The following is a 72,089-nucleotide window of genomic DNA, read 5'->3' as shown; positions in this document are numbered from 1 at the left end:
TATAATGCTACAACACCCAGTTACTTAATGCAACACAATACAACAACAACTAGCAACATTCATACAACAGTCCAAACATCCAGCAGTAGGTACTTACCAGAAAGCAATGCTACAACAACCAGCAGCAGCTATGTAGCAGATCACCAAGTTACAACCAGAAACAATCATATGACAGCCTACGAAGCTACTCAAGCTAGCATCAATTTGACAACCCTACACAAACCAAACACGTCAAGCAACAATTACACAACACCCTCTAATCCTACAACAAGCAACAATTACACAACACCCTCTAATCCTACAACAAGCAACAATTACACAACAAATCGGAACATGGCAACCATCGGCAGCAATTTTACAAATATGTATGATACCACACCAAATCATGATTTCACAACTGCATCACCCAATAATAACACAACTAGCAAAGCTGTAGCAGTACACAACACAACTAAACGTGATGATTCCAGCTCTTTGTACACTACAACTAAGTCTCCCATCACTTACACAACAGCAACTGAACCTCCTCATAAGGCAACAACTTTATCCTACATGACTACTGCACCAGTTGTAGAACCACAACAGAGCACAACCTCTGCCAAAAGCACAGCAGTTGCAGCAGCTATGACAAAAGTTACCAGTACTACACATCCACACTTTACTGCAGAAAGTAGGACTTCAGTTCCTGACAACAGAAAACCAACAGACCAGACTGAAAACCAGACCACAGTCAGTGCGACTCCCTTGACAACTGTACACAAAAATGACAGCAGCTCCACTGCAGTTGTCACGACTATTGAAGAGAATGAACCATTGAGTTATAACTCAGCGACTCCTGTCATTGCTGCCACTGCAACTCCGTCTACAACCGCTCACAATCCAACAAATAAAATCATAACTACAACTGAAGTGTCTCAGAAAACAACTCTCCCAACCATTAAAACTACAACAAGCACAGTGGCCAGTGAGTAAAGATTATATCTTCTAATTTTTAGTCAGAGTTTCATAGAACAAAAAGAAAACCAACAAGGTTTCTAACTTATTGGGTTGATCTTTGTTTTGTTTTTTGAGGGACTGGAACTACTTTGACAACCACTGTGAAGTCCAGTACAAGTGCAAAAAGTAAGGAGGAACATGCAGATCAGCTGTTGGCTCAAACAGAAGATGTGTCCAAGCTAAACTCTTCTCAGGTGACGCAACTGCCGAACTGAAGTACTGTTACTTTTGTAAAATATGAGAGCATAACTTTATTTATACATATTTCAGGTGTCTAAATTGGTGGATGACCTGGAGGAAATTCTGTCGGGCCCAACTGTGTCTCAATCAGTGGGACAAAACGTCCTTAACGTCATAAACAACCTCATAAATGGTGATCCAGAGGTTCTGTCTGGATCAACAAATAGGTCTGACTGATACACGCCTCAAACACCAACTCACGACTACGGCCATTTCTAATTATAATGTGTTTTTTTTATTTGCTGATGACAGTCTGATTCGTATGGTGGATACTTTGGCTCTGAAGCTGGAATTTGCAGAAGATGTTGGCATCTTGTCCTCAGACTCTCTGGTTCTGGCAGTAAGGAAAGTGGACTGGACCGACTTTCTTGAAACCAGTGTTGAGATTTTCGACATCGATGATGTACAGGTAATCAAAAGACTTGATTATTTTAAACGTCTACATACTGCAAAAAGTATTTTCGCCTAGTTTCTAGTGCAGATATGTTAGTAAGCTTGAAATAAGACAAACTTACAAATAACTTCTTAGTAAGAAATAGAGGCTTTTTAAAAAGTAAATAGTTCCTTAATATTGATGGAAAAGTACTTGTTCCATTGGCAAATAAATTAAATATTGTCTTATTATAAGTGAAATAATCTGCCAGTGTTGCTAGAACTTTTTCATCAGTATTGAGGAACTATTTACGTAAAGCAAGTCTCTATATATTGCTAAAATGTTGTTTTTAAGTTAGTTTGTCTTATTGGAAGTGTACTAAAATATTTGCAATAGAAACTAGACCAAAAATACTCAGTAAGATTTTGTGTTTTTGGATATCACAGCTTACATATATTCCAGTAACCAGCAACGTTGTTACTACTATTGGTGATTTTACTATTGGTTATTAGCCATTTTTATTCGACTCTTTTGGATACAAAATGTGTCTGACACAAGATATTTCTAGCAACATTGAATACCTACTTGCACAGTAGAAGTTTTTAAGTATTGTTTATAGTCTTCTCGTGGTTTCATGTGTTTTATTAGCCTATTGGATAATATCTGTCATTTGGAGGTTGATGAAGGTCCTGATTTACTTTTAGGAGACTCTAGAAAACAGATTGACACTTTCACCAGCAGTACTTGACAAGCAGACCTGAGTTTGAGACTGAAGACCATTTTGTTAACAGGTACAAAACGGATCCATAAAGAGGTGAAACTGCAGAACTTATGTACAAAACCAGATACGAATAAGCCTGAAGTCCATAAAAACAGTATTTAAATCTAATAATGGTAGAGTTTAACTGTTTCTAGCTATTAATTTAAAAATGCTGGTCATTTATGCAAGTATGTGACCCATTTACCAGACGTCCACCAACACTGAGCAGCAAACAGATAAAGTTGGGCCCCATGCCTGAAGATTTACCATTAACCCCATTTACAACCAGAGAGCAGCAAAAGACGTCCTTTTCTTTTTACTGTTATTGTGAAGTTAGGAAACTTTGGTTATCCTGGTTTTAATCTTGACCTAACGCTGACCTCATGTCTGCGAGTTGAACCAGTCAGGAACAATGTATGATGCATCAGGTCAATTTTGTATTTTGCTTTTGCCTTTTTTCTCCAGCTTCAACATGTCAGAAGGGTCAAAAGGTCAGCTCCTGCTTTGGGCTCGTTGGGCTTGCCCTCCTCCGTTACTTCAGGCCTCAGTCCTGAAGAGAAGCAGCAGGCCAGCAGAGTCCAGTTCACTTTCTACAAAAATAATTTCCTATTTAAGGTACATTTCTGCTGATAGGCTCACTGGTTTCAAATTTGGTCACCATAAAACCAGATTTCAATGTATTTATTTGGAGGTTCTATAGAATAGACCAACACAAAGCAGTGCACAGTTGTTTATATGAAGGAATTAATTTGCATTCAGTGTCACTGAGTCAACAAGTCTTTTCATTTCAAAGCAGCAGCTTCGCACATTTCCAAAGTAAGTCAAGCATGTTTGAGATATTAAAGCAGGAACTTAAAAGTATTTTTAGAGAGGATCTCAAGTATTCTCAGATTTTAACTTCACACATGTTGCCTAAACTCTATGAATACAACATTGAAAGATGCAAAAACGGCTCCAGATTAATTCAATTTGTTTGCAAACACTTCAGTTAATCAGTCAACAAAATATTTTTTTACTCAGTTCAGGATGTGAAAACCTGCTCAGATGTTCAACTTTGAGACATGTTTGATGAAAAAACTGATTTCTTTTTGCAGGACTCCAGTTTAGACGACCAAACGGCTGTCAGTCCAGTTCTCGGGTCCAGTGTGGCCAATCTGTCCATCAGCAACCTGCAGGAGAACGTCACGTTTACCATCACTCACAGCAACTTAACTCAAGTGAGTATTAATGCAGAACATACTCAGATAAAGCCTTCAACACAGAATTTAAAGGAAAACCAGAAGTAACATCAACGTAAGCTCACAACACACTTCTTTTTCCTGTTTTAATATCTTTCTTTCTGTTGCAGAATAATGTCACATCATGCGTCTTCTGGAATTTCACAAAGAAAAGTGAGGACAAACATTCAGGTCTGTTAGCAGCTTTAGAAAACTGACATTGACTCAACATTTTTTGTTTTGTTTCAGACGGTTTGGGGGGCTGGGATGATACCGGCTGCTCCGTCGTCAGCGCCACTCCTGAATACACAACCTGCAGCTGCAACCATCTCACCTCCTTTGCCATCCTGCTGGTATTTCTAAACATTTCTCCTTTTACTAAGTAATACAAAGGTGTGGCCTATATACGTCTGATTATTTTGTGTCTGTTTGGGCTTTAAACAGGATTTATCCAGAGAGGGAATATCTGACCCTCAGCAGGCAAAGATTTTGACTTTCATCACCTACATTGGATGTGGAATATCTGCGGTTTTTCTAGCCGTCACCCTGATAACATACATGTTATTTGAGTAAGAACACTACACTGCAAAAACACAAAATCTTACCAAGGATTTTTGGTTAAAAAAATCATGTTCTATTTATTATCACAAAAATATTTTATTTTTTTATTTTTACATACTAAATAAACAAAATAAGCACACAGTACAGTGAAATACGCAAAGTAGTCGGATATCTGTAGCTCTTTCCACGTTTGCCAGATTAAAAACAAAACATACACTTACATTTTCCATTTTAAAATTTTAATTGTATCTTAATTGTATCACCAATGTTGATTTTAAATGTGGATCTGCGTCAACTGTCTGAACTGGCTAACTAATTTTAGGCTGTGAATGCTGTAGGTCTTTGCTAGCATTGTGAGCTACCATGCTAGCAAAAACCAACATAATTCTGATACCTTTTATGCTAAAATCATTTTAGCTAATTTGAGCTTTTACATTGTTTTTTTTTTGTACGGCATGTAGTGTCCTTTTTGTAGTCACTGTGTTAGTGCTAGCCTACATAGCTTACTTTTTTAGCTTAGCCTTGGCTTTTTAGCTAATTTTCACTTTTACATGTTTTTTTTTGACTCCGATTGTAGTATGTTACTGAAGGTTAGCATGCTAGTGCTATCCTTGGTGCTAGCGTTACTTTTTAATTTGGCTTTTTAGTTAATTTTAACATTTTGTGAGTTTTTTCACTCTGCATGGATTATGTTACTTTAGGCCAACATGCAAGTGTCAGCCTAGATGCAATCATTAGTATTTTAGCTAGTTTTAGCTTTTTAGCTTATTTTGCTTCTAATTTAGCTTTGTAAGCACTGTTCTGCACTAATTTCTAATACTGTTTCGGTGAGATGTTTGCATTTTCACCAAAAACATTCAGTAAATACCATCCGCACTGCATTTTCTGCAAAAATGCAAATTTTCTAGTTTTGAACTTAGACTCAAGGGCCGCCCAAAATAGTTCCAATGGCTGCAAATGGCCCCTGGGCCTCACTTTGGACACCCCTGTTCTAGTGCAAACACTTGAATAAGACAAACTAACTTACAAGTAAATGTTCAGGAAGATATATAAACTTCTTATGTCACTCAAGCTACAGACTTCTACATATCCATTGGTTATTTCTGTAAGCAGTAATGATGAATCTCTTTGCAGGAAACTCCTCCGCGATATTCCAGCCAAGATCCTGGTCCAGCTCTGCTTGTCCCTCCTGCTCCTCAACCTGGTCTTTCTGCTGGACGGCTGGCTGTCCAACTACGAAAACGTCAACCTGTGCATCAGCACTGCCTTTTTCCTGCACTACTTCCTGTTGTCCTCATTCACGTGGGCGGGGCTTGAAGCTCTGCACATGTACCTGAGCATCGTGCGCGTGTTCGCGCCCTACCTGAGTAAATACATGCTGAAGTTCTCCCTTATGGGTTGGGGTAAGAAATGCTTAAATTAGGCTCCAAAAGTTAAATATGTTTATTATTAATTGCACTGACAACTATTTTTGTCTAATTACTGTTGCTACCAGGTATTCCTCTCTTTGTGGTGGTTGTTATTGTAGCAGTGGACAAAAACAACTACGGTCTGGTTCCGAATGGAAAATACGAAGATGGGACGTCTGATAAGTTGTACGATTTTTATTATTTTTCTTCAGTTTCTCCAACATTCAATCATCTAACAAGCAAAACTATCCCTAAAAATGCAGATGCATTTTCTTGGGAAGATTTATGTTAAGATATTGGTACTGTAAGCAAATTCAAAATAAAGGATCCAGTCTTATGGTCCTACAGACATACAAGTTTTTGCTGCTAAGTTTAATCAGAGTGGCTGATATTCCTTATCCTAAACAACACAGATGAACAAAAAAAAAACTTTGAATCATTACTAGAACCACTACTCAAAACTAAACATAACTTCTTAATATGGAATGTTTTAAAGTGGAACTTTTCTAACCTATTGTAATAACTAGCTGTTATGCTAATGCTAGGCATTTGTAAACAAGAACAGGATTTGCTGTTAATTTTAATTCATTCATTAATTTAATTTAAAGTAGCTGTTATTTAATCAGTACATGGAACATAAACAAGCTCCCCAGTATGAAAGCAGTAACTTTTGGAAGTTACTTTTATTTTGCGTCATTAAGGTATGCTAAAAAGTATGAAGCAAAAGCTACAAGTTGAAATTTGATTTCAGTAAAAAAAATTAGCCGTTTTATAGCTTACTTTAGCAGCTAGTTGTGCTGTAGAGCTTTAGCTAGTTTGCACGATAATTAGAATTCAAATGGTTTCAACTATCTTCAACAATACTTCTTTGCTACTAGAAATGGCGAGATACTTCTTTTTGGGCTAATAGTTAGCTAGCACAAACTTTAACATTTGTATAAAGGTGTCTTTGCTCGTAATCTACATGCAAACACAAAGAATAATGTGTAAATCTTTTGCTTCATTATTTAGAAATTAAGTTTTTGTTGGAATGGTAGCATCACAGCCGACTTTATGTTGTTATGTTTGGCTAGCTTCTCTGCTAGCATACCGTCTTTAACCCACATTAAGCTTGTTTTCATGTGTCTCTCTGCAGCTGCTGGCTGCGTAATGACATCGCCTTTTATGTGGGCGTGGTGGCCTACTTCCTCCTCATTTTTGTCTTGTGTCTGGCGGTCTTCATCGTCGTTATGGTCCAGCTGGCCCGGATCAAGAAACAGAACCCTCACAACCAGTCTCCCAACCGGAGCACCATGACCGACATCAGAAGCATCATCGGCCTTGTCCTGCTGCTCGGCCTCACCTGGGGCTTCGCTCTGTTTGCCTGGGGAGAAGCCAGGCTCGCCTTTTTATACATGTTCACCATATGCAACTCTCTGCTAGGTGAGCGCTAATCAGAGCTAATCCACTCCTTAATGTTAAGCATAATATACATCTTTATCTTTATTTATTTTTTTAAACTGCATTCTAACCGATAAAAATGTCTTGTGTAGGTTTGTTTGTCTTCATTTTCCACTGTGTGGTAAAGGAAAATGTCCGCAGGATGTGGAGGACGTTTCTGTGTTGCGGAAATTGGCGTCTGTCTGAGAACTCAGGTGAGCTGCGTTGTAGTTGTCATCGTCGCCACTAGGTGGCGGTGCCGTTTTGTGAGTAATATTTTGTGCAGGCAGCAGTGCCGATCGGCAGAAGAAGTTGTTGTTCTTAGGTAGTTTTATGGTTTTTATGAGAGTGTAAGTTACAGTCTATTCATGCTTGAGTAGGATAATATGTGTATTTTATTACTTTGGATGGTTTCTGTTTGCTCAGTTTGCCCAGAACAAGCTATGGCTAAGCTAAGTTCTACTCTAAAATGGTGGATTCTATTATGCTTAGTTGCTCTTTTTCACTTTATTTAACTATATTAGTGACTGAAAGATAAGACTGGAGTAATAAGAATAATGTTTTATTTTATTTACCAAATATAGTTACTTTATAAGGACCTAAAAACACACAGAAAGCCTGATTTCGATATAATCATGTATTTTTCCATAGAATGCAGCCGGACTGCCACACACAACAAGTTGTCGGTGGTGGCTACAGCTACGACATCGGCCAACCAACACAGCAACCTTAGCTCCTCCTTCGGCAGCAACGTCACCAGCAGCAGCAGTACGTGTCGCATTGCATTTCCTCTTCCTGTCTGTGCAACAACAACATCCCAAATCAGTGTTTTTCCTCGTTTGCCTCCCATCAGGCTCTGTGTTTTGGGACAGCGGAATATCGGATCACTCCAGCAGCGACATTGTCCTCAATGAGGCTCGCAGGCAGAGCCAGTCTCTGCAAGGCGAACCCTGATGAGAAGAGATTAGTGAGGCTGGAAGCTAATTGTAGATGAAGTCTTTAAAAGGTTGAATGAAGGAGAAATATTTTTCACAGCAGAGGAAGACTGAAAAAAGCCAACTTCTAACGGAAAGCAAGACGTGTCATTATTTCCACAATGAAATTAGATAAAGACAGACAGATGGGTAAATGTTTACTTTTTTAATAATACAGGAAGAAGATTAGCAGAGGTATGGTTTGTTTATGCCTGAAAATTCAAAGTATTTCACTGTTAGAGCTGAGACTCAATTGTTTAAATGCAAGTAAGATGATGATAGATGAGAGTAATAGGAGCCTTTTCGCAGTTTGACTGTCATGATGCTGCTTTGCTGTCAACGAATTTACATAAACATAATAAAACTGTGCCAAACTCGACTACTAACTTTGTATCTGAAGAATTTTGTGTAATTTACGTCTAAATATGCTGTTTAATGGAGAATACTGATATAGATATCTGAGGTTTAGTATTGCATGATATTGATTTGATAAGTGCTGAATTGACTTAATACGTTTATTTTTTTAATTCTAAACGACCCAAAAAACACCCAAAACAAAACATTGGATTTGGGTCGTATGCAGAATGAATATAAATGATAATAAAGTGGGGATTAAATTCTGATACCAGGAGTCAAATAATCAGAAACTAAAACATCAACTCTGTTTGATCTTTTTTGCATCAGAGTTGCCTGGTGGTGTTTTTTTAGCTTCTTAAACAGGTTTTAACGGGCAGGTCGGCCGCTGTGCTCCCACCAGAACCTCCAGCCGAGCGCCTCACGCCGCCCAGCATCGCCTGGTCTGCAGCCCATCAGGGTTGGCAGCTGCTGCCGATTAAAAGTTTTACAGAGCAGCGTGACCTCTGAGGAAGAACCAACGCTGCGTGAATAATGGATAGGTGCAGACGCAGATGTTGCGGTGAAGAGGGGGAAAGTAGCGAAAGTGATTCCAAGGAAAGCAGAAGTTATATTTGGTTTTTTAAATCCTCCAAACCCCCTGCAGGTAATAACTTTCTCAAGCATTTTCCGTTATGAAGAACCTCTAATTCTCCTTGCTAATTGTTTAACACCTGTTTTGACTTGGTTATTACCCTCACCTGTGTGTATAAATACCACCTGTCCGCTCTTTTGTCCTGTAAATGTTCTTATCTTAAAAACAAAATTGCATTTATTAAAAAAAAGTTATTCTTTCCACCAGATGTCAGTGTAATTCCATGGCATTTTTACATCTTTTAGTGCATCTCCCTGACAATTTTTGCTGCTTGCAGACAAATACAAGATACACTTTTGAACATTGTGCATTTAAATTGCACTCTACGGATACAAAAATACTCTAAAATAAAAAAATAATCTTGCAGAAGGTCGTTTTCCTGCCAGATTCTGACAAGCTGTGTGCATAATAACGTTACTCACTTATCTAATTAACTTGCAGATAACTAATCACAAGGGAAGATATTTTTCCTTCCCTGTCAGGAGTTTTAAATATATGGAGGTTAACTTTTAGTGCAGCTGTGCAACCTGAATAATGAGAGTGACTTGGGAAAGGAAGAAGACTTACAAATGCAACTTTTTTATTAATAAAATAAGGTTATTATGAGTCATTTCTGCTTATGAGTCCAAGAATAAGCTTATAAAGAACGCCTTTGACTTTAAGTGGTGTGCTGTGACACATAAATCTTCCCTCTGATCTCTATTATTACAGGCCATCAATTTTTAATGAGGGTCAAATGAAAAGTCCATCACTCCCTGGGGGCTCTAGCTCAACACCAGAGCCAGTTCCCAGCATGCAGGTCATCATTTTGTTTTAAAAAAATAAATCCTAACTTCAACATCAAATTAAGCTGATTATTACTGAATACTCAGATGTGTTGAAAAAACGTTTAAAAGCTCTGAGAAACACCTTGTATTTACTGTGGAAGTGTGAATTGTTTGCAGCTGAGTTGTTGCTTCTGATTTCCCAGCTGATGCTAAAACTCACTAAAACTTCACCGACTTCCTCTTCTACCTTAATGGTGCACTTGCAAATGTATCTCACACAACATTGTGTTGAGATTTGACATACAGTGGTTTTCAAAAGTCTCTAAATCCCTGTTAAAATGGCCTCCTAGTGACGCCATTTTGCCATCCTTCTACTATTTCCTGTCGTCTCCTTCGTCTTTTCCGCCAGTGGTAACATCTGGTTATTTATCACATGACTCGTGATGCGGGAAAAAAAAAAGTGTTTCAATTGAAGTTCTGCGAAATATAACCTCCTGCTCATCTGTTTTAAATTTTGAGTAAATTTGTTAGTTCTTTAAATGTCAAGTAGAGGGCACTAGAGACCCATACGTCTGCAGTTTCGGTCAAAGAAGAAACGCAATGCAGACTGAAGAAAAAGAAATGGAAAACTACGTAGAAGGGGCGCATTTCAGCGGAGCTAGAAAAATTTTATTTATTGGAAATACTCGTCGTAAATACTGCTGTTATATGAAAAAATGCGTTTATGCCGAAGTGGGCGATGTGCGTTTTGTTCCGGGATTTCTCCGTTGGTGAGTCTGTTGTTTTGTTTCAGCTGCTTGCTGTTTGGCTAACGTTGCTCAGGTTTTGTTTGGACTGGAAAAAACAACTGGAGTAGCTCAGTCCAGTGGTTCTTAACCTGGGTTCGATCGAACCCCTGGGGTTCGATGAGTCGGTCTCAGGGGTCCGCTGGACCCCCTGCCGCGGAGGTAAAGACACACCTGTGTAAAGTCGTGATGACTCTCCCTGCTTTGCCATCACTTGCTGCAGAGGATCACGTTACATTGCTGAGCCAATCAGAGCTGCTGTAGAGGATCACGTTACATTGCTGAGCCAATCAGAGCTGCGGAGGAGCACTGATTGAAGGAGCTCCACTCTCAGCATGGATTTGAACTTGTGTCTTTAATTATTTCAGCAAAACTCACCGTTTTTACCAAATTCTGTAGCTTTCGGTGTACTTCTAAATCTGCTCTTTAGTCGCATCTTTTCGGGGTTGTTACTGCCTCTAGTGGCGTGGGGGTGGTAACGCAGCTAATATAATTACATTCCTAAATCAGAATACCACAAAGTATTTTGTGTGTCGGGGGATAAGAAGGTTTCAGTGAATGCGCATATGAAACTGTGGGGTTCGGTACCTCAAAAAAGGTTAAGAACCACTGGCTCAGTCAGTAACATAGCTTTGGGAAATTAAACTGTTTTATTGTGAAGTGATGTTTGTAACCATTTCTGCTAGAAATGGGTGTTCTTGGTTTATTTTAGGTTTTATTGCATTTTACACTTAAATCTAACTGAACTGTTACACTGAAAGTCTAAACTGGAGTCTATGTTTTTCTTGGGAATTTTTTTGAGTGAGTTTTAAAGCTAAGTGGTTAGAAGACTGCCCTGATTTTGAAAATTAATTTTTATTTTTTATGACGGTGGATATTCTAAGTTTATTTTCTCCATTTATTGTTTGATAATTGGTGTTAACTGGACTTTTTTCTTAAAAAATATACTTAGGTTGCTCAAACGTATTTGTTTATAATTGTCCTGTGTGACCCTAAAGTATAAATACCTTTAGTACTTCACTCATTTCTCATTTGGTTAAGTGGTGGTTGCAACTATTTCAATATGAAAATCCACCTCATCGTAGCGCAAAAACTTTTTATCAAAAAATGTGAGTTTATTTGAAATTGGTGTGTTTTCATGAACCAAATTTATTTTTTCATTTTCTATTAGCGCAATTGTAAAGGAAGCTAAAATATATTGGCACCAAATTCAGCTGAAAAATCAAATCTGCGTTTTTATTAAACTCGTCAGCAGAAAGTGTTTTTAAATTTGGACTTCAGCAGATGATATCTGTGGAAACTTTAAAGTATTTTATGTGAAATTATTTTTATTTAACTGACAATATTTTGTAGAAATCTATTCTCACTCTGACATTAAAGTAAATTTTTTTTTGTCTAAAAAAAAAAAAAGCTAAATTTTGTTGTTTGATTTGTAGACGAAATAAAAATGGTAAAAGTTGAATACTTTTGTGTCCTTCAAGTAAAATCCTAGAAATTTGAGCTCAGGAACCATCAACTCTTCTTGTTTCTGGAATCTATGAACCTATAAATGTTATTTGGCGTTGGCGCCATAAACGCGTCGCAGCCTATTGTTTGCTTTGATAGAGCACACACTGATCCTGCCGTCAGCAATGCCAGCTTCTAATGGAGTAAACAGCGTCAACTTTGACTCCATCTGCATGAACAGGGCTGTTTTATTCAAAAGCAAACAGAACGGCTGGCTAATGACCTGCGGCATCAGCGCATAGAAACCCCTCCCTGGGGAGCCATCAGATCAATGAGGCAAAACCACTCAATCAGTTGTTGATTGAGAAGAAATTGCTGAATCGGCTGGATATTTTTGCTGTTCTGCAATCTGGAGAAGTTTAACCACTGTGTTCAAGCCAACAGAATATTAAAACAGACAAAACTTTTAGCTACACACATAAAAATAAATCATCCACAATATGAGGAAGAGAATTGGTGCTGCTAAGTTCAGAAGTGGGTTTATATGACGCTGAGGTTATAAAATGATACCCGACTGAGGGCTAAAATTAAATGTGAAGCTTCGTTCCTGTTCACTCTTCAGAGTTTGAAGTTGGCACATCTGATGTTGCCAAAGGCAGGTTAGAGAGGAAATTACATGGTTGTGCAGCCTTTTATTAGGCGTATTACAGTAATTCATCTCTGTCAGCAACTACAGCCTGAAAGATGTCTTCATCAAGTTTTATGGAAACTTAATAATTTAGCTAGTTTTCTTAAGGGGAAACTCTAAAAGCCCACTTATCTTTAGATAGGAGAGTTTAACCTCATTTAAAGCAATAACAATGAGCCAAACATCTTCATTAAACTCCGTCTGTTTAATGTTTGCTTCGCCTCAATCTCTTCCTTAAATTTTATTTATTCCTGCCCGAATAAATAAAATTTAAAGATGTTTTTCTCATAAAACAAAAGACGTTAACAACAGAGGAAAAAGTTAGAGCCAGGTGGAACCACCTTCAGTTGTTTCTCCATAATTAACATATTTAGCAGTGAGTATATGAGGGTGATTGACAGCCATAAGGCCCGCCTCGTGTCTCTGATTGGTTGTTTTTGATGAATTTCTTCAGACATTAATAGTAGCCCAGGAAGTCGGTAGAGGAGATTATTCTTTTAACATTATCTCTCATGTTAAAGTGTAACAACAAGGTGGCAGTTTTAACAAATAAATAAAAATCATATATATATATTTTTTTATAAAAGCTACATAAAAGCTTTAAATTCAATTCAGAAAATTAATGGGGTTGTGAAAATGTCTATATATGGTACATGTTTTTATGTAAAAAGTATTATTAATCAGAACAAAAATGAATTAATATACAAATGCAGATATGAGGTACATGGAGCAAAACCACAATTGTGAGAAAATAATTTTATATTTGCTTTGATTTATTAATATTTTTGACTCTGAAAGCAGCTGGATGAGTAAAGTTTAACATCCTCGTGTTCTCGTTCTGTCACCAAACAGATGAAAAAAGTCCAAGTGTATTTATAAACTTTAGTTTCTTTTTAAAATTCATCCATCATTCCCCTTTGTGCAGTAATATTCCCCGGGTTCAGAGCTACACAAGTCATTAAATAATAAAGCAAAAATAACAATCTTTGTGAATGTAAGAAAGAAAATCATCTCCTGATGCGCTTTTCGGCACAATTTCCATTCCCACTTTGAAGAGCAGCGATCCTCGCTCCGTCCTTGCAGTGACATCTCAGCGGTGCTCTGAAGGCTCATGAATATTTGACCCGGCTCCTCTGGACTCCCTCTGAGCTCGCTTTTTTTTTTTTTTTTTTGGGAGAGCAGCGTTCCTGTCGGAGCCGCACACAGGAACATTGTGGAATATTGATTTTACTGTTCAAGTTTCACATTAAAACTTAACCAAAATGGCATCCCTGGTAACGCAACGAAGCCCTCGGAGAAGCAACCAAAATTTAATATTTTCAGATTTGTTTCACACAATGAAAAAGAAGAAAGACGGTGAAGTTCTTCATTGTTTTTTTTTTTTTTTATATTTGAAGATTATATCAAAGATTTGTTTTGGCAACTCTTGTTCTCTGGGGGAAAGTTTGAAATATAGTTCAACAATCTTCTGGTAAACTCCTGAAAAAACACTAATGGCGTCAGTTAAGACCCTAAAAATCTCAACAAACAAGAATAACATTAAATCTGTTAAGTCATAATTTCCAAGTTTCGTCTTGAAATTGAACATTTCCTGCTCTCTAGTCCTTCCTTTATCCACTCATGACAGAGAAACTACTGACTACCAATAACTACTTAACAGAACCTCAGTTATAAATATTCAAACTGTCCCTTTAAGCCATGTTTGAGGTCAACTTCAGCTCTGCCACAACAGCAAATCTGACACACACACACACACACACACACACATATATATATATATATTCAAATAAAAGATGCTGAAGTGTCTCTAATAGAAAATGGTTGAATTATGTGTGCCTTGAAAGCTTTGGCTCGAGGCGAGGCTTTTAAAAAATGGACGATGTCCCTTCGCTTTGCTTTTGAGATATAAATAGATCATCGATTTGACATGCTTACCATGTCAGTTGGCAGCGGGTGACTTATTTTCTAATGCGGAGAGGACGGGACAGACGAGGACAGCTTACGTCTGAAACGGTTTTCTTCATGTAAGCCGAACTTTATTATAATCCAACATCGTTTTGCTTTACTTTTGAACTTTTTACGCAGACTTGTAACTTTGAAACTCCTCATTCAGGAAGATGTAAGGAGCTGATATGAAAATCACTGCGACTCATTGATTCATCCAGTCCAATCATCCACTTCTGCGCTCAAAATAATGAGGAGCTATTCTTCACATTTCTAATTAAGGGGGGAATCGATATGTTAACAGAATCCTTCATAACTTTAACGAATGGCACCTTCCCTTCGCCATTTCCATCCCAGATAAATACCACAACCGGAACTTTTAATCAGGCTTGAATACGGTAATGAATATGAAATTAGCAGCCGCTCTATTGATCAAGAGCGTTTTCACCTTCAGCCTTGAGCTTATTGTGACTTCTTATTTCATTAGGACGAGGTAAAAAGTCCTGCAGTTTCCGAGGTGTTGACCCGAAGCAGTCGTCAGCCGGAATGAGCATCAATCGTAGATCCTCATCTTCTGCTTCCTGGAGCGGGTCTAGATAACACAGCTCTGCAGACATGTCTCGCCACTTCCTTTCACCTTCCCCTGTTTAACCATCAGGGTTATTTTATGAGTCGTCTTTGATGATCATGACAGTTTTTCATGCTGCGAATTTTCGCCTCGAGAGAAAAACGTGTTTTTGCCCTGAAATCCCTCAGTCGTCACATTAAACTTGCAGACATGAAGAAGGATTTTCCAAAAATGAGAATATTAACCTAAACTCTTTGAGGCTTCTGTGCTGATATTCAATGTATAATTTCATCTGCGTCATCAACCAACAGGTTAAGAGTTGCTGTGATATTAGAGCTGCACAATATGGTTTTACATCAGTAAATAACAAATATTTATTGATTAGTTTTTTGTTTTAAATGTCTGAATTACCACTAAGCTGGTGACCATTCCACTTTTCAGCATAGAGCTCTATTTAACTCCAACTTAAAAAAAAAGTAATTAATTTTAGATATAATTGAAAAACATTTGTCAAACTTACTTTATTTACATTAAACATGACAGCTTCATGAACTTATAACAAATTAACTCTTTTTAAAAAAAAGTTTGATTACCTGTTTAATTATTTCAGTGTACGCTATAGTTTATTTCTATAGTTATGAAAATGGTGAAGAGTGGCGAAACTTTAAACTGCTGCCAGTTACTCAACAGCTTGTTGCTAGGTAACCGGAGAATGAGTGGGTTGCTAGGTAACCTCGTAATACTACGTCTTTATTCCCTGTAGTGTTATGTCTTTAGTCTTGTAATACTATAACGTTATTGTCATTTTATCTTGACTTTTCATAATAGTACAACTTTATTCTTGTAATATGACTTTATTCTGGTATTATTAACACTATATGACATTTCCTAATACTATAACTTTATTCTCATGTTATCAGGAATTTATACTCTTATTATTTTGTCTTTATTTTCATATGGCTTTTCATAATTGTATGACTTTATTCTCGTAATATTATGTCTTTCTTATATGAGTATGACTTTATATTCTTTTTTTTACTTTATTCGAGTACAACCTTTTGTAATATCATGACTTTATTTTCGTACTTCTTTTATTGAAATTTTATTTAAATTTTTTCTTAGTATGGCACTAATAGTACATAACTTCACCATCTGAAAAATTACCTGGAACCCTGTATGACCATCAGCTGTAACAGACATTTTGTTCAGAAAGAGAAATAATTTAAGTTTGCTGATAAAATCCTCCAGTCTCTGATTTTCTGACTGAAATAAATCATTTTGAATATTTGTGTGCGGTTTTGGTCCAGAGATCCACTGTAACAGTAAAGACTAACCTACTACTAATTAGCTAGCAAGTGCACAAGTCCACATTTGTTACGAGTTAAAATTCACATGCTCTCCCTTTTGCATCAGACTGTGCAGCGTTTAAAGCACACTCTACATGTGGCGTAATCCTTAGCACTCCATTTACAGAGGGATTGTGAACAGTGAAGCAGAGCGGCGGCCCTGAGGCCCGTTAATCTGAACCCCTTGGGGGGCTAATTAAAGCTAAAACTGAAGCTTTTAGGGGACATCAGGATGGGTTTGTCTCCTTCAGGCCAAAGCCGGAGAAAACAGAGGAGCAGCGTTATGGTGCTGACAGGAATTTAGTCATTTTTATCCGTAATTCAGCTTTTCCTCAGAAATAAACCAGCTGCAACTGATTGCCATTGTTTTTATTCTTCTTTTCACTCTGGGAGCTTTTCACCGTTCCAGTGATGACTTCCCAGAACAACGTAAACAGCGGAGATATGCAGGGGTTTTCTGATAAAGGGGCTCATCAGTCAAACAACATGAAGCAAATCTGTTTTTATAGTAATAAACTGTAAAAAACAACCTTTCACTGTGGTGGATGTTGCTGTTTCCATGGCAGTAAACAGAACAGGGAGCTGTTTATCCACAGTAAATGATCGTCTCTGCCCTGCTGATTGTTGAACCTCGTGTTTGTTGTTTGGCAGAAAAAATACTTGGATACACAAGCTTCTCATTTTACTCAAACCTTCACTTTTAAAAACGGTTTAAAAAGTGACATCGAGATCAAGACTGTCAGAAAAAAATGAATAATAAAGTCTAACAAATTTTTCTAAATGTTTTCCAATATGCACCAGATTTTAGACGGACGGGTCAGTCAAATACATAACGAATAGTTTTCTATTTCTTCTAACAAGTAAAAAATGTTTAAAATAGTTGCATGCATTTCTATGTAACTTCTCTGATTTAATTATAAATCTCTACACCAAATCAGTTGCCCCATTAATGAATGAAAAATGAATATTTATTTCACAGTTTAAAGTTGCAAACATAATCTGATATGTAAATTCTTGTAATTTTAAGAGCAAACCTGCAATAAAAATAAACCCATGCTACTCTGGATGAGGTGAGACCATTTCAGCAAAACTGCACATTTCAAAATGAAGCCACACACGTTTTCTGACATAACTCCAGCTGATCCGTGACAGGTCCGTCTCTGCCTTACGCAGCGCTCCACAGTGGCCTGCGTCTGAATCTGAAAGGTCCAGCTGTCCAAAAACCTGCAACCTGGAGACATTTTGCTTCCAGGCACCTTTCCTATAAATGCTGTAAAAAATAGTTAGAACTTCAGGGTGTTATTGAGTTTATCATTTCAACTTGAGTGTTTAAGTTTTACTTTTCAGTTTACCAAACTTTGATTTCTATTTTTTTTACAAGTCAACCTAAAATTGTACTGTTATAAAATCTTCCAACCAGTTTACCCATAAGCAAAGCGACGTAGCAATCATCAATGTTAGCTTTTTAGTAAAATGTTTATATCATTCACAGAATAACTGGAACAATCATTCATTTAGCACCAGAACTTTGAGTAGCACATTCAATGTTAAACTAAAAAAAACAATTCCAAAAGTTTATGCATTTTACAACAAAAGCAGAAAAAAAAATCTATGGGGTCCAGGAAACCATCATAACTACACACAAATGATAATTCCTATTTTAATAGCTATTTTATTAAATTTCTGTTGCTTTTTATAGGTATTATTTCATAACCTAACCCAGTTTTAAACTTCTCTACAATATCCCTCATGTGTCTTTGCTGCTCCTTGGTGCATTTACAAATAAGACGCAATTAGTTCAGCTGGATTTTATTTATGGGCATCGGGGGAGGTCTCTATAAATCTGTTTTTAATCCCGTAAAACACTTAGTGTTGCATGCAAGGTGTTTATAAAAATCAACTTTGACTGATTATAAATGTGAAAAAGCTTGAAACACCAGGAAAACAGTTTAGTTTTGGTTGTGGAGGAAAGGTAGCCCTCTTTTCCATATTTCTGTATATCTATATACAGAAATATGGAATCTATAAATATAGATATTTATATCTACATAGATATAAATATCTGTTGTCTCTGTTGTAAGTTCAATAACAATAAAATCCATTAGAAGTGATTCCAAGGTCATCCGGATGGCTCTATGGGAAGTTCAGAGGCTGTTTCATGTTGCTTTGATTTGGTTTGGGGTTACAACTGGGGATCTATACGACCCAGATCAGCTCTCAGTGCTAATCTGATCAGTGCTATGTGAAATATTTAAAGCCACGTTCAAAGGGTCTGAACAGCTTTGTTCTCTGAAGGTGCCCTTTCACTGGCGGGGGAAAGGTGGCAGTGCATGTACGCAGGCCTTTCACTCAATAAAATGACACACAGTCATGGTAAAAACAAAGAAGACCCTCTGCTACTCCTCTGGTTTCAGGTAAAATGAAGTATATTGATTCAGTAGAGTACACTGCAAAAACATAAAAGTAGTTTTGGTCCAGTTTCTAGTGATAACATCTTAGTAAAGTAACTTTTTAGCAAGATATAGAAGTTTGTTTTAAGTAAACAATTACTTAATATTGATGGAAAAAGTTCCTGTTCCAATGGCAGATTGTTTAGTTTATAACAAGACATTTCCCCATGTTATAAGTCTCCATGGTTACGCTTTGTTTTATTGTGTAAATGCCCAAAAAGAAGGACGAGAGACTCACCTTTTGTATCAACATAATTCATTTTGGACTCTTATTTATTTGATCATGTATTTTTCTGCACTGAAAGATAAGATAACATATAAATATGTGCTCATAAGTTCACCCTGGCACAATTGCTGATATTTTTCTGGGCCAATTATCAGAGAATACAAATGAAAATACAAAAACAAAACATTTCTGACACTCATTGTTAGTGATTCAATTTAAACAAGCAAACCAAAATCTCAAGACCTGTGTGTCCTTGCACTATTGGCTTATTACATGAATAAATGTAAGTTTGTGTTTGGAACATCACAAAATGAGGAAAGGTTTCACATCTAGCTATTGGCTAGAAATTAAAACTAGTTTCCCCCATTAATACTGTAAAAGTTTGATATAGAAAGAAGGTTAAAAACTCAGCCTCAAAAGACAAAAATGGCGCTTTGTGTTTAAAAAGAGAAAACATCCCCAAAATTCCTGCCTGTACCACACACATCTTCTTGATTCATGTTTTCCCCACGCTTCGCTTGTTTCATTTTGTCGGCTCAGCAACCTCAAAATCCAATGAGTGACAAGTAGATTCCCTGGGCCGACTCCGTGCCGCCATCTTCCATCACCAGAGGGAAGCCAGAGTGTTGGCTGGCGCCCATGAATAAAGCAAGCCCTAATTCTGCAGGAAGAGCTGCACCCACTCATGTGAAACCGCGGCCGTTTCTCTCAGTTTTTAGTTGATGCCAGCTCTCAGTGGTTCCTCGTTTGGTTTTCTAATCTAGCAATGAAGAAACCACATTCATGTTCAAATAGGAAGACTGATTGTGATTCATGTCACTGCATCCCGCCATTCACAACATTTCACTGAAGACACAAAACTTAGGTTTTATTACATAGTGAAACGGTTTGCAGCTGAAAAAGTTTTAATAGTTGAGCATTTCAGGAGTTACTTCAATCCTGACAGCTTTAATGCATAATTCCCACAACTCTAAGCTGGAAGTGATCAGCGCCATCTTGGTAGGCAAGTGCAGCACAAAGCATAGATGAACCATGGAAGCATGGCTTCCAGACGAACAGAGAGAAAGTGTATTGACACACTTGACCAATGTGTAATAGAAATAGACAGCTCTGGAAAAAAATAAGAGACCACTTAAAATGATGAGTTTCTCTGATTTTACTACTTATGGCTATAAGTAGCTGTCCTTGAGTCCAGCTTGAGTAAAATGAACATTGTTCTATAAACTACTGACATGTCTCCGAAATTCCAAGCAAATATTTAGTATTTATTTGTAGAAAATGAGAAATAGTCAAAATAACAAAAAAAAATGCCGTGCTTTCAGACCTCAAATAAAACAAGCTCATATTAATTTAGAAGCAGCCATACTAATGTTTTAGCTGAGGAAGAGTTCAGAAATCAATACTTAGCAGAATAACCATGAGGTTTTCAGTGGGGTTCAGAGCAGTGGGCTCTTCCAGAGATGCATATCAACTAAATGTCTCCTTTTGGGATCGACCCGTATGAGGCAGATAATGAAAACACCTCTGATCTCCAACTATGATATAGTTTGCTACTTAGTGAACATGAAGAGTGCGTACATCATATTGGATTTGTAAAGGACATACAAACTCATCACATAAATAGCAAGGTTCTGGTGACTAGCAGAGTAAGTACATGTAGTAACACACACACACACACACACTACATGCCCATCTTAGCAAGCAGATAAAAACTGCCTTAGGTTATCAAATTTTTTAAATTTGGCATTAAGTACTACAGTAAATATCTGATATTTATCTTAGTACTGCACAGAGGTGGGTAGAGTACTCAAAATTTGTAATTGTGTAATAGTTGTAATGTACTTATATTGTTTATAAGGGTGCGTTCACACTGCAGCCTGAAGTGACCCAATTCCGATTTTTTTGACGTAATGCGACCTGTATCCGATCTTTTCATGGCAGTGTGAACAGTACAAGTCGGATTCTTTTTCGAATGTGATCCATATCCGATTCAAATGCGACCTAACGTCCAGCTCGCATTCATCCGAACTGAACGTCACTGTTTCTCAACAAATCTCACTATTCTGCGTCCTGATACGCGCAAGTGGGAAGAAAAACAACCATGACGGACTATATGAGGATTAAGTTGTTAACATGCTGCTCCGGTTGGACAACAACTTCAAATATATAAGCTACGCTCCACCGTTAGCCTCCATGTTTTCTTCCACAAACACTGAGCACTACTTCTTCTTTATGGCAGTTGGCAGAACACTGAGAACGCTGACGCTATTGCGCCCTCTACTGCGCATGCGGGACACTTTCAGGTCGTTTGCCCGTTCAGACTGCAGAACGCATACATTTACTGGCAGTGTGACCAGCCCCGGCAAAAAAAATCTGAATTGGGTCACTTCAAGCTGCAGTGTGAACGCACCCTTAAGGCGCTTTCGCACGGAACGGTACGGTACGTAACGGTTCCAGCCCTGTTGTGTTCGCATTACACTCTGGGGCGCCATCGAAGCGGTGCCGGACGTCATTATTTTTTAAAACTAATCTATGTGGTTTGAGTTGGTTGGTTGCTTGCTAACTGCCAATTTAATAAAGAACAATTACTACTACGACAACAACAACAATGGACGACATGGATTTAATTTTGCTGCTCATCAACCTCAAACAATTAATTAATTTCCGCCAACAAGCTACCCTCAGAAGACAAACTCCTGAACGACTTCTACGTATTGCCAGGAGAAATACGGAAGAAAAATACCGTAGACTGTTCCAGACCATCTGGCAGTACGAGGCTGAAGATGCCAGCCCAAGACGAAATAGGATGGTAAGTAAATGGATACTAATATTATTTTTTTCCTTCTTGATACTTTCATTGCTACAGTTACTTTTATCAGTTAGATGTCATAAAAAAGAAAAACTGGATTGAATTATTTTATTAATATTTATTTATGTATTAATGTTTATTATGTATACATTTTTAAATTTTTTTAGATCAGTTTTCGCCGCCTCCGGGGACCGACGGTTTGGGCCTTTAACCGAAGCTCACACTGGTGGGATGTTATAGTTCCAGGTTTCACCCATTCGCAGTGGCTCCAGAAGTTTCGGATGTCGGAGGACACAATAAATCATCTGTGTGCAAGATTACGCCACGTTTTAGAGCGAACAGATACCAACTTTCAAAAATGTGTGCCATTGAAAAAAAGAGTCGCAATTGCTTTATGGAAGCTAGCTACAGGCTCGGAATACCGGAGCATCGGACACCTTTTCGGAGTGAATCTTGCAACCGTGTGCGAGTGTGTCCAGGAGTTCTGTGCTGCAATACAAACTGTGTTAGTGCCTGAGCTGATTAAAATCCCCAGTGCAGAGAGATTTGAAGAGATAGCAGCATATTTTGAGAACCGCTGGGGTCTCCCACAATGTGTTGGTGCGATAGATGGTTCCCACATACCTATAATAGCTCCAACCACATACCACTGTGACTTTTTTAATCGAAAAGGGTGGCATTCTTTGATTCTGCAGGGTGTGGTGGATGGAAAGGGTTTGTTCTGGAATATTTGTGTAGGGATGCCAGGGACTCTACATGATGCAAGAGTATTGAGACTGTCATCACTCTGGGAACTGGCCACACATGGAAATCTTTTTCCACCACATACTAAAGAAATCGGAACTGTCAAAGTTGGATATTATGTCATTGGAGACTCGGCATATCCTTTGCAGGACTGGCTTATGAAGCCATTTCCGGACACTGTACGACTGACAACAGAACAACAGAAATTCAACAGTAAACTGAGTCGAGCTCGGTGGGGGTTGAGCATGCTTTTGGTAGATTAAAGGGAAGATGGCGCTGTTTATTGCAAAAAAAATGAATGTGACATGGAGCTCGCCAAAGTTATGGCGACAACTATGTGAAAACCACGGTGAGATCTATGATAACACATGGGATGTATCTGCAGCTGAGTATAACCCTGCAGAGACAGTGCCACGAATCCATTGTTAATTAAATCTAAAAATAAAAATATTGCACTACTATATCTTTACAAAATATAGTAATGAGAGCCAGACGTTAACGGAAAATCAACGTCTGACTCCATAACAACCAGCGGCCAATCAGCTGCTGGTTCTAAGCAGAACCGCTTGGCCGGCATGATTGGAACCACAGCTCTTGCGGTTCCATGGGGCCGGGTGGAACCGGTCGCAAGTTGTAATGCGAACACGCTCGGAACCGTTCCATACCGTACCGTGCAGTGCGAAAGTGTCTTTTGTTAGATAGGAACGGAGAGCTAGTTCTAAGTTTATATTCTGCTGTTGTCATAGCAACTCCGTAGCAACTGCCATGAAGTGACAGTTGCTTCCAGAAGTGTGACATCATATGAGTACAGAAGCTGGTCCACATCTTCACCATCTCTGATTGGCTGGTTTCATAATGCCAGCCAATCATGTGTCAAGCAGTATTACACCTCAGTATTTAAAGTATTTCAAAATAAATTTTCATGTGCTCTGGTGCAAAAATATGTGATAGGCAAATTTTCACAAATAATTTGAAATAGACGGAGTTGGGGTAAAATTAACCAAAAGTGTAATTTTATTCACTTTATGTTTTTCAATGCTACAATGCTCAGATGTTGATTTTTTTTGTCTCATTAGTTATTTTTGTTGTTTTGCAACAAAAAAAACCTTGACTGAACATCTACCAGGAGTTGTACTCAAACACGCCATTTATTAGATACCTAATAGGATGTAGATTTAATCTGTTTAATTATTCTTTGAGCCAACACAATTTTGTTGAAGTTTCTCCAAATCTTTCCGACTTTGGTCAAACCGTTCCATCAGAGATACCCACAGGATTGGAGTTTGCAGCTTCCCTGATATGCCAGCATCGACTTATTTCAGCTTTAATATAACAGTGATTGATAAGGTTAGGTTGACCTATTAGATCTATTAAATTAAAGCGAATTAAAACATTGGTGTCTACGGAGCTCTGACCCTTTGTAAATGTCAAAAGATTAGATTCTTGTCAGTCAAACAGAAGATCAATAGGTGATGAACCTCAAAGGGAATTCATTCATTTAGAAAACCTTCAGTTCAAATCTGCATTCGGAGACCAGTCATTACAGCTCTGGAAAAAAATAAGAGACCAATTAAAATGATCAGTTTCTCTGATTTTACTTTTTTTATGTGTATGTTTGAGTAAAATGAACATTGTTCTTTTATTTTATTCTATGAACCACTGACAGCATGTCTCTGAAATTTAAGGAAAAATTACATATTTCTTTGCAGAAAATGAGAAATGGTCAAAATAACAAAAAAAGGTGCTTTGCTTTCAGACCTCAAATAATGCAAAGAAAACAAGTTCATGTTCATTTAGAAACAACAATACTGATGTTTTAACTCAGGAAGAGTTCAGAAATCAGTATTTGGTGGAATAACTATCATGTTTTCAATGGGGTTTGGTGCAGCGGGCTCTTCGTTTTTTCCAGAGATGTACAAGGGTGTGAACATAAAGATAAAGACACATTTTGGAGAGTACATATTCAAATTAAATTTGTATTGTGTAGGAACGTTTTATGTTCTCATAACTGGAAGTATGAACCAGATTTCCCAACCACTTCATTCCTCAAACTGTAAACGGTCTTAATATGAATAGGTTACCATCTGTTCAGTTGGATCAGAAGAAAACAGTGGGATTATTGTTAATGATGTGATCCTACAAGTGGGAAGATTATGCCAGCTCTTTTCCAAAATGTCAGTGTAGATGTTTACTTCCTCTAACAGCTTCAGGAGCCAATGAAGTATGGCATTAAACACTGTATGAATGAATGTCAGCAGGCGGCTGCTAACCAATTTCATGATGTGTTCTTGTTTTGCACCCTGTCGTGCTAATTTTATTTCTTCAGCATAATCCGTTTCTGAAGTGGGCTAATTGAATTTTCATGAGATTAAAACTCGAATCTCAAGAGTGCTTAATTCCTTGATACGCCATTCTCTGCACACTGTTTGCAAATCTGCCCTGTGCCAACACTCGTTTCTTATTAATGCCTATTAAGATGGTAATCACAAGCCTCATTATCTGTAAGGGGGAAAAGGAAAAACTCAGCGAGGTTCAGGGAAGTCTAACAGTAAACAGACCCGAGCCTGAACCACTGTTTGATAGATCAAAGCTATTTCACTGAGCGACAAGTGGGACAAAAATGTTAGATATTCATTTGCATAATCATTTCCCTTAAAAAACTAAAATAAAGTTACAGTCTTTAATGGCACTCAGAGTCTAATGTGTAATTCATGAGGGAAGATTTTGGTTTTGTGTGGAAATTATGTTTTTAACTAGAGTTACAAAGTTGTATAAACTCAGTTGAATTCTGCGACATTTATAGAAATAATTAAATAAAATTAGAAAGTGAGTTGAAATGGCTTCACCAGCACAAACTGCTGCTTATTCAGACAAAAATTAATAAAATTAAAATTAAAAAGTAGTATGGGAGGAAACTGGAGTACCCAGAGAGCCGACGCATGCAAATTCTAATTAAACAAAAGAAGAAACCACCAGTAAGTAGCCTTAAAATTGTAAAATTTGAGATTAGAAAAATAAATGTGCTTAATGGAAACACTGCAATTGAGAAAAAAAAACTCTTGTTTTTCAATATAAAGCTTTGATAAGTTGGTTTTTCAGCCGTGTCAAATTGGACATATTTCACAAAACTGCAATTAAAACACATTTTTCATATTACACGAGTCACATGATCAACCTCCAAATGTTACTACTGGCAAAAACAACAAAGAAGACAACAGGAAGTTGGAGAATGTTGTTTTTTTTTGTTGAAAATGTGCAGCTGGTTCCACCACAGCTCTTACAGCATCGCACAGTTCAGAAAAAGTTGTCATTCAAACATGTTCAATCCGTAGTTTTAAAATCACTGACTACTATCTTTAAAAGTTTAACTTTGTGGTTCTGGCAATGGATTTCAATGATTAAACCTCAACATGTTTAAGAAAAAACATCTTTTTAAGACGATAAATTATTGTGCATTTTTTGCCATTGGAGACAAAATAAAACATATTTTTGCTCTGGCAGTTCCTTCAATATGCTGGATTTTGTTGTTTTGGATGTTCATTTACATGCAGAACTGGTGCTGGCAAAGCCTGTTCTGGTCTTAAAGGTCAGCGCAATCATTACTGATGATTTCCATGAGAACAATACTGACACAGACCAGTTCCTGCAACTATTGGGGGAGGATGCCTCCCCAATGTCAAAGTAGGTCACAATTCTGCATTTTATTTCATGTTTTTGCTCCAAGTTTAGAGAAAGGGACAAAAAGTCATAGAAAATGTGGTAAACACTGATGACATAAGCCAGAATATAAACCAGGACATCCCATGAATATAAAGTAGATTTACAAATGGTGCGTCTTACTGCAAGCTTCCAGAAAGGAAATGAAAAACAGCTTTTTCCCCATTGCGATTTTATGGCTTGATTTGCCATTAAATGATTAATTTATATATTGTTCAAAGTTATGTAAAAAAAAACTTCCACAGTTTTCAGCTTAACAACAGGGTTTCATTTGATATCAAACGTCTACAGCCCAGAATTTAACAAATTCCAGTAATGATGAACCAATTAGAGCAAAAAAGAGCCTCAACAATAATGTGACGAGAAACGATAGTGGCTTTTCTTGTCTGTCTTGTATTCCCCAGGCAAAAGCAAAAACTAAAAGCTTTTAATGCATTTATGTTCAGAAATGGCTTCATTTTTTATATACATGAAACCGAGGAATGTTTTGTCAAGAAATTTCTGTGAGACAAAGAAATGCAATGTCAGATTTTATTAGATTAACAGTAAATTATGTGGAAGGAAAGTAATCACTTTACAAGAACAAAATTATGAAAAAAGTGTTTCGATTAAGCATGTCTGATCAAAATTATATTTTCATCAAACCGTTTTGTACTCTGCGAATTGGTCAGCTTAAATGACTCGTCTTTGTTGAGATGTAATAAATATCACTTTCCCAATTGACATTTATACTGCAAAACACGCTCAGCAAGTTAAAAAGAAATCAATATAATCACCAGAGAGTGAAATATTTAGCATATTTATTTTAGGAACTGTTGGATCATTATCTTGAAGCAATCAGTTGCCTCTGTGTGCGCATTGGGCCGGAATGAGAGACAAAATTATAAAAACTAAAAGCCATTATATCAAAAAGTTAGAAATCATTTAAAATAATTGATCCAGCCTTTAAATATTTAGCCTCAAACATTTATTTTGGGTCAGCTTCTGTTTAATGAGTGGTTTGGGCTCAGTGGGAATCCTTCTAATGAATACCAAATGAGCCATGTCTCCACAGATTGGCTCCACAACAAGTTTTTCTGCAATAATAGGATATTTGGCTGAAAGGGTCACTTGAGAGTCCGAAAATATTAGACTGTTGATGGGAAGAGATCATTTAGTTTGCTAATTCAGCATGTTTTAAAGTCTCCCAAATGGGATGTTGGCGATAAAACCCACATTAAATCCTGTTTTATTCTAATTCACAGACTAACTGAACTTTTACTGATGGTCTCCACTGCTTTAAAACTTCAGTAACTAGTTAATTCAGTCAATACTTACCCAGAATTTAATTTGGACTTTCTATAAATCATTAGGAAGTTAACAGGTGTTCTTCTGGGAATACCGTGTAATTTCCTGGATCCTTTTCAGGTGATAAAGTTGCACTTTCACAACCAGAAACTCCCTGAAAAGTAATCAATAATTTCTAGAAAGCATCGTGAAAAATCTCGGAAAGTTTCATCAGAGTTTGAGGTCCAGTCCACATGTAGCGGATATCTGGAAAAACTATTTCTTTTTGTAAATTTGGCCTTCCACCCACAAGAAAACTCTGCCTAATATCACTAAGAACAATTATTTATAAAAAATTATGACCCATGTGGATGTGTACGAAGGAACTTAAAAGATTTGGTGTCCCACACATTCACACAGTCTACAACAAATAAAGCACTAAAACATCCAATTAAAGGTAGTACAGTCTATTCATCTGAATCTCCTGGCATCTTGTTTAATTCCAGACTGGAAGTCATAGTTGCTTTGGAGCAATCTGATTGGCTGACAGGATTTAGCTTTGCGCTACACTGCCCCCTATGGGTCTGGCTGTTTAAAGCAACGCTGAGAGGCGGATTTGTGCTGGTCTGTGGGAGGAAAACTTTTCTGAAACTGACCCGTGTGCATGATATTATTTTTTAAAACAGTATGGCAGAATTAATTAATTAATTTGTTTTTATAAATACCCGGTGATACAAGGCCGCAGAAAAGTGCCCTCTTGTAACAGAGCCAGGTTTTACCAAAATAAATTCTTGAGAAATATCCAGTAAGTACAATGAAATGAGAGTACCTTACCAAGTAAATAATTATGCATTAACAGGTAAACTACCCAGGAAGTCTCTCTGGTATTTCAGATGTCTTCCACTTCCAGTCATAGTACTTGAAAATGGTCTCAAAACAAAAATTTTATTGTTTATCTTAAGTCCTGGGACAATTTAGCGTCCAGCAAAATTTGCTATTCTGACGGGCCTAAATAGAAAAATTTTAAAGTCACTAGATGACCAAAATAAGAGTTGCTCATATCTGCTGAACTAAAACTAAACTACTGTGAAAAAAATCACAGTAGTTTAGCATGGATAAAAGTATGTTGCCATCTGCCTTCTCAGCTGCAGTCTGTTGACCTGTGGGATATTTACACTTCAAACGCATCTACCTTCCAACATCCGTTTCTGCTGGTGGGGGTGGTTCCTCCCAGCTCAGATTAGGCCTCTAAAGAGAATAAAGCAGAACATTTCGGATCATCCGCCCTCTCTGTGGCTGACACATCAGCCAAACGGGACACAGGGTTTGAAACGATAACTACAGCAGCTGACAGGCCTTTCACTGTAGTTAATTAAACTTAACACTTTCTGCTGGCCTCAGTGCAGGAAAAAATGTGGGATTATTACCGTTGCGTAACCTTTTGCCATTCGTTATTTCTGTAAGTATTCTGCACAGACAACCAACTTCTGTCCAGGGGCCATGAAATGTCACTCCTACTTCCATAAGTGACACCAAGATGAGAGATTTACCTTCCCCAGATGCCATAATGGCTCTCAAAGGGGCTATTATGGGATGGAGTGAGAAACAGCACAGCAAGGAGAGGCTGCCGTTACTCACCTTGAGGATCAGTTAGTGAGGACCATCGATTACAGCGACAGAGGTTCAGTCTTCTTAAGTGTGCTTCAAGAAGTCGCGTAGTCGGGTGAATTGTTAGCCTCTTATTTCAGGTTATTAACAGTAATGAGCTTCACCTTGGAAATGCTTGAATGTGTGGAAGTACACGACCCAGCTGGTCGTCAGATACTGAACTTTACAAAACATGGTGTTCAGTCAACAGCAATAGGAAGTCTCTAACTGAGAAGGACGCAACATTTAAAGGTGCAGAATGTTTTTTAACAAATATGTAAAAAACAAATTTTTTACAAAATGTAAGATGTAATAAAAGTATCCATACTCCTTGAACATTTTCACGAATGTTCAAATCACAACCATACACTTCAATGGGTTTTTCTGGGATTTTATGTGGGAAACCAACACAAAGTTGTACATAATTTTGAAGTGGAAGGAACATCATACTACCATTTTTGTCCATATGTATTCTAAACAAAATCCAGAGCAAACACGGCACCGTCCAAATGGAAACGTCGTTTTAGCCGTTTGAGCCTCTCTTCCATACAGAAACTGCATTTTAGGGAGCCCCGAGTGTTTTATTTTTCTTTTAAACATGAAAATGTCCCCTTATGTATTAATGTGAAAAGCAAAAACGCCTCTTTTCTGAAAACGCTGATGTATTAGTCCAACCTCTAACCCTAATTAGAACCTCAAAGTTGTCATAGTCATCATTTATAACAGATTAAATGTTCAATTTGTAGTTTTAGTTTTATAATCCAGTATTAAACACAGGAGAAGCTTGACTTTGTCGTCACTCCACTGTTGTTTTCCTACAGCTGTCAATTGATTTCACCAACTCGCTGTATAGCATTAAACCTTTTTGGTAAGGTTAATGATTCTGTATGGCTTTTAAGGTGATTCATGTAAAACTGAACCACTCTACATAAAAAGCGTCTCTGTGGGTTGAGATATTTTTGAAGAATCTCAGATTTCTGTTGCATTTCAGATTGACTTAAGCGATTTCTTTTGTCTTCAGTAGATGTAGCTGCTGAAGAAGTTGAGTTTAGATTTCTGTTTTGACCTGAGTGTCCTGGAGAAAGCACAGAAAGTCCCTCTGCCACAGCACAACTGCAAGAGCACCAGCAAGCAGGATTTTCTTTTAAATCCTGCAGGACAAAAGGTTGGCTCAGAAAGCTTTTTTATTTGGCTCGGTGCTTTAAGAATCTATGCAAAAGCTTTCATGAGGCACCCAAGAGCGCCTGAGACGCTCAGTGGGAAAAACATGAAGGCAGGCGAGTCTTAAAACTGTGCAGCGATGTGCAGTCATATAAATTCAGGTGGACAAGATTACTTTTAAAATCCAACTCTGTCGTATGTTTTTCCTTTTCTGCATTATTTGTAAAAGGAAAAGTTTAACACTGACTAAATAAGTAAAAAAAACACACAAAAAAAACACCAGTGGTTGTGTTGTAGCCAGACCAGAAGAGCTTTGACATTATGCTCACGTTCAAGTCATCATCAGAACGAAATGTCGAGCGGGTGAAAGCGGGGAGCCCCGTAAAACGTGTAACCTTTTTGCTCTGCATGCTCGGTTTTTCTACCGGACTCCCTGCTGAGCCTTTCTCTGCAGTCTTGGCGCCGGTTTTATCTGACATTTATGGAAGACGATTAGGTGGGATTTTCTGTAATCCGTGACAAACATACCTCTGTATCCCATTAGACTGGATAGGATAAACAATCTTCCAGGTTAAACCCGAGGATCTGCTCTGGGGAAGAACATTGATGCTTTTTGGTGTCCATTGCTTTACATTGGATGTGTTATTTGCTGAAACTTGTAAAGTTTCAGTATTTGTCCCAAATACGATCAAGTACTTTTGGTCTGGTTTCTAGCCCAAATATCATAGTACACTTGAGATAAAACAAAACTTTCAAGTAGCTTATTAGCAAGATATAGGAGCTTGATTTAAGTCAATAATTTTTTAATATTTATAAAGAAAGACCAGTACCACTGCCACTTTTTTTTTTTACTTTTAATGTAAAAATTCAACAATTGTAATGTTTAAATTGTTGAATTTTGATTTGATAACATTGACAATGAAACTAGGACTAGGACTATTTTTTATACCAATAGTAATACACATCACAGTGTTTCCCCTTGCTAAGCCCGATGCTTGGGGCGCCAGGGCAGCCATCCAGCTGGCCACCATGTTTAAAAATGTTTAAAACGTCAACTTTAACTGACAGTTTAAACAATTTAAACTGTCAAATTTGAAAATATCACTTGATAGTTATGCATTTTGGAAGACTGGAAGATTAGTACCTTAACACCAACTATAAAGTCTTAAAAAAGGCAACAATAAAAAACCCCAACCTAAAGTAAATAAACAATGCTAAGCCTGGTAGGGCTTAGCATACACAAGTAAAGCCTGGTGGCCCTCCAGGCTTATAATACACTTTAAAAAAACAACAAAAAAAACTTCTAGGAGTATTTTTTATTACCCTGAACTTTTTACTTTTACTTGAGTAATTTTATTATTCTTGAGTAAAATTTCTGGATTCTCTACCCACTGGATGAAGAACAAGCATATCTTAACAAAACTCCACCATACACAGACATACACCTTTAGCTTTTGTTAGTTTTATACAGTTTATATTAAAAGAAACTGATGGGGAAAATTTTCTTTTGCCTGATTATATTTTTTGTTACTTATTTGAATTATTGTAATTTTGGTCCTTAAAATATCAAAATTTCCACTTAACTTTATGTTTTGGTTAATCTGATTATGTAATTTTTAAATATTAAATGATTGATAATCTCATCGGTTACGTACCTGAGTAGACTTTTTATACTTTTTGAGTAATTTCTTGGACGGCTACTTTTTCTTTTACTTGAATAGAAATATGCTTAAGTAGTGCTACTTTTACTTGAGTACAATATTTGGGTCCTCTACTATTAAAATTAGTTCCAATCAGTTAGCTAATAACGTCCGCTTGGACCTTTTCTTTCTGTTGTAGTTTGGCCGCCACCCAGCAGAGGGCGCCGTTGGTCACACTTTAGCGGAGCAGGGAGCAAAAATGGCGGAGCTCTTTCTGAACTGGAAAGAGAAACGGTCCACGCAGAGTCCGATGTGGGATGTAAACTACACATTGTGCGGTTCTGGTTTGAAATATAAACACTCGACAAGCTCCTTAAGTTTGACCTTAATATCGCTCATTCAGACGAACAGCATGACGTGGAAAAAGAAAAACATGAAGCCGATAAACAAGGTTGTTTTTGAGGGCTGTCGTGAGTTAAAGCACTTCACGGAGAAAAGTTTTATTTCTTCAAGCGCAACTACAGACGGTTCTTCTGTATGAACATCTCTGTAAGTGTTTCACATATTTTATTCTTTTCATATTTTATTTTTCTGTTCAGCAACCTTAAAGGTTCCTGTTTTGTTATATTTTATAAATATGTATGAGTTTAATAATGTAAGAGAAGCACAGTTTTCTGTTTATTCAGTAAGTATTTAATACAACTGATGCAAGATAATGTTAAATATTAACTATATACTTTTTAAATTAAGCATATTATGATAAATTTAGTACTTTATGTTGTGGAAAGACAGTCGGATGTTAACCAAAAGATTAGATCAATCAACTTTAGATTAATGCATTGATCAATAACCTGCATCCTAGATTACAGCTAATTTGGCCTCATTTTGAAACTCAGCTCAGTACAAATCATGGCTAAAAACACAACTATATTAGTTGAAAACTAACTTGGACTAATTGTTAAATTCCCTTTAAATAAATTTGGCTTCTCAACATTCACAGTTCATACTGACTTGTGACATCACTGGGTAATTTTGTTTGTGCTATTTATAATTCTTATTGTTTTATTTTTAGCAGTTGTCAGTTTTTGTCATCGTTTCACCCTATGCTAGTGTTAATAGCTTTTGAGTTTGTTGATCAAAGTATTTTAAATGCCTTCAGCCATTATTAATAAGTATTCATCGCCACACCAGAACCTGTTGTTGCACAACGCTGTTTATTTTTACCCACCTCCGGGCCTGTGAGGATTTATTTATACGACAGAAATAATATGCCTCTGCCTCCATAGCGCTAAACTTTTTGAAAGTGCCTGCATGAAGTTGAATGGAGCCCAAACTAAGAGCTGTTGTGTGAAAATCTTTAGAAAAATGTCAACAGCTTTCTGCAAGTTTGCAGCCTCTAAGCTGCACTCTCAGCGTCAGAGAAAAGCCTTCAATCTTGAATGGAGCAACTGCCTCACAGGCCACCATATTTTGTTCTGCGCATCCAGAAATGTTGAAACGCTGTCTATCAGCTCCAGCCGCGGTACAACAAAAGCTTGTTTTTTTGGCTGCAGGAACAAACAAATCTTTATGCACTCCTCTGAGGCTGGAAGGAACTGGAGACACAGCAGATTGCTTTCTCTTTTTTTAGTTATTTCCCCCCAAAATAAAAATGATTCTTCCAGTTTTGTATGAAATTATTTAAACGTCTGCTTATTTTGAAGCAGAGACGTCTAAAAGCTGAGTTGACTTTAAATTGAAGCTTTTCTTCGTAAAATTATTTCAGAAAGAAAGTATATTGCAGTGTTTTGATTTATAAAGTTCAGGTTTTTACAAATAGAAATGACACAAATCAGTAAAATCAGCATGTTGTTGTGCTTTTGTAACATATAACTTGCCCCTGAGCGCGGTTTGTGTGGATCTCGCATATAAAACATGCTTTATGCTTTTTCCGTGAGCCCAACAGAGAGAGAAACCAAACCATGACGCCCCATGAATATATTCTATTTGATATTTTCTGAGCTGCTTGATCTTGATCCTCTGCTTGTTTTCCTGTGCTATGAATATATTACGAGAGCACAAAAGAAAATAATTTCATTTGAAAAGAGAAAAACACTGGGCGACATGGTAAGAGCAGGGCGGGAGGGTTAGTAAGAACGGCTGAGGAGGGCCATGGTTTTATCAAAAAATACTTTTCATAAGTAGTTTTTGGATAATAGCGAAACTAGGACACCAAATTTTATAACTTTATGCTGAAGCCGACAGTTTTGTCTGAGTTTTCTGGTCGTTATCACTGTGAACATTTTCACCGTTTGTTTGGGTGCTGCAGAAAGAAGGCGTCAGGTTTGGTCATGAATCATTTTGTACATGTTTCGAGGTGATTTTGTCTATTATTTTCCTTCAAGCTTCCAGAATCAAGTCATGCAAACAAAGACAATGTAACAAAAATGGAGTTTTCCAAATTCCTGCCCACAGCTGCACACTAATCCCATCAAAGGAGGACCAACGAAGGATGTTTTCATGGTGATTGAGGCCATAGGAATACAGACACTGGCTATAGCGCCTCAAAATGACTGTTTGACATTACTGAGCTCAAACTCACTAAGGAGAAAAAATGTCATAATTCTCCTGATTTTCTTGGATTTTTTTTTAAATATATAGTTTTTGAGCACTAATCCACCTCTGAAGAAATGGGAATAGATGATGGATGGATCAGCTCTTTAAAACCACATAATTACTTCTACTTTTTGAGCATAAAGTAAAATATTTTTTAACATACATAATTTTGAATTTAGATTCTTGAAATGATAACTTTGTTCAAGGAATAACAGTCTTTATCATCATCATTTCACATCAGTATTTATGGATTTTGTGTGGAAAGTCCAAATTTTTTGTCGGAAACCTGTCTACAATAAATCAGTAAGTATATATTGCGACAGACAAATGATCAATATCAACGGATATTGAAATATGTGGAATTTTCAATACTTTCACTGTAGGCAAAGGAAAGGTTTTAGCTGCTCAACGGTTCTCGGAGTCAGCTAAGCAAAGTTGGTGGTTTTAACTAACTCACTCACTCTTTGGTTACCTAGCAACTCACTCAATCTTTGGTTGCCTAGCAACGACCTGTTGAGTAACTGGCGGAGCAGCAATTTAAGGTTTTGCCACTGTGGCTCATAGCTGCATAAAAATACAAAAACAACATAATGTAGTGAACACTGGATAAAAAATAAAAGGTTTGGATGTATTTAAGATATATTAAACAAAAAACTAATCAATAACAATCAGTATTATCGACTGATCTGTAACCCTTATGCTGTAATTTGGTTTTCAGCCATTTTGTTTGGCTCTGTCTAGTTGCAGATTTTGCCACAAAGCACAAATTAAATATTTGAAGACGATATAGTTTGGGTAGCTAGTATATGTAGGTGCTATGTTCTTTGACACACTATTGGCTGGCATTTATAAGGCAATCAAACCAGGAGTGCCTTGTATTTTTGTTGGTCCCTATTAGTCCTCAACAGAAGACCAATATCACAGTTTGAAATATCACGTGATTGTAAGATATTCACTGATGTTACACTGGATTAAATCATTTAGGATAAAGTCTGTGGATTTTCCCTAGCGGTAAACTACTTTTCCGTTACAAATGTGCTCAAAACTTTGTTGATATTCCAAACACAATTTCGCACTTGCTGTGTTTCAATTGAAAAGAAATGCAATTAAAATGACATGTGAATAAGTTCATGTGATAAGTAATTTAAAAACATGCAGCCATCATCCTCATAACACTTCCTGTCTTCGTCTTTGTCATTTCTGCCAGTAGTAATATTCTGTTGTTGATTATGTGCCTCTGGTGATGGGAAAGAAGTGTTTCCAGTGCAGTTTGTGAAATAAAAACAACAAAAAACCTTCTTAATGAAATTCAGTTAAGTGAATTTATTTTAAAAATGTCAATTTTTAGGTTAATAGAAATGCAGACAGTGTCTTTACACTTTATATTCCTCCCAGATCAAGGATGTAGGTATATTTGACGATATGATTACATTAATTGCTGAGAAATGCAAAGACTAAAGAGCCAAATGAGGTGAAGTGCCTATTGGGCCATTAAAAGTCACCGTTGGGTGGAAGGGAGAGCTATAAAGCAATTTCCAGATTTCTTGGCTGAGAGAATAAACTCTGAGATTGATGGTGTCATTTGGCATAATTTCACTCCACTGCACAAGCAGACGCCAGCAGAAGAAAGGCATTTTCATCTGTTTGAAATCTGTTACACACCTTGACTGTGTTTTGTGTACGCAGTCTCTCAACAGGAAACAATCCTGGGAAACATCTTCTCAGCATTATAGAGACAAATGTTTCTAAATGCCACTTTCTGACACTTCATTTTCTGTTCCTCTGCACACCTTATGAATGTTTCTCTGGGCTATATCTCACAGTCTGTGTTCAACTCAGCATGTAAGCCCAAAGATGCATATTAAGGTTCATCACTATGATTTGCCAATAAAAGTGGTCGGAGTGGAGAGGACTCCAGCGTCAGCCGGTGGCTCTTCATCTCGCCGGAAACGGTGTTTAATTTAAGCCGGCTGCTTAGCGGAGAGCTCGCTCTGCATAATCCATCACTGCTACGGTACAGATGACACCATCATTTGATTTCTCATCAATATCGCACATGAGAACTGCTGAGCCCTTAAAATGCCACGCAAGGAGATCCCACAGCCGAAGGGTTGGGGGTTACAGAGGCGGCGGCGCTGTTTTTATCTTACAAAGAGCTCCGTTTCAGGCACTGATAAAAGCCTGTTTGGATTTCAGAAAAGCTCTTCTTGCTTAAAAAAATTTGCTTTAGTCTAATTTTAGTCTGTACAGTCAGAAAAGTGCTTCTTTTTATCTGAAGAAGGGCATTTTTAACTTACCTTTTGAAGGATATATATAAACCTATGTCCCATCATCTTAAGAAACAGGAAATAAGTGAGACTGTTTAATCTTTGCTGCTGCACTCGGCTCTTTTTATATCCGCCATCAAACAGTCCTGCAGCACAAACTGAAGGGAAAAGACTTTCACAACTATCACAGCAGTATGTCAGGCATATTTGCATTGAACTTCTTTTAACCTGGTAAATGGAGTCCAAACAGAGCATGCAGTTTAGTCTAATTATAAATCCAGCTGTTCTGTGAAGGTTTGTTAGGGAACAAATGGCATCATGAAGACTTGGGGACGCAGCAGAGGAAGCTGTGGAGACGTTTAAAGCAGATTTACATCAGAAAACAATATTTTAAGCTTTGGAAAACTCTGTTTAGTTCATCATCTGAACATTTAAAGAAGCAAGTTACGACCATGCGTCGTAACTTTGGCCAAAAACTCAATAAAAAAAGAAACAATGTTTTAAAGGGATCCATGATTAGTTGGAACAATCAACTTTATTTGAGAAATTTTGATTTCAGATGTTAAAACAATATAGTAATAATAGTGTAGGTTGTTAAGTTTTTATAAATTGTAATAAAATATTGTAGCATGAACGTTGCCATGTTGTTCATGTTGCAATGCATTCTGGGCAAATGTTTAATGCTAGCTCCGTTCGGCCAAAACAGTGATGAGTAACGTCTTTAAGCCTTTTTAATTTGACCCGCAGTGTGTTGAAATCGATGTGAATGTAGAAATCACAAGATGTAACGAAGGTAAGGAGGACCAAACGGAGGAAGAGAACAGAGTTGGCCGTAGCAGCTGGTGTTTGCTGCCATCTTCAGCTTCGTAAATGAAATAATGAATGATACTTACCTCTGGTCGGATTGTGTGATCCGATAAGTGCTTCTATAGCTCTGTGTCCGGTCCGGTAACAGCTGTTTAGGGTCCGGTCAGATCAGTGGTTTCATATTCAGTACCGGCAGCAATAGCAATTAGCTCTGTTAGCACTTAAAGAGCTTCCACCGCTGGCTGGCTGATGTTTCTTCCGGCGTTTTTCATTCCAGCGGCAGTTTAGGTGCTTTGTGGATAAAAACTGTCAGCACGGCTTTTATTTTTAGCTCGTTAAGGTAACAATCACCTGTTGGAGCCTTTGTCAGTTTTGCACGTAAAAATGACTCAAAGTCTTCTGGAGAGAAATGTTGAGGGCACAAATGTTGGTCCTTCAGAAGTCGCGTTCAGCTCTCCCACTGAGAGCTGAACATCGATTTCAACACACTCTGGTTCAAATTAAAAAGGCTTTTTTTCATGTGCGAAATTATGCAGATTCACTTCATTGTTCTATGTTTTTTTTTTTTAAATTACAGCCAACAGTGACACATTGTGGTATTATCTAAAATTACACCAGTCAAACGCAATGATTAATAACAACTCAGGTAAAGTTAGGCTTCCTGTGTTTACTCTGTAGGTCCCAGTACAGAATGGACCAAAACGCATCATCAGCCCATCGGGTGAAAACATGGCTACCTCCATCAGTGAAAATATAACAGAAGATCTAAATTTCTGACCTTTAACCTAAACTGACAGACTAAGGAAGGAAAGAAGAGGGGCGGAGGTAAACACAAAACAATCCTGGGTCATATTCGGTTACAGCAGAACAGAACGGGGTATGTAGAGGCATTTCAGCTGAGATCAGGTTGTGTTGTCAACAGGTGATTTATTCTCTTTTTCCCTCTTGAATTATTCCCTTTGATGCGGTTATTCCTCAGAAGAGAGGAAATCTGGAAACCAACACACTCTGTCTTTTTGATTCCCACCTACAGAAAGCCGAACACATACTGTTCCTCCACATCACAAAATTCCCACTCACAAAATCTGGTTAGAGCAAAGCGAGCACAAAGAGAACGACTTCCTACACCGAGGCACGGCTGTCAGCACCGGTGAATGACGAAATGTGGGCTCTTGAATATGGGATTTGTGTTCATCCTTACACATCTGCGCCAAACTTCACACAAAAGATGAGTTATTAGCTCATGGGAGCGGGTTTTACACCTGTTAGAAGCTGTTTTCTATACCTGCTTATCCTCACATGCTTGCAGGGAGCAGTAAGCTGGAATACCAAGAGAAAACGCAGAGAGATACGGAGAATTTATGCAACTGGGATTCAAACAGAGATTCAAACCCAAATACAAATGAATGCGTTTTACATTTATTATGTTTACTTCCACGTAGGCCTGTCGCAGTAAGCATTAAATCAATTAATCATGTGATAAATTAAAACAAACTTAATCATTTCCTTTGCTTTCTTCAGTCTGGTGCTTTAACATCACATAATAATGTTTTTTTTTTAAATTACAGTTTATTTACAGAGTTTATAATTCATTTTATTTGTTGTTTTTGGTTATTTATATTAAATATTTAAAATGCCGTCCAGTTCCGGTGTCAAATGTTCATTAGAATTTAAAGTTTATTGATCTTTGAGAATGTGTTCTTGCATTATTATGCCATTACCATTATTGTGCGTCAAACACTCAAAATCCTCGAAAAGCGATGCGCCTCCACATAGACTTTGAATGTAAACCAGACTGATGTTCAAATCGCTTTTGGTGTGAACTCAACATAAAGCTGGTGTTGAATCAAGGGCCGGCCAAATTCGTTTGAAGGGTTGCAAATGGCTGCCGGGCCGCCTTTTGGACACCGCCGATGCAGATGTTAAATAAGAGGGGCCCAAGATGGAACCTTGCGGTACCCCATGTGATTTTAGTCAGTTCCCGTGAAAAGTTACGCAATCAGAGGGAAGGAATAAGGACAGTGGGACAGAAACTGATTTACACAAACAGAATATTAATTTATTTACTAACAGTAGCTGTTTATATTGGACAAGACTGCATAAATTCAACCTGATTATTGGTATTTAGAGCTTACTCTATTAAACTGTTACTGTCAGGTTAGGCCTATATGGTAATCAATAAATAAATTATATGATGAATTAAAACAAACTCAGTAATTACCATTGACATAATTTATCATTTATCTCTTTTCTTGCTTTTTTTTTTTTTTACCCAGAACTGGATGATAAATGTCTTCAGTTTGGTGCTTTGTACTCAACAAGCTTATTTTTTGAAGGACAATTTTGTTTACAGAGATTTAATAATTCATTTTATTTGTTGTTTTGTTTATTTTGGATATTTAAAATGTCGTCCAGTTCTGGTGTTAAATGTTCATTAGAATTGAAAGTTTATTGATCTTTGAGAGTGTGTTCTTACATTGTTGCCATTATATTACTTAAAAATGGTCTCAAAACAACAATATTATCGTTTATCACGATAACTTCTGGTACAATCCATCATCCAAAAAAAATTGTTAATGTGACAGGCATGTGTCAAGCATGTATGTGATTGACACATACATGCTTGACACATGTATGTGTCAACCACATACATGGTAATTGCATAAAATTTCTCCCCTGCCATTATCCAGATGTAGAAAGAAACCCTTTTGATTGTCTTGCACGTGGGAAAGAAGTCAAGTTTAATCCTAGATTTAATCCAAGTACCAAAAGTCGTGCCGAGTTTCTTTGTTGAACTGTGTAAGAACCTCATTAGTTTCCAAATCCTCCTCCTTTTTGTGACGGTTTTCTGACTGGAAAAGCTGCAGATGAGGCAGAGGAACAGGAGGCTTGGCAGCTCAGCTGGTAGCAGAGTGTTAGTTAAAGTGCAACAGCAATCCAAACTCCCCAGCAGAACTGCCTCTGCATCAAGAAGACATCTTTTTTTTTTTTTGTTTTGACATTTTCTTTTAAGTAACTCAGAGACATGCTTGAGAAAAATCCCACTTTCACCACAGGTTTTCCTCCTGCGCAGCAGATAATATTAATTACAACATTTTCCTAAAGTCGTAAACTCATGCACTTTTCACTGAGATAAAGATATTTTTGTTTGGAATTAAATCTCCTGGAAATGGCGAAGCATCAAGCAGCTGTTGAAAAGTCGTTAAGCTTCAAGGACGAATACAGCCCAAGAGATAAAAATGATCACACTTTGCTTTAATAACGCCACATTTTATGTCGCTGACATCAAGCACACGCTGGTGTTAATGTCATTTATGAATCTTATTCACCAACTGAGGCTAATATTGAGGATTTACACTTTCATTAATGGACTGTTGCGTCTCTTGCTCACAGTTTGCGTCAGATCTGATGAAGTAATGTAGCTTTGGGCCAGGACATTCTGTTCTTTGAAGAAATTCTGCATCTAGATGCTGGCTTTTGTTTTGTTTTGAAGTTTCTTTGTGTTTTCATTTTTTGCTGTCACCACATAGACAGATAACGATTCTCCAGTCTTCTTTTTAGCTGATTTCTTGAATGACAGCCCTCTGATAATCATAAAACTAAAATATCCAAAGCATGGAATTAGCTAGCTAACACTGCAAACTAGCTTGTTGCTGTCAAAAACAACCAAACAACCATTTCTGTCACTCTATTCAATGCTATCCTCTCTCTCTTCCTACGTCTGTCATGGCGCCTTGCGTGAGTAAGAAACGTAGTTACAAAGGGCCAATAATGAGAAGATTAAATCTGAGTCATTATTTAATATCACAACTACGTGGATGATTCACAGCTCTACATCATGATGTCACCTGGTGACTCTGAACCCATCCAATCACTGAACAGATCCTAACAAATAAATGTGTGGATATGCCAAAACTTTCTCCAGCTGAACAGAAACAAAATTTAAATTATTATCTTTAGACCCAAAGACAAACAATCAAGAGTCAATGCACCAGCAATCAGGCCCGAAACCTGGGAGTAGTGATGAAATCTGACCTGAACATTCAGAGTCACATAAAGACAGTTACAAAGTCGGCCTTCTACCACCTGAAGAACATCTCCAGGATTAGAGGACTGATGTCTCAGCGCGATCTAGAGAAACTCATCCATGCATTTATCTTTAGTCGCACTGATTACTTCAAAAGCGTCTAACGAAAAAACTCAATCCTCCAACTGCAGCTGATCCTGATCGCTGCTCGCTGGCGTTCTGACTAAAACCAGGAAGATGGAGCACATCACCAGTTCTAAAGGCCTTGTACTAAGAGTATAGACTTTAAAATACTGCTAGCTTATAAATCAGTGGACGACTTAGCACAACAACATGTTAAAGATCTGCTGTTGTCATAGCAACCTTCCTCTCAGGTCTTCTGGTTCTGGTGCTGCTCTCATCCAGAACCAGAACCAAACAGAGAGAAGCAGCATTCAGCTTCTATGCACCACGAATCTGGAACAAACTTCCAGAAAACTACAAAACAGCTGAAAAACTGAGTTCCTTTAACTCAGTTTTTCAGAGTTAAACACGTCTCTTTATAGTTGCTTTTGAAACATCATAAATGAAACATTGATAAACATTCTGATGTGTTTTACTGCCACCAGACAAAACATTATATTTCATTTGTTGACTGTGTTTCTCTGACTGTATTTTTTGTGTTTTTATGATGTAAAGCACTTTGAACTGAACTGTGCCAACACATGTCAGATTTTTCATACGGTGTAGTATTATGTAGATATTAAATAAGATGTAACCTTATTCCTCACCAAAGATGTAACCTTTGGTGTGGAAAACCTGACTGATGTGATTTTTGTTTGGGGGGGTCGGGGGTGGGTAAAATTTAACAAATCTGTTCTCAGCCTGGAAGTAAAGTGATGATACTTCAGAACTTGCAATAAGAACATTTCTGTTTTAAAAGCCACTCATTTTGTACTTGAAGTCTCATTGAAAAGAAAAAAACGCCCTGAAGGCCATCCATCTTCATGCCACACCTCCGTGCCAGCCAGTGGTGTGTGAAGGTGGTTAACACCAATAATGTGCCTTTGTCTGTTGACAGTTCTCACGGAGCAGAAAAGGCTGACTGATCTGCAGTAATAACTATCCTTCTGCAGGAACGCTGCAGATTGATGGTGCTGATATCACTGTGTCATGGACTGGAAAGATAAATTATGACTCTCAGCATATTGGTGGGGAAATCGGTGATTCTGCTCCTGGGTGTGCAGAGAAGTATGATAATATCGGCGTCTGATGTGAAATAGAGTTGTTTGCGTCGCTGTTTACTGCGGTGCTTGTAAAACAGCAGAGGAGGACATGTTTGATGATCCTCTGCACAGCTAATGCTAAACCCGTCCCAGTATTATGTCTGTAATTTAATTCTTTGCCAAAAGATTCATAACTTTTGATTTTATCTCATCTTTTCGAGTTTGGAATAAAAATGACGTGCAGTTTTCAACATATTTTATGCAACTCCAGCTGCAAATTTTTGGCGGTTTTTAGAGGCTGACATTTTCCCCAATTCCTCTTTGCAAACTGAAGATCAGTCAGATTGAAGGAAGAAAATGTTAGCATATTTTTTTAAAGTGATGCCTCAGATTAAGATGCTTTCATTGAAATGAATGAGTTGCACAGCAAAAACAGAAAATCTCATCAAGTGATTTTAGTACAAACAAAACAAAACTAACTCACAAATAACCTTTTGTTGTTCTGTTTATTTATTTTGGATATTTGAAATGTCTTCCAGTTCCAGTGTTAAATGTTCATTAGAATTTAAAGTTTATTGATCTTTGAGAGTGTGTTCTCATGTTAGTACCGTTATATTATTTAAAAATTATCTCAAAACAACAATATTATCATTTATCACAACTTTTGGTACATTCTATTGTCCAGAAAAATGTTTGTCTGAGATTTATACTGAGGTTGTCTTGCAAATTAATAGTCTCTGGTTTCACTGGATTTTATTTAGGATTTTCAGAGTAAAATATGAAAATGTTAAAGGGGAAACGAGAATAAAACATGGTTTTCTGTTTACCTGAGCCATGAAAAGTGAGAAATGTTCACTTTTCAGGCAAAGAAAAACACAGTTTGATCACTTGATAGTCTACAAAAGATGCCAGACGGAATGTATTTTTAATCTGAACTGGTGTCATTTACCTTTTCCTAAGGTAGCTCTGTTTAAAGAAATATACAAAAAGGAGAAAAATAAGGAAGAATATTCTTTGTTACTCTACAGAAAAAGTCCTGAAGATGTCTTGATTTCAGACACCGATTGATCCCAGCAGCAGCTCCTTCTTCTTGCTGTTCTTATTGAAGCTGAAGATAAGATTTATACCTGGATCAGAGCTGCCTTTATGTGATTTATTCTTCGCTGCACTGGACACAGATACGGCTACCTCCTGCTGTCAAAAATCTGATTCACCTGCACATCGCTTTCACATGTGTTCATCCTGCTTTTTGCCAAGGTAACAATGTGGTCAAAGCATTAAAATCCAGACATCTTTTAAGGCATCAGCACTGAAATCAAACTTTTACTTAGTAGGGGAATAAAATCCACACTGATGATGTTATTTTTGTGTTTTTTATATAATAGGTGCCCTAAAAGAGATAACTTGAGCATTTTTTTAGATTTAATATTTTGGGATAACTTGGAGACACAGCAGTTAATTTTCTGTCACTTTTCAAAATGGGCAAAACAAGAATGCATTTAATTCAAGTGAGGTGGTTATGCGTTTTTCATATACAGCCAGTAAATGGGTACAGAAATGTATGGGGTCACATTCCTGCCAAAAAAATCAAGGCTTTTTATTTGTTTTAAGCAATCGCAATCGGTTGATTTTTAGTAGAAATGCACCGATCTGATATTAATATCTGTATTGGTCCAGATGTTGAAAAAATATATAGATTGGTTATCTGTGATAATGTGCCCGATCCATAAGAATGGATCTATTCAGTCTAATTCTATGCTTTGTGCTCTGAAAATGCTTTATTATCTATTTTACATTATATTTAGAGTTCCTAATTGGACTTCCTGAACCATTTGAAAGTTTTGTTGCAGTTTGTTTTTTACATCAGGGTTTCCCTCAGTGTATTATAAGCCTGGCGGCCCACCAGGCTTTACTTGTGCCCACACCAGGCTTAGCATTGTCAATTTATCTTTGTTTTTATTTTTAATTATTGCCTTTTTCTAAGGCTTTATAAGTGATGTTTAGGTATTAATATCCAGTCGTCCAAAAATGCATAACTATCAAGTTATATTTTCAAATTTCCTGTCAACTTTAAACATTTTTTAACCCAAAAACATGGCGGCCGGCTGAATGAATGTCAAATCCATTGACAGACTCACGTTAGTACCATTATATTACTTAAATATGATCTCAAATCGAATCGAAAGTGATTTTGATTCAAAGTGTAGAAGAAGAGAGAGGTGAAGGAGGATGATAAAAGTAAAACTAGCTGATTTTCCTTTTCCTTACCTTCTTCTTTTTCTTCTTCTACTATTAGGATGAATCCTGTGCTGCTGTCGCTGCTCTCTGATTCACAGCTTGACAGCTTGGTTCAGTTATCACACTGAGCTGGAAGCAAAGACAACTTTTATGCTTGTATCTTTCTCGCTTCATATCAGATAATTGCATTTCGTCGTCTTGGTTTGATTCAATCTGCACTTATCTGCTGAAACTCACCAGTTGAACTACAAATAAGTGATAAACTCACACACAGTCGCAGTTTAATGTAAATTAAACCTGTGGGGGGCTTTGAATTTCAAAACTGAGTTCAGATTTAGCTCACTGTTAAACATAAATATTTCATTTTAGGATATATTTGATATATTTTTCTTGGTGTTGCCATTTCAGTTGCTGTGTTTTTATGCTTCTGGAAGCGTCCACAGAGATTTCTATTAAACCTTCTGGGGTTTAGCTAAAGTTTTCTAGAAGTTTTTCAACTTTTCAAACTCAAAAATGTTGTTTTTTGCTTTTGACTTTCTGAGATAAATATCAAAATTTCTGTTATCTAGAAAAAATTTAACTTTTCAAACTCAGAAGTTTTATATTTTTTCTATAAACTTTTTGAGATGAATCTCAAAACTTCAGTTTTTTTCTGGAAAAATTTCTACTTTTCAAACTAATTTTTATTTTTGTGTTAAATTTCTTATATTAATCTCAAAATGTCAGCTAATTTTCATTTTTTTTCTAGACCATTTCTGAAGTAATTTTCTCTTTTTTGTCTAGAAAGTTTAAAATTTTTCAATTTCTGAATTCTTTTCTAGAAAATGTCTGAGTTTTTTGTCTACAATGACCCTAACACAATAATATACCATTGTAATATGCAGAGACGGACACAAAAAATAAAAAAGTGGAATAAGTAGGTACGTAAATCCTAAAAAAACATTTAACAATGGAAATAAACAGGTTATGCAAGTATTTGTCTTAAAAAAAACTTTTCAATGCTTTTTATTGTCTTCTTTTTTCCATTTAATGACTTTAATGACCCAGGAAAATCCTGGTAAAGTTTATTTCAGATTTTGAGACGCTAACTAAAAACAACACCTTGTTGCCACGGTTACACATCATAGCAAATGTCTGAAAACAAAATAGTAAGAGAAAAACCCTTCCTGCTGCATCGCATCCAAAACCAAAAGAGAAATCATGTCCAAATATGAAACGCCTCAGCCATTACACCGGTTTAGTTTATCCATCAGAAGTCAATAAATAACAAAAAAGCAGCTCTGCAATCTGGTATCAGTACTTTGATTTATTTCTTCTGTTTTTCTTTGTTGATGAATTAAGAAAGTTTTTTTCTTTTTCTTTACAAAAACTTTGGACAGAAAAGAAAAAAATAAATAACATATTTGATAAAATTACAATACTTTCTGGAAAGAAAGAGCAAGTCTCAGAATCAGATTATTCCAAGCAAACATCATTATGCATAAGCCTGGCAGTAGCAAAGCAGAAAGTAGCACGTCCAATAAATATGTAAGATACAGTCGGGATGAAGAAAGAAGGCATAAATCTCCCAAGACCTGCATACCAATAGGTTGGGAATGGGAAATAAATATGATTTATGAGAAGCCGATGGGAAAAAAAAAAAAAAAAAAAAAAAACGGGAAGAGAAGCAGCTTTTATTGAAAAACTGACCAAAACTTTTCAAACAGCAAGACACAAAACTAAACGCTTTCAAAGTTTAATTAGTTTTTTTTCAGTTCTTCTTTGCCTCAAGCTTCACAATAGACTTACTGTTTGATCAGATAGATAACTAAATGTAACATTTATTTTCTTTCACTAGGAGCCAGTAAGTTGGTTAATAAGCATTAAAACAACCCAAAAGCCACCGAACTTCAGCTAGAGGTAGAATACAAAACATGTTTATTAAACTTTTGGCACAAAATTATTCTTAAATAATGAGATTTTAGTCTGGTCTGTTTTGCCTCTTTTGAGCTGTTTTAGAGCGTCTTGTCTCTTTAAATCCATATAAGCTGCAGCTGGCCACGCCCCCCAACTTGATATTTACACTTCCACGTAAAAATTGTTTGAAACAGTTGCAATTATACAACCGTACATCTTTAGAAAGCAGAAGTGGAGCCTTGTGCACACCGAACAAGAATGCAGCAGGTGGTTTCTGGCCGCTAAGTCAACAATAAAATAGTTGTCTTTTCCAGCAGCCATTGTACAGTGCACACAGCAGTAAAACCAGCCAACCAAACATGCTGGAGCTCTTCTTGTGTTGCCTGGTAACGGGCAGAACTCTGCTGGGGTTGCTAGGTAATGGGCGGAACTCTGCTGGGGTTACTAGGTGACGGACGGAACTTGGTGATTTGTGATATTGCATTCCGGAGGTTTTTGAAATTGATCATTTTCCAGACATCAAAAAAACATTAACTTATTATCAAAAACTGACTGTGTTTTATTTTTTAAGTAGTTGTACTGTTTTTAGAAGCAGTAGAAACCCAAGTAGAAGTACAAAGAACGTTCAAAATGTGAATTTTGCATAATTCTTCCCCTTTAAATCCAATGGGTGTGTATGAAAAACTCATTTTCCAATCGGTCTGATCCATCAGAATTCAGACGATGCCACTTCCCCATTGGTATTCTTCATTATCGAGCCCCTTTATTAATTAGTGTACATCACATTAACAGTTTTATTAATCCACCCTACGGATCTTTGTGAAAGTTGGCCTCTTTTGAAAGTGTGTGTGATAGCGGAATAAACCTGAAGGCATACAAATGAGTGGGAACAGATTGGCCCTTAATTAAACGGCCTCAAGCAGCACCAGCTAATTTCACACGAACACTTCCACACTAGAAATCATGCTTCGCAATCAATAAGGTTGTCATGGCGGCCCCTGTTCCCAGCTGGGACTGGGAATACCAAGCAGGCTAAATGTTGTACGTCAGCACTGGTGGCAAATGGAGTGTAAACACACATTGAGGCGCAGCAGAAACTCAGCTCCTTGCATGTAGGCTAATTTCTTTATTCACAGCTCGCTGAGTGAATCTTTTGGTTTCTGTATTTTTTATTTTTTTGTTTTGGGCCCCAGTAGGAAAACATGGTGGTGGGTCAGCACAAACTGCAAAATTGAATCCCATTAAACACCAAACAGACAGAAATCAGTTTAATTTAGCATCAAACTTGTTGCACTTTTTGATTAAGCTTTATTCAGTGACATCATAATCCGTTTTATTTATTGTTTTTGGTTGTTTTTGTTTTATTTTGGACAAAATAAATTCCAGTTTACTGGTCTTTGAGGTCAAACTTGCATTATTATCAATTTATGGCTTGAAAATGGTCACAAAACAACAACATTGTCATTTATTGCATTAATTTCGTTTGGCTACATTTTTATATTCAAGGCAGTTAGACTGGATTTTAAAGCAAGGATTGGTCCACTGTAACAGATTTGTTCTTCTTAAATGTTTCAGATTATCAAATAAGTTTCATTAAAACACAAATATAACTTGAGTGAATACAAAAAGCAGTTTTGAAATAATTTCTAAAATTCCTCCATGTGAAAGACTAAATGGTAGTTAAAGTATAATTATAGTTACTGTTGTCACACATCCATTTACCTCTTGAATAAAATAATTTGCAAACTGTATTTGCCAGTCATCTTTGTTTGGTATTCGGATTTTACTGAAGCAAGACGACGTTTTGGGGTCGTAGATGGAAAAAACAGAAAATTTCTACAAAAAAAACTTTGAAATAAATTTATGAAATTTTCTAGAAAATCAAGGAAGTTTCTGAGCCTGAAAAGTTGTAACTTTACTAGGAAAACCTAAAAAATGATGGATTACTTTTAGAAATTTTTGTTTAAAAAAAACTTGGACATTTTAGTTTCAAATGAATGTTGATAATATTTTGATCTGTCAGATTGTGTAATTTCATCAGTTACTCAGTACTTTTTTGTTTTTACTAAATACATTTTATTCGAGTAATTTCTTGGACAGATACTTTCTACATTTACTTGAGTAATTTTATTATTATTATTTTTAATAAGTTTAAAGTTTTATATTGAAAGAAACTGATTTGGAAAATTTTTCTTTAGCCTCATTTTGTTGCTTTTTGTTGTATGAATTATTGTCATTTTGCTTCTTAAAATACGAAAATTTCCACTTAAATTTATATTTTGGTCCATCTGATTATTTTTAAATATTAGATGATAATTTGATCAGTTATTCAGCACTTGAGACTTTTTACCAAATACTTTTTCCTCTTACTTATTTCTTGGACGGCTACTTTTTACTTTTACTTGAGTAAAAATATGTTAAAGTAGTGATACTTTTACTTATACTAATTTGCTACTCTCCTCTGTTTTATGCCTGATTTACCACATTATTTTGCTCAGATCACATAAATTTGCAGCTACACACCAGACGACGCTTTGGCAGGCGGTTTTGTTTTTAAGAACAAATGAGGGAGGAAGAAACCAGAGGAGTTTGACCTGATGGGACCGGCTACATCAAGCAGCTGCTGCTGCAAAATAACAAGAGATTTTCTCAGTTGGAAAGGAAGAAAATGCCACTGATCAGTTGTCAGTGTGGTCAGGAATATTTCACACTAAAGTATTGAGAAGGTGATGAGAAAATCATGACCAGATAGATTTATTGGAGTTTGGAAAATTCATTTATTGTATCCGTAACAAATAGGAAACCAATTTGTTTACGTTCTGCGTTTCTAAAAGAAAGAAAAAAGTGAAAATTCAGATTTTTTTGTTTGAGTATCAAAATGAAGGAGTTTTTCCTCCTCGGCTCTGTGTTGTCCAGAGTCCAGTCCTCATTTTGAGATGATCTGAAGGTCAGAGGGACTCTGACAGCAGAGAGGTGAAGTTGCTCTCTGATGTCCTCACCTGTCAGGTTGCTTCAGCAACGTCGGGCGGCTGACAGCCGGACTTCCAGACTGACCGGCAGCTGATGGCTTCTGTCAACAGACTGATTTAAAGGAGCTGGGGAGATGGGCTGCAGCAGAGAGCTGGAGAGGATGAGCGTTACACCTCACTGAGGACAGCTCTACACCAAGATGATGAAATTGTTAATATAGAATATCATGTAGTCTTAAAGGACTAGAGAAACTCATCCTTTTATCTTTAGTTGCATTGATTGCTGCGACAGTTTTGTCCTAAAAACCCCTCAAACCTCCCGCTGCAGCTGATCCAGAACGCTGCTGCTGGGTTCTGACTAAACCCTGGAAGATGGAGCATATCACCCAGAGTTTAAAATATTGCTGGTAGTTTACAAATCGGTGAAGCTGCTGGTGTCGTATCGACCCTCCACACCTCTCAGGTCTTCTTATTCTGGTTCTGCTCTGCATCCAGAACCAGAATCACAAGTAGAAGCCATGAATAAACTGGCAAAAACAACTTTGGAAAACATTTTCAGTCGCTCTGTTCAACACTCCCATCCCTCTCTTCCAACGTTCATCCTGGTCGATACCGGAACAATGCAGATATTAATATCATAAATGTTTTTCTTCACATTTAAATATTCATCAAACTATGGGTGATTTTTCTGCAGTGCTTTAATTAGGACATTTCCACTGATGATCCAGAGCTTCTCATGCAGCTGGTCTGTAAGCAACATGTTTATTTCTCTGCACACTTCAGAGCCTGGCGGTGAAAACGAGCCGCAGCTCGGCGCCAACCTGTCCAGCTAATTGGCTCACTTCAGCGAACGCCTGTCCTCCGAACGCCTGATTATTAGGTTCTAATCGAGGCCAAACCGATCCACTTCCTTTGTCTCTGCTAGTTTGTCTCCTTTAGCTGTTTGTGTCAGTCGTCTGGGCAACGAGTTGAAGCAAACGTTCAGCTTTTTCTACAAAAAAAAAAAAAAAAACCTGAAAAAAAAGATTTATTTTATTTTTAAGGAATCTGGAGTACTTTGGTTTATTAATAAGGCTTCTTTCTTTCAGTGCAAAAACAAAGTTGCTATGAAAAATACTTAAAATTTATTTATTTTACACAGGAATATGAATTAAATCAATTCTGATTGATTCTTAAACTGTTTAAACAAACCAACAATCAGAAAACTTTCTAGTTGAAAACAAGTAAAACACAGAAATGAGAAATGATCAAAAATCTTTAACCCATTTTTTCCTTCCACTCAACTTTCTTTCATTTACTTGAATGCATTCAGCTTATTTAGCACAGAGCCTCATTATTCCTGTCTTCTTGACTGTGAACTTTAGATTTTTTGTTTAAGAAAAAGTTGGACGGTTAAGCTAAACTAGTAGCCTAATTTTAATTTAAGTCACAGCATTTTTTTAATTTCACATTCAATTTTGCTGGGATTATAATTAGATTTTTATGTTTAATCTGAAGAAAAGGCTAAGCTAAGACATTTTTGATAAGCTTTCCAACTTTTCCTAAGGAGTTTTTGCAAAAATATTCCAGCATGAAGTTAAAAACAGTGGAAATGTGTCATTTTGAGTTTTACTTTTCTGAAACTCCAACCTGTAAATGTTTTTGATTATTTGCATTTTCAAGCTGTGTGGCATCACAGTGGTGCACACTCGCTGCTGTGGAGTGGGAGGTGATGTTGACAGGCGGAGCCGTCACGGCGGAGATGCGCTTGCGCATTTCTGCGCAATTCCAAACGCGTCTCTCCACCAGCCGGAGCGGCTTGGAGCTCCAAAGCTTCTCCAAACTGCGCGCACGGAGCGGAATTTCTAACCCGGAGAAGTGAACATATCCACGGATTTTACTCCTGTTTAACCAGATCTCAAAGCTGGACTTCATCTTAGCGCACAGGAGGATCAATCAGTGATCAATCAGTGATCAATCAGCGCTGCGCACCTGGTAATTATCACTCAAACTCCGCACCGCTCTCTGCTCCAACTTCATCTTTCTCCAGCTCTTCGCTCTTTGCTGTTTTGTTTTTTTTTGCAGAACTTCCCAGCATGAATCAAACCGCGGGAGCCACCAATGCGTACCGCAGATGCTCCAAAGGAGGGAAGGTGAGCGGAACTTTCTGTGACAAGTTTGGATCTGGTCTGAACGCGGCGCTAATTAACGCCCACGCCGCCGCAGCGTGGGGGGGAGGGAAACATGGCGGAAGCTCAGAGTTGGGGCTTCACGCAGCTTTCGGCTCGGTTTGACATCTGTAATTAATGCGGGCACGAAAAACTGAATTTGGAAACTTTTTGCTGATGAAAACTGAACTTTTATATGAAACTTTTCTTGAAATTTTGTTGATTTTAGCGATGGGGTTTGACAAAATGCGATGTCTGTCACCGGGTTTCTCAATTCTTTTTATATCATTTTGTAAATGTGACTCATCTGGTTAGTTTGGGCCATTTTTAACAGGAACGTGAAATGATCTAGTCCTGGTTATTTTTTCCTCTTTATTTACTGTCTCTCGTCCAAACTCGTGTCTTTTTCCGGTTTTGTGACCTACATTACTTCTGCTGCTGAGGGGAGAGATGGAGGATGTGGGAGGACACAGAGGGGACAGCATGACAGTCTTTTCCTCAAAGAGGAACAGAACCAGGCTCTTCCTCTACAGATGTGCTTCTGTCAGCATCGGCGCAGATGACGAATGAATGCTTATCATGAGAATACATGACACCTGCAGGGAGCCTCCACTGCAGACCCCTGGCTGGTGGAAATATCGATTTGTGCTGCTGCAAGCATCTAGAGATGATGGAAGAGGTTCTGTTTAGAAACTCTGCTAAATGACTGGTGGATGGTTTGGATTGAAGTGATGCTGTTGAGGTGTTTAGTGTTCGCTTTAATGAAGACTCAGACTTGTTTGTCTTATCAACAGATTTATAGGGACTTTTGTTTAATGTTTTCTATAATTTCTGCTTTTTTATTGGGATATTCTTATGTTGGTTGTTTTTATAGGCAGTTAAATATTCCCAGGATTTCTTCCCATTTTCTCCAGGAGTGCTCCTATAATCCTGACATTGGGGGCTCAGCCCACTGCAGGCATTTATACCAAATTGGATAAGCTTTTTTTTTTTTTTAAAGTTTTGTCTTATTTTTACATTTACAGCTCTAGAAAAAATTAAGAGACCACTTAAACTGATCAGTTTCTCTGATTTGACTCTCGACTCAAACATATATCTATGAACATTGTTTTATTCTATGAGCTACTGACATGTTTCTGACATTTCAAGCAAAAATTTTGTATTTATTAGCAGGAAATGAGAAAAAAGATGCACTTCTTTCAGACCTCAAATAAAGCGATGAAAACAAGTTTATGTTCATTCAGAAATGACAATATTAATGTTTTAGAAATCAGTATTTGGTGGAAAAACCAGGAGATTTTCAATGGGGCTCAGTGCAGTGGCCTCCGTTTATGTTTTGTTGAAATTTTTAATTGTTCAAAATGAAATTAGAAAAGAAATGACTTTAAAACGCAGGCTTCTCAGAGATGAATCACTGGGACACATGCATCATTGTTGTTCAGTATTGATGGATTTTCTGTTTAACACAACTCAAAATTATTTGAAGTATTTTCATACATTTCTTCCCTGTTGAGCAAATCTAAAATATTTGAAAGTTCAGCTCAGGAAGCTGAAATATGGATGCAATGCCACTTGATGCAGCCAATCAAGGAGCGACATTCATTTGTTTCACTTCCTGGGAGCAGACTGGATGATTAGTGTAGGAGACGGTTTCTTTTCGTATTTATGCATATTAACCTTTTAAGTTTCAAATCTCCTCCTGGATATTGTTGCTTATTTTAATTGTATAAAGTTCTTTAAATGTCCCGTGAGTAAATATTTTTGACCAATTCTCCATAATAACTTTAACATTCAATATCTGGCAGTTATTTAGACATTTACCGTCTATAAACAGTGTTTCATCAGATTAAACTAAAGAAAAACATGCTCCCTGCAGTGGCGGGAGTGAAATTACTGTAATAACCTGATACTGGCTGGAAAGCACAACGTCTCCCCTTTCAAAAACTGTTTGAATGTTTCACATAACGCAAAGTATCGCAGAGTTATGGTACTGCAAAGTTGGCTTGTAAAACTGTCATCAGTGACGCCCTTGGCCAATGAGGGTTGAGATACATTTGATGTTTGAACTAGCAATATTATGTTAATTTATAGCACAATAGAGTAACTAGGTTAACTTAGTTAAAATATATATATGACTTAAAAGAAATTTGACTTTAATTTCATGCCTTGAAATTGGCCCTCTGTCTCTTTAAAAATCTTTCTGAAGCTCCGCCTTCAGGAAGTCATCACAACATGGCTCCTCTGTTAACCCTTTAACAAAGTTTTTACTAAGAAGTAGCTCCTATAATGAGCTCAGCAGATGTGCAGTTCCACCAGGTGTTTGCTAATTGCTGCTGGCTAGTCTGAAGGAGCTGAATGAGGGTTAATCTGTGAGGCTGAAGCTCAGAAACTGCAGCTCAGAGGAGGAGCTGTGTCTAGAAGGCGGGGCTACGTCCACCCAGGCATTTTGCTCAGCTGAATGGTTGCCATGGGGCAACCATTAGCAGGTGCTAAGCCCAGTGCTAAGGGGTAGTCATCCAGCCGGCAGCCATGTTTTTGAGTTAAGAAATGTTTAAAGTTGACAGGAAATAAAAAAACAAAATCACTTAGTAGTTATTCCTAATTGGAAGGCTGGAAGATTAAAACCCAAACACCAACTACAAAGTCTTAAAAAAAGGCAATAATTAAAAATAAATAAACAATGCTAAGCCTGGTGGGGGCACAAGTAAAGCCTGGTGGCCTGCCAGGCTTATAATGCACTGTGGAAACCCCTGATTTCCCAAACATGAAATGCAGAACCACAGCAACTCCCCAGGTGAGGGAATAACATTAAAATTCGATGTAAAGCTCAAAAAAGTGGATTTTGCATAATACTAAAACTTTTAAATGGTTTTAAAGAGGATCTCATGTATTTTCTTTTTGTTTGTTTTGGACCCTAATCCTCATAAATACCATAAGCTTTATTGACCAAAAATGGTTCAGTTTATTATCTTGGTGCTTTTAAATTGATTTTATTGTAAAACTTAAAGCAATGTGATGCTATCTGCTGAATTCTTTCCTTTTTAGGACACCAATAACATAGAAAAGTTGTATTTCTATCACTAAGCTGCACATATTGGAGAAAATAGTAAAACTAACAATTTTTACTGTTTTTACCCCAAAAATATGGACATTTTTTGGGGGCTGAGGGTTAAAACATGATTTAAATTAAATTTCCTTTGGGATTAATTGGATATATGCACACTTATAAGTAAAACTCTGGTGTTTCAGCTTCAGTAAAATTAAATATTAACATCTTAAGCTATATTCTAATAATGAATTAATGTGTTTTAGGTATATTTCCTTACATTTAGAGTTTTAGGACATGTTTCTGAACATTTAGCTCGTTTTGTTGCTGCTGGTGTTTTTCCTCTGCTTTTGTTTTTATTCCCAGCAGGTTGACTTTATTATCCATGTAATATTTATGGTGTCCTTTCTCTCCCAGCTTGTTTCTAATTCCGGTTCGTTTCATCTCATCTTTCCCACCGACGACGTGTGAGGAAAAATAGACAAAGCGGCTCTCCAGACAGCAGTTTCTGTTCCAGCCACAATAATCCGCAGCATCAAACTCTTTTATTGTTTCTCCTTTTTTTTTTTTTGTAATTGTGCCCATTTTTAAAGCTTTGGAGAATGAGAACATTTCTCTTTTGATGAGCATTTGTTTTTGTCTTTGGGTTTGCAGTCGTGTTGAGACGCTGCGTTGTGAATTGTTGGCTCGGCTCGGGTCTGCGTGTTGGACCGGATGAGCCTCCGACGGTCACGGCTGTCCGCTCCAGACGGCAGCCTGACAGGTTCATAAACACCTGAGAGGAAAAGAGAGCAACTGGGCTGCTTCTCTAGATTATTTTCGGATACTTGAGAAATCTATTTGACAGCGTGGAGAAATAAGACTTGGGTGAAGCTTTTGGAAGCAGCGTTGTTGCTGCTGTTGGATATTTGTAACGGAGAGCGCACTGGGACCAACCAGACAATAAACCAGAGCAAGAGTAGCAACATATTTTTATTCTAGTAGTTATCAAGAGTAAAAATATTTTGCAAAAAGTCGACTCAAGTGCTGAGTAACTGATCACAGTTCCATTTAAAATTTATAAAATATAAAGTTTTGGTATTTTAAGGATGAAAATGAGAGTAATTCATGTATAAGTAATGAAAATGACTAAATCTGTCAAAAGAAAATGTTTCCAAATGAGTTTCTTCCAATAAAAACTTGTGAAACTTTAAATCCAGAAACTTTACTCAAGTAAGAATAAAAAGTAGCCGTCCAAGAAATTACTTTAGTAGAATTAAAAAAAAAGAAGTATTTGGTAAAAAGTCGACTCAAGTAACTGATCAAATTATCAATCATTTGATGTTTAAAACTACAAAATAAGAGACCAATTATAAAGTTATATAAATAATGTCAGTTTGGTCCTTAAAATACCAAAATCTTCACATAAGTAAAAAAAACAACAATCAGGCAAAATTATTTTTCTCCAAATCGGTTTTTTCAATTAAAAACTTGCCTATATTTAATAATTATTCACTTAGAACAAGATAATATATCTTATTCAAAAGGTACTTGTGAGCAAAAATTGTATTCAAGTAAGAGTAGGACTACTTCAACATACTTTTACACTCAAGTAAAAAGTAGCCATCCAAGAAATTACTTAAGAATAAAATAGTATTTGGTAAAAAATGTACTCAAGTACTGAGTAACTAATCAAATTATCAATCATTTAATATTTAAAAACTACATAATCGGATGGACTAAAATATAAAGTTACGTGGAAATTTTGTTATTTTAAGGATGAAAATGAAAATAATTTGTATAAGTTGCAAAAAAATAACAATCAAGCAAAATAAAATGTTTCCAAATCGGTTTTTATCTGTAAAAAACTTATTGATGAACTTTAATAAAAGCTGCGGGTGTTTGTCTGTCTGTCTGAATTTTGGTTAAAACATGTTTGTTCTTTCATTCAGTGGGTAAAAAATCCAGAAAATTTACTCAAGAAGAGAAGAAATACTTTATAATAAAATTACTAAAGTAGATGTAAGAGCACAGCATAGTAACATTTCTTCTAAAAGTAATTTTATTTTTCCAAAAGTTACTTAAGTAACTAACTAGTTACAACCCAACTCTACCTTAAGGTACAGATTCAGTTATCCTGACTTTCATTTTTACCTATTTTAATTTTGAATATTTCAAACATGATGGCAGTATAAATGTAATGTTCGAGTTCATATTTTCTGTCTTCAAGTTGTTCTGAGACAATTAATCAATTGGAATAATCAACTAAATTAATAATCGACTAATTGAGTGCAGACTTGGGGGGAAAAAGGGGAAATTTTCTGAGGGAAAAACGAAATAAGAGCCAAAACTGTACAATATTTATACACATTCTGCATTTAAGATAAAGTTCTAAAAATGGTTTAGTTTTAGATTCACTTATACTCAAATTAAGCACTTTTTGCTATTTAATTGCTTAATGCAAAAACAATAATTGTTGCATTTTACGTAATGTATAAATGTTTTATTTAAAAAATGAATTGAATGTATTTCTGATGTATAAAAGTCAATTTTATTTTATTTCCCCATCTGCTATATTTCAGTGTTTTTACTTTTATTTCTACTTTTAATAATTTAAATTGTTTTAAATTCAAATTTTATTCATCCTTTGCTCTGCACGTTTGTGGTGGCTGCTGCTCTTAAATGAGCTCTGCTCGGCAACGACCTTTTAAAACTTCAAGGTCTTTTTCACATTACATCCAGTTTCCAAACTTAAATGAGAAGAGATCCTGACTTATCAGCTTTTCATTAATACGATTCAATACGAGGAACGAATGGATGGAGGAAAGAAAATCCTTCATCCTGTCGATATATAATCCACTCTAATGTATTGAGATACTTTGGGTTTATACTTTTTAGATGGCTTCTTCTGTTAAACTCAGTATTGAGGCAGAGAAGTGGTGAAATATTTATGCTGAAAGTGAGAAAACAAATGAATAAAACAAGCCAATCTTCTCAGTTTTTGTCTGATTGTCAGGCGGGATGCGGCGGTAAAAGGTCGCCTGTTGAATCGTCTGATACGACGCCTTCCTGGGAGGATCTGCAGACGTTCCTGTGAGAATCGGCCCTTTTTGCAGCTGCTGATGTATAAACATGTTTTTCCTTCTCTCGCGCAAAATGTACACAAACCAGGAGTTTGAGTCGGATCGTCTCCCTGCTGGCTGACCTGATGACTCACTGCAAACTCTGATGATTATGTTTTTCCTTACTGTAATTTCATGATCTTCCTGGTTGCCGTTATTACTCAGAATTAATTTTCTGTTTCTAAACTATGCAGTTTAGAGTCTTGTATGATGGATTAAAGTGTGGATTCAATTAAATATATTTCATTATTATGAAATGTTGACATTATGTGACTGTTGACATTATGTGACTGGCATAATATGCCAGTGGAAGTCATAAAGTACGATCCCGTGCATTAAATTACACTTTAAGAGGTTTTAAAACAGTTAATTTGTGCTTGATTTGAGCTTGTTTACAAATTTGAACCAACAGTGCATTGCCATTTCAGGAAGTGGAAAAGTTTTAAAAAGTGATTTTAATTTTACTTAAAGAACAAAAAAATTAACAATTTTACTGATTTTTAAATGAATACACCTGATATCCGCATGGACCAAAACCATTCATAAATAACTGTTTTAATAGTTTAAACACCAAATACACCTTAATATGTGTTAATGCAAACAGAGGAAACATATTTTGATCTACAGCAGAAGCTAACGTCACTGGTCTATGGGTTCAACCAATCAGCGAAAAGGAAAAGGCACGTAGAAGGCGGGCTCTCTTCTGATAGGTGTATATGGGTGCGTTCACTCTGCAGCCTGAAGTGACCCAATTCCGATTTTTTTGACGTAATGCAACCTGTATCCAATCTTTTCATGGCAGTGTGAACAGCACAGGTCGGATTCTTTTTCGAATGTGACCCAAATCCGATACGTATCCGATTCAAATGCGACCTAACGTCCAGGTCTCATTCATCCGAACTAAATGTCACTGATTCTCAACACATCTCACTATTCTGCGTCCTGATAAGCGCAAGTTGGAAGAAAAACAACCATGACGGACTATAATGAGGATTAAGTTGTTAATATGCTGCTCTGGTTGGACAACAACTTCAAATATGTAAGCTAAGCTCCACCGTTGGCCTCCATGTTTACTTCCGCAAACACTGAGCACTTCTTTTTATGGCAGTTGGCAGAACACTTAGAATGCTGACGCTATTGCGCCCTCTACTGCACATGTGGGACACTTTCAGGTCGTTTGCCCCTTCACACTGCAGAAAGCATACAGGTTGCATTTACTGGCAGTGTGACCAGCCCCGGCAAAAAAATCTGAATTGGGTCACTTCAAGCTGCAGTGTGAACGCACCCTATGAGGTTTATGTAGGTTGCCCAGTCAGAGTTGACTCATGGTTGCTAAAAACGTTACAAGACCTGACCGACTGATGTAATAGGTGTAAAATATTGAATAAAATGTTGTGCTACACGACTGGCTTTATTTTCACTCTCACATTTAACTTTATGACACACAAAAGTTAAACGTGTGTCATAACACACGTTTAACTTACCATTAGCTGTTGAATGGATCGCCCATATTGTCTCCAAGTGTATTCTGGGTAAAGCTCGTCACCAGCTGTCCACCAACGTCATCATCAGTCGCATGGCAACAAAATGCTCTAGCAAACTAGCTAGAGCATTTTTACGGACTAGGTTAACACGAGTGGAGCTTCATATAAGCATAAAAGTGGAGCGGCAAAGCAAAAAGGAAGGAAAAAGAGAGCAAGGAAACTGGACGCATATTTTGTTCGTCGTCTTGGAGATGAACCGGACTTTTTGTTGGCAGCGATTCAGGCCCGCCAAAACTGCCCACCCAGCCAGGGAGAGGGGCTAGTTACAGGTAGCAACTCTAACATTATTCACAATGTGTGAGTTAATTGACTGATTATGAATTGTAGCGGCCCAACCGCCTAGCTTATATCCCCTTTTTTCTCTCTCAGCTGTGATGTCTGGGACTGAAGGATGAGTTATAGTCGGAGCCAAGACAGCTGAATGGCGTTTATAGTTGAGGCTTAAGTTAGAACCGCCTGCAAGACATCTACCAGATCGTCCAGTTTGTGTGAACGGCTGTTGCGTACCTGGTCCAACGCGTCAGCAATAAACTTCCAGACTCAGATGAAATTGATAAAATGTCAAAATGATCTAATCGCTATCCGTGGTGCTGAACTGCTGGTGTACCAGGGAATCCTCTCATTAATGACTGAGAGGTCTTCAGCGAAGCTCTGATCTCTTGCTAGCTGTGTTTCATTTGACCAGAACATAGGGAATTACGAAAATAAATTTGATAAGTGGAATTTAATAGTTTTGCGGTAGGATGACTTGGTTTTTCAGCTGTATCAAAATTAGAGTATTTCACAAAACTGCAATGGAATCACTTTTTTCGCATCACCAGTCATGATCAACATCCGGCTGTTACTACTGCTGGAAATGACGAAGACGACAACAGGAAGTACTTTGAGGATAAACTTATTGCGTGACTTTAATTGGATTTCTGATTTAATGGAAACACTGCCATTGTGATATTGAGTTTTTTCGACATTAGGAGAAGATTGAGAAAGTTTTGCGCACATTTTTAATGGAAACTTGACTACTAGTGATGCTGTGGTCAGATTTGATAAACTGGTGAAGTCTCAATGAAGTTTTTGAAGGTGAAGTAATGTTATTCTACAAATTTAGATCGTATGTCATTGAGTTAATCAAGGTAGTGTTTTGTTCAATTTTTAACTAAATTATTGACTACATATTAACTTTCATCGATTGATTAAATAGAGCCAATAAACAACTTTATTTATCCCAAAAAGGGAAATTCAGTTCACAGCTGTATGGTCAACATGACAAAAAGAATAGAAAAAAAAAAACAATCTCATGCAGGCATTTCAGGATCAAAACAAATTCTGTCAGTTCAAGAAACATTAAAAGACTCTTGTGAAATTCATAAGAGACAAAAAAACAAAAAACGAAAACAAAACGGGCTCCTTGGCTACTCACAACTACAATTTAGAAACCACATTTTCTGTGGGGAGCAACTTAAAGTTTTGGGGTTCCAGAGTAAAGGGGGTTGAATGTCTGGCATAATTTTTAAAATACATCTTTCTTCCAATTTTCAACTGTACACCACTTTGTGTTGGTGTATCTTAGTCAAACACGTTGCAATTTGATTTGATTAAATGACAAAACACTATTAAATGTAATAAATTTAATACGTATTGAAAGTTTTACAGTGTTTTGAAAGCAGGAATTGGGTTTAGAGATAAGATGACATCTGGTAACCAGTAGAGGGCAGTGTTGCACTGTAGGGAAGTGAGCACTGAGAATCCAACAATCACAACAACACTGCCATGTTTTTTTTTGTTTTTATTGTTTATATTTATCATACAGCATCTCTACTTGTCTGGATCAGATTTACAATCTGTTTCCAATTCTAATCTGGCAAATATTTAAATATTTGGCTCATTCTTTCTAAAATAAACATTTTTTCCAAATGATTTTGCTGCAATTTTAGTGGTATAAATGGTATTTCTCGGTTTTATATAACCCGTTGTCTCTCCTGGATCATTCCACAATATAACCTTTCCTCCGTCTGTGTCTCCAGTTCCTGCTGCTTCCTTTTCTTTTCTTTTTTTCCCCTCTCTCCTCTTGGTCACAGCAGGATAGTTTGATTATCTTGGCCCCTGACAGCCCTGCGGTACTGCATGTGCACACTAAGTCCCAATTAGCTCCCTCCGGTTTCAGAACGTTTGCAACGTTGCTAATCTCTGCATCAGCAAAAGCCAAGAAAATCCCCCCGTTATCGCCCTCCGATCGTTTTTGATTTACAGATTCATGATGAGAATATGAAAGTTTCATTTCGGTCCCTCTTACCTGATTGTGCAAACGTTTTAAGCCACCCCTTATTTCATCACATTTCACTCCCAATCAGTTTAAAAGTATTTATACTCCTTTAAGTTTTTTTATTGTCATATTCAAGCAGAGCCGGCCCAATACATAAGCGAGTTAAGAGGCTGCTTAGGTCCCCCAGGCCACCAGAGGGCCCCCCAAGTGCACCAAGCTAGCATAACCTATATTTAAAATAACATTAAATAATGCTAACTAAATGATATTACACATGGACAAACAATTTCCATATTGTTTTTTGTAGTTGTACAATCAAAAAGGATTTTGAGATGCAGAGTGGTGTTTAAGTGCATCATATTTTATTTGAAAGTAGCACCAGCTGGTAAATTTTTTTTTACAGAAAACAAGTAGGATATGAAAATGTGAAAAGAAAAATGGAAAAAGTACATTTTTTGTTTGCTACTTTTATTAGGTTAAAATCAATAAACATAACACTGGTATGATGTAAATTAATTACAAATGATGCTATTGACAACAGGTAGGATACGGTTGAAGAACTCATAAGTGTTTTATATCAGTTGATATCGACAATTATTGATTAGTTTTTTGTTTTAAATATCTGAAATACTGCCAAACTGGTGGTGTGACCTTTTCTGTTTTATCCAATTTTCACTCCATGCCATTGTTTTTTATTTTGAAGCATTTATGAGGTGAAACCTGAAACTGCTGCTGCACCAGTTACTAAGCAGGTTGTTGCTAGGTAACCAAAGAAGGAGCGTTACTAGGTAACCAAAGAAGGAGCGTTACTAGGTAACCAAAGAAGGAGCGTTACTAGGTAACCAAAGAAGGAGCGTTACTAGGTAACAAAAGAGTTACCTATAACTCTGAGTTATAGGTAACTATATTTGATTCCACCAATCTTGCTTAGCTGTTGAGCAGATAGTCTTTCGTCTGCCTACATCTCCCAGAATGCTGTGCGGTTCTGGCTCGGAGTTCAGTGAAAATGTACATTATATTTAACATTCTATCAGATATTTAATATAATGTAAAACTATTGTTTTGTATTGGGCCTTTGTAGATGGAGTACATTTTTGTCAAACTAAGATTTTCTAGAAAAAACAAGGAGATTTTGGAGCTCCAATAGTTGAAAATCTGCAAGGAAAACCTCAGATTTTGAAATTAATCTCAGAAATTTTCAAGGAATTTTCTAGAATATGAAAAACCAAACATTAGTAAAACTTCAAACTCAGAAATTTCCTAATTTTTTGCTAGAAAATGCCAGACTAATCTAAAAATTTCTGAGTTTTTTTTGGCAGAAATGCCACAGTTCTGTTCAGTTGAATTCACCCACATATTTTAATGTAATTTCTCTTTGGGATTAATAAAGTATTTTTCAATATAAATATGCAGCATAGATCTTTGTTTCAAAATGCTCAGTCATTTGTTTCACCAACTAGCAGCAACACATCCATTCATCATATTTCTGTTGACATATTTTTCTTAGACATTGCAGAATCCAAGTAATTATTATTATTATTATTATTATTATGGTACTCGTTTCTTGGTTTCATGAGACGCGTAGTTGCAAGGACTGTCGATGTTTTTAAAATGTTTAAATGCTACTTGGTTTTTATACCTCTTAATATTTATATTTTAAAATGTTTACTGTTAAGTGATCAGAAAGGAAACTGAGTTTACACGCTTTTGGATCGACTGGACTCTTTAATTACCGCGGCTTTGTTGGGCCACTGCAGGCCAAACACGAATGCAAATTTGCCGAGTATTGATCTCGGCTCTCATTGAACCTGCCTGCATTGTAATGCACAGTTAACACTCCGTTCTTCTCTGGGCTGTATGGAGATTGATTTAGCCTTTTCTTGCCCTATTTTTTTATTTTTTTTTGCCTTCTTGGTGAAATAGGAAGAGCGTTTCTGCCTCAATCATCTCTGCTCTTTGATTTCCGTTGCACTCGTCCTCATAAACTCCTTCCTCTCGTTCCCCTGATGCAGCCACGCCATCGGATTTGTCATTCGCGTGTTGATGGTGCTTTTTCATGCTGCTCTCAAACACAGTCAGTGATGAGATGAGATGTCCAGAGTGTGAACATAAAAAAAAAACAAATATACTGAGTTCATATGGGGGAAGTTGTTTATGGAGTAGTCGGAGAAATAAAACTCGGAGCTACAGCTACCTCTGTGGAATGAATAATGCAACACAGAATATGGATTTTTTATTATTATTTCAACAACAGGAGATGAAATGTGTTTACTTCCTAAACATGTTTGTTCTAATTCTGCTGCTGCATTCCTGTTTACAGCGTACTCAAAAACTGTACTCAAGTAAGAGTACTTCAACATATTTTAACTCAAGTAAAGGTAAAAAGTAGCCAAGAAATTATGCAAGAGTAAAAAGAGTGTTTGGTAACACAAAGTCTAATAAAGTTCTGAGTAACTGATCAAATTATCAATCATTTAATATTTAAAAATTACACCATCAGACAGAACAAAATATAAAGTTTAGCGGAAATTTTGGTATTTTAAAGGACGAAAATGACAAGAAATAACAAAATCAGAATAAAGCGTGTCATCATACAATAAAATCAGTTTCTTTCAATAAAAAAACTAATTAAACTTTAACCAAAGCTGCAGGTGTGTGTCTGTTTATGGTGAGTTTTTGGTTAAAACGTGTTTATTTTTCATTCAGTGGGTAGAAAATCCAGAACTTTTACTCAATTAAAAGTAGAGATACTTTATAATAAAATTAATCAAGTAAAGGTAAAAAGTACAGCATCGTAAAATAATACTCAAGGTAATTTTTTTTCCCAAATAGTTACTTGAGTAAATGTAGTCACTATGAAACTCTGCCTGTTTGTGTGTTCAATACTGCAAAAACACAAAATCTTACCAAGTATTTTGGTCCAGTTTCTAGTGCTTTCCTTGAAATGAGACAAACTGACTTAAAAGTGACTTTTCAGCAAGATGGAGGCTTGTTTTAAGTGAATAATCCCTTAATATTGATGAAAGAAATCTAGTTCTATTGGCAGATTAACTTATAACATGGGAAAAATGTCATGCAAGTTAAATAATCTGCCAATGGAGCTAATTTTTTTAAATCAATGTTAAGGAATTATTGAATTAAAACAGGCCTCTAACTTGCTGAAAAGTTACTTCAGTTAGTTTCTTATTTCAAGTTAGATACTTGAAGCTAGACCAGAAACACTTGGTAAGATTTTGTGTTTTTGCAGTGTAACTTCTGCAGCAGCTCCTACTATAAAGAGGAAATCCTGCAGGAAATAGGAGCTTCAGAGGGAAAACAGAACATGCAAACACATCCTTCCTTACGCACAAACAGAAACAAAACACCGCCGTGTTTCTGCGTTGCTTCTGGGCGATGATTGACACCGTGGGGAGTGAAACCGTACGAGTCACCGGGACCTACCGGGCCGCTTTCCAGCGAGTGTCGGCTCGGCAAAACGCCAGCCGGGTCGTGACAGCCCATCTGGCGCCTTGTCGCAGGCAGTCAACACAGCCCCCGATGGGACAAACGACGCCTCGGCGGTAAACGACGGCGGCAGCAGATCGGAAGATAGACACTCAAGCCGGATCTGAAATCACGAACATGTCCAGCAGGCGTCCCCAGAGGCTCTGATGCCCATCAAGCTCCCAAAGTGGCTCCTCCAGGCTGAGGCGCATTCAATGGACACTTTTACTGCTTTTACTGCCGTCTACTGAAATGAATCCTAAATAAAAGTGGAGGTTGGGGAAAATACGTGAAGGAGCTTAAATCTGCTGGGTGATGGAAGTCCTGTTCCTCCATGCAAGAATCCTACATCTGACTCAGGGGTGTCCAAAGTGTGGCCCGAGGGCTGTTTGCGGGCTTTGAATTGATTTTGGCGGCCCTTGATCAGAATTCAAGCGTAGCCTTAATTTGGTTTTTCAATTTAAAATCTTAAAAAAGAAAATGTAAGGTGTGACAAAATTTGTTGCAATTTGTTGTAAAAACATTCTTGCTTAATAAACCTTTCAAAATAATAAAGCAAGAGTGAACCAAAGAGAGAAAAAATTAAGAATAATGTGATCAACCTGAAAACAATTTGGATTCAAAAAAATGAATATGGCACAATTAAAGCCTGGCGGCCCACCAGGCTTATAATACACTGTGGCAAACCCTGATCAAATTATCAGCACAAAAAATGGGTTTGTAGAAAAAAAACTAAACTGTATTGATGAGGAAAATGATCTGCACTGACATTTGACGATCAGTCGTCTATATGATTTTCTGCTGATTTATTCTTATTGACCTGATGAAATTTGATCTGAAGACTCAAACATTGTTTCCTACAAGCACATCGGATGGATGTGAGGCATCGATCGGGGGTTTAGGTGGAACTGTACAGAATAATTGCCAGTTTTTGCTTTCATAAGTTTTCGTTCCAGTATCGTGAGACGGCCTTTGTAGCGCCACCGCTCTGCGCCGCGGCGACTCGGCCGTGACTTTACACCATGTTTTCCAAGCCCCGTCCTTGTATCCACCATTCCAGGCTGCAGCCTTTATTGAAATGTATTGTTTGGCCCTGCTGTGTGGAGGCGATTTCATTGACTCATCACCCAGCGCTGCCGCATGAGCGATCCCGCACGCCGTCCCGTGTCCTCGGATCCCTGACAGCTTAGAGGAAGTTATATGTGCTGCTAACGCTGCCGGAGCTTTACAGACGGGACGCGCACCAAGGCGGCTGACGGTGAACATGCACGGGTTGAACATAAACAACGGTTTTATTGTGTCTTCGGTCCCTGAGCGAGCAGATCGATGCTTATTTAATCCTCAGGAGGCAGGAAACGCAGATCGGATCTGATGCAGACGGATAAAGAGCAGAGGGACAACGCAGGGTAGTAACTAGTCACATCTACTCAGTTACTGGAGTAACTGTTTGAAAAAAAATACTTTTTAGGAGTATTTTTACTACACTGTACTTTTGAGTCATTTTATTACTCTATTTTTACCCGAGTAAAATTTCTGGATTTTCTTCCCACTGAATGGAAAAACATGATTTAACCAAAACTTCACCAGCCACAGACACACAGTTTTTATAAAAGGTTTTTACTTTTACTTCAGCAGAAATATGTTGAAACAATGCTACTTTTACTTGAGTCCAGTTTTCTCTGAATGCAGAATACCGTCAGCCAGCATTGAGTCTGAAAGATGGAGGAACAATGAAGACATTTTAGCAAGAGCCGTCACTAAAGTGCAACAAAAGCATGACGCTTTCTAAGCGTTTGACTGTTTAACCTCACATTGCTGCTTGTTTGTATTACTCTCGTTTAATGAGCTTGAGCCCCCAGAGACGATGCAATCTAAAATCCGCAGCAAGCTGTGTGCAGCAGCTGAAAGTGGGACAAATGAGCAGGTGTGTTGTCCAGAAACAGTCCAGTCAGCGCTGTCGCACTGGGTAACCTGGTTTGTTGTGTGGAGGACGAGTGCAGTCTGTTGCGTGATGATCCTCAGGGAAAACTCAGTTAACATCATTAACTCGTCTCTTAATGTAAAAGTTAATGTTTTGTGTCCATTGTGGCACAGATTCTGCAGTTTAAGACTTGAGAAATGAAGACTTGATGTTTGAGTTTGTTTGGCATAAACATACTTTTTCTAAAAGACAAAAGCTGTGTTTTCACTGATTGCTCAATTTCACATTTTTAAAATTCATTTGCTTAATTCAAACACAACAGTTTCAAAAAGTCTTGTTTTTTGGTAAGTTATGGTACTTGTATGGGTTTTCTTTTGCACTTTTTCAGCATCACGCCAGTCACATGATCAAAGACGAAGCAAACAGGAAGTACTTGGAGAATCATGGGCATGTTTTTTTTCACGTCTGATTTTAATTGCATTTTTTTTTTTAATGGAAGCACAGCATTTACAAATTGTGTTTTTTAGACATGAGTGGAACATTGACATTTATAATAGAAACGCAGCTACTACTGACAACTATTGGTTTTAGCTGTTAAGTTGTCAATATTACACGCTAAATCTTAACTGTACACCTGATATGTAAAAGAAAGAGGGACGCACTGCGTTGCTAATTGTCAGCACTAAGGCAACTTAATAATAAGGTCATGAAAAAGTTTTAATTTAGATAAAAATAGCGAGGGAGAGGGAAGTAGCTCAGTTATTCTTGCTTCACGTTGACAACCATAACATGTAGACGTGACGTGGAGTTCGGTAAGTTTAGGTTCAGTTAAAAAAAAAAAGGCAACCTACAAACCAACTCTGTCATTTTATCGGTAGATCAGGTGTTAGCTAATCAACCACCGCAGTGTTAGGTTAGCTAATAGCAGCCGTAGCTAATCAACCACCGCAGTGTTGGGTTAGCAATACCACGGTAACTAATCTATCACAGCGATCACTTATTAATAATTGCAAAATAAAGAAAGAGCCTAAAAATACTACTATAACGGACTGAATGTTGTGTAGGAAATGTTTGAGTATTTTTTTGTGTTGAATCTGAAACATGAAGTGGCGTTGTTGTCAGTTGCTATAGCAACGAGTCTGCGTGTATCGTATCCGACAGAGGGGGAAAAAAAACGTGGTTTTAAAGTTGTACTTTAATGGTTTTCTGCGCTTTTTACCCTCTTGCTGTGGCGTAAAGCACTGAATTAATGCCTCCAGGTTTCATTTAGTTGACGGAGTTGTATTACCGCAGCAGCGCAGCCATGCACTGAAAGTAAAAGAATCGCCTTTTTTTTCCCTTTTCTTTTCTTTTCTGGCCGCCTGCGTTGGGGTCCATAGAGTGTGGTGTTGCTTTACTGAATAGACTAGAATCGGCCTTTGTTGTCCAATAGAAGGAAATTCCTGGACAACATGATCAGTTTTCTCCTTTTCAAGAACCTACATCAATATGTTGTCAGATTTCCACGGCAGAATGCGACTCTTGCATGCATGTCAAATGTTGATGTGACTGATTCATAGGTGAAATATGGCCCTGATGTTCGCTCTGGACTAAATCGAGTGCCTCTTTGACATATTAGCTCCTTAGAAAGCACACATACTGCCTCATTTTACAGTCCTATTTACCTTTTTCTCCCTCTTGTGTGCGTTAACTTGCAGGCAGTGTAAAATGTCACAATAATTTGCATGCTGACAACGATTTCTTCAGAGATTACAACCCACCTGATTGATGGCTATGCTGTTGCCCAAGAAACAACCTTGGGTGATGTGATATGACTTCCCTGTTATCACACACTAAAGCATATTCCTGCAGTTAATCTTCTCAAATGGGCGTACGCGGCAGATAGCTGGCATGCACGGGCCTTGACTGGTAATGAAAGACGGCCTTTTTCCACACTGAATAGAGTTCTTTCTTTTCAAAGCAGGAAGTTTTTAGGTGCTCCGAGAACCTTTTTTCCCCCAGTACAGGTACTACTCTTATTCATCTTAAACATGAGTAATATAAGTTTATTAGATTACTTAAATGATGTTCTAATACTTTTATCAGGATGTGAAACTTTAACTCTTCTTCTTTCGATCCTGGCTAGCCTTTCATCTCATAAAAATCATCGTAAAGAAGAGGGAAAGTGTTGTCAGATTCACTCGGCTGTAACTTCTTGATGGATAAATGAGCTACATGCATGCGTCGCATTGCCAAGTGCTCAGCGCCATCAGTCATCTTTAATGGTTGTTAGCATTACTGGCTAACTAGGTCTCATCATTTTTACTCTGCTGACAGTAGAATGGCAAGGAAATGTAAATGATAATGAAGCTGAGATTTCTGCCGGTTCTGACTGGATGTGTTGAAAGTGAATTTTTTTTATTTTAATTTGCCCTAAAATCCACTCAGTCTGGAGGATAGTGATAACTACTAAAATAAATATCAGCATATACCCTTTTAATGGCACTTATGTTAAATTTTTTTAGTTTTATTGTTGGTTCACTATCCAAAACAATCTTTAATCTTACAGTTAAAAAGTTGGAATAATATGAGAGTTTGAACAAAGATTGATCTTTGGCTAATTGCTGCATGGCTGATTATCTTTCAGCTGGCAATAATTTTCATAATCCCCACTTATACAATAATTCTCGTTTCTTAAAAACATGTTGAAAGACATCGCCTGGTTGTGGAAAAGATGTCTAAATAATTGATATCAAGCAGAAAAAATATCAAGAACTGTCAAACACATGATTAAAAACTGTCTGAAAGTGAGGAACCATCGTCTTCAATGGAAAAAAAATACTGGGTGATTACCAGCCATCACTAAAACATTTCTACACATTTATTTCTTTGTGAGATAAACTAAAATGTGTATTTTTTCCCCATTGCTTATGTTCAGGTCACATTTTCCACTATTCGTTACTGTTAGCTTAGCTAGCTAATTGCTAGCAACTACCAGTTTTCCTTGTAAGTTCCTATGCACACTTTAGTTGTATTTTTAGTTAACTGGTTCATAACGAGCGCTGTTTAAAAAAAAAAGACCCATCAGAAGGCATTTAGAATCGCTAGCAAGTTAAGCTAGCATTATCTCTACCTTGCTAGCCATGCACAGAGACCTAATATACCATGCTATTTCTTACGCATTTCAAGTTCTTCAAGTAAATTTCACAATATTTGGTTCCTAAGCAATGTTCTTTAAAAACACCCGTGTGCAGGGCATTTTTTGACTGCCCAAGGTGATGTTAGCTTAGCTAGATAACACTGTTACCCTGAACAAATCTTCAGCTAAAATTCTGGTTCTTACGTTAGTACATATTAAAATGTTTTTTTTCCCTTTCAAATTTACAATCCTTAAAAAAGACCCTGAGAGAAAATTTCAAAAGCGATCAACTGAAATTATTCTCATATTTGCAGTTTTTGCTAAGGCTATGCTAATTAGCATTAGTATTCATAACAGGCTATGTTGTTGTGAACCACATTTAGCTTAGCAAAGAGCAAGCAGGATGAGATGAGCATAGGCCTGTATCAATAAGTAATAAATCAATTAATTGCATGATTAATTGAAGTGAACTCAATAATTTCCATTTGCATGATTTATTGTTTTTCTTTCTACCAAAAACTGGATGACAAAAGTCTTTATTCTGGTGCTTTCGCCTCAACTAGCCCTGTTTTTGAAGGACAGTTTTGTTTACAGACTTCATGATTCCTTTTATTTGTTGTTTCTGTTTATTTTGGATATTTACAATGTCTTCCAGTTCTTGTGTTAAATGTTCATAAGAATTTAGAAGTTTGTTGATGTTACATTTATGTTATGTTACTTGAAAATGGTGTCAAAACAACATTATCGTTTATCACAATAACTTCTTCTTGAACAATTTATCTAGCAAACGTTATTGTGACAGGCACAGGTGAGCATGAGAGTGATTGACAGCGTTAAGCCCCTCCTCTTGGCTCTGATTGGTCGTTTCTGACTGGTTAATTTCTGCATTTAGCACTGGGAAAAGGCAGAGATCCATAAAATCACCATAAAACCGCGTACTATAGCTTTTATTAAAACATAAATATATTAATGAACTGTGTTCAAGTCTCAAAGGTGAGAAGTTTCCTTTCTTTTTTGTACCTGACTTGTTTTAAGCATTGCTGTAACATTCTAATCAATCTGTGTAAGTCTGCCTGTTTTTACTCGATTCTCTTGTCGTCGTCCTTTCAAACTGCTTCTTCGTTGGTGGCGATGACGAAGCGCCACCATGCTGCGGGAAATCTGTGCAGGTTGAAGTGATCAATCTGATCCAGTGTCCTGACAAAAGCCTGCTGTTCAAGGCAACTGTTTCATTAATATTCAGACATGCTTAGTGGTTCTGTCATGTTGCTGTGGGAAGCAAAAACCTCTTTAACTTGAAAATTAATTGCAGTTACTTTTCCCA

At 37.1% G+C, this 72,089-nt stretch overlaps 3 protein-coding genes and 1 long non-coding RNA gene across 5 annotated transcripts in view; all 4 read left to right on the top strand.

Annotated features, from left to right (window-relative positions):
• Positions 1-8,335, top strand: part of adgrg2a (adhesion G protein-coupled receptor G2a) — a 10,093-nt gene extending 1,758 nt beyond the window's left edge. Inside the window, exons 3-18 of the mRNA XM_016673283.1 lie at positions 1-232; positions 305-964; positions 1,072-1,190; positions 1,267-1,403; positions 1,489-1,645; positions 2,835-2,984; positions 3,464-3,586; positions 3,718-3,760; positions 3,836-3,939; positions 4,031-4,155; positions 5,282-5,550; positions 5,643-5,742; positions 6,692-6,978; positions 7,089-7,190; positions 7,627-7,743; positions 7,829-8,335. The exon at positions 1-232 is cut by the window's left edge and continues 209 nt beyond it. Coding sequence (XP_016528769.1) covers positions 1-232; positions 305-964; positions 1,072-1,190; positions 1,267-1,403; positions 1,489-1,645; positions 2,835-2,984; positions 3,464-3,586; positions 3,718-3,760; positions 3,836-3,939; positions 4,031-4,155; positions 5,282-5,550; positions 5,643-5,742; positions 6,692-6,978; positions 7,089-7,190; positions 7,627-7,743; positions 7,829-7,929 — 2,826 coding nt within the window. The 3' untranslated portion in view covers positions 7,930-8,335. The remainder of the gene's footprint in view (positions 233-304; positions 965-1,071; positions 1,191-1,266; positions 1,404-1,488; positions 1,646-2,834; positions 2,985-3,463; positions 3,587-3,717; positions 3,761-3,835; positions 3,940-4,030; positions 4,156-5,281; positions 5,551-5,642; positions 5,743-6,691; positions 6,979-7,088; positions 7,191-7,626; positions 7,744-7,828) is intronic.
• A 13,234-nt stretch (positions 8,336-21,569) lies between these two features.
• LOC107836657 (putative nuclease HARBI1) lies at positions 21,570-23,044 on the top strand. Its single transcript, XM_016673259.1, has 2 exons — positions 21,570-21,966; positions 22,134-23,044. Exons 1-2 carry the CDS (start codon positions 21,766-21,768, stop codon positions 22,971-22,973), a joined length of 1,041 nt encoding a protein of 346 aa, XP_016528745.1. The 5' UTR covers positions 21,570-21,765; the 3' UTR covers positions 22,974-23,044.
• A 9,377-nt stretch (positions 23,045-32,421) lies between these two features.
• On the top strand, positions 32,422-44,293 carry LOC107836658 (uncharacterized). Of its 2 annotated transcripts, none has more exons than XR_001662601.1 (3): positions 32,422-32,690; positions 33,482-33,483; positions 44,071-44,293. It is a non-coding gene; the product is annotated as an uncharacterized LOC107836658 (long non-coding RNA). The 2 variants fall into 2 exon arrangements; XR_001662602.1 differs by lacking the exon at positions 44,071-44,293 and adding an exon at positions 34,526-34,841.
• Positions 44,294-51,866: 7,573 nt separating this feature from the next.
• dpp6a (dipeptidyl-peptidase 6a) overlaps positions 51,867-72,089 on the top strand; it is a 280,730-nt gene continuing 260,507 nt past the window's right edge. The window contains exons 1-2 of the mRNA XM_007555698.2: positions 51,867-52,119; positions 52,210-52,277. Of these exons, the coding sequence (XP_007555760.1) occupies positions 52,221-52,277 (57 nt within the window). The 5' untranslated portion in view covers positions 51,867-52,119; positions 52,210-52,220. The remainder of the gene's footprint in view (positions 52,120-52,209; positions 52,278-72,089) is intronic.

The sequence above is a fragment of the Poecilia formosa genome, unplaced genomic scaffold, assembly GCF_000485575.1.
Source record: "Poecilia formosa unplaced genomic scaffold, Poecilia_formosa-5.1.2 Scaffold72, whole genome shotgun sequence".
NCBI classification, from domain to species: domain Eukaryota; kingdom Metazoa; phylum Chordata; class Actinopteri; order Cyprinodontiformes; family Poeciliidae; genus Poecilia; species Poecilia formosa.
Note: the sequence above shows the minus strand (reverse complement) of the source record. Positions and strands in the feature narration are given on the sequence as shown.

Coding starts and splice junctions, on each gene's coding strand:
- LOC107836657 (XM_016673259.1), top strand. CDS start 21,766: ATGGACGACATGGATTTAATTTTGCTGCTCATCAACCTCAAACAATTA. Junction 21,967..22,133: donor GCCCAAGACGAAATAGGATG/GTAAGTAAATGG, acceptor AAATTTTTTTAG/ATCAGTTTTCGCCGCCTCCG.